The sequence below is a fragment of the Oncorhynchus keta genome, unplaced genomic scaffold, assembly GCF_023373465.1.
Source record: "Oncorhynchus keta strain PuntledgeMale-10-30-2019 unplaced genomic scaffold, Oket_V2 Un_contig_1190_pilon_pilon, whole genome shotgun sequence".
Classification (NCBI taxonomy): domain Eukaryota; kingdom Metazoa; phylum Chordata; class Actinopteri; order Salmoniformes; family Salmonidae; genus Oncorhynchus; species Oncorhynchus keta.
In genome coordinates this window covers 78,650-150,738 of record NW_026277677.1, presented here as the reverse complement: position 1 = coordinate 150,738, position 72,089 = coordinate 78,650, and the positions used below count along the sequence as shown (strand labels likewise).

At 44.5% G+C, this 72,089-nt stretch overlaps 2 protein-coding genes, 2 long non-coding RNA genes and 2 pseudogenes across 30 annotated transcripts in view; 3 read left to right on the top strand and 3 right to left on the bottom strand.

Annotated features, from left to right (window-relative positions):
• Window positions 1-1,794, bottom strand: part of LOC127917738 (uncharacterized) — a 5,304-nt gene extending 3,510 nt beyond the window's left edge. For 6 of the 26 annotated variants that reach the window (XM_052500756.1, XM_052500760.1, XM_052500754.1 and 3 more), the window contains exons 1-2: window positions 1,179-1,794; window positions 1,007-1,135 (exon numbers count right to left, since the gene is read on the bottom strand). In XM_052500756.1, coding sequence (XP_052356716.1) covers window positions 1,007-1,135; window positions 1,179-1,618 — 569 coding nt within the window. In that variant the 5' untranslated portion in view covers window positions 1,619-1,794. The other 20 variants (XR_008097656.1, XR_008097653.1, XM_052500762.1 and 17 more) reach the window with 13 other exon arrangements.
• The window catches only part of LOC127917734 (F-box only protein 32-like), a 23,804-nt gene extending 11,812 nt beyond the window's left edge, over window positions 1-11,992 (top strand). The window contains exons 3-7 of the mRNA XM_052500753.1: window positions 1,825-1,918; window positions 5,880-6,064; window positions 8,335-8,634; window positions 9,814-9,891; window positions 10,346-11,992. Of these exons, the coding sequence (XP_052356713.1) occupies window positions 1,825-1,918; window positions 5,880-6,064; window positions 8,335-8,634; window positions 9,814-9,891; window positions 10,346-10,435 (747 nt within the window). The 3' untranslated portion in view covers window positions 10,436-11,992. The remainder of the gene's footprint in view (window positions 1-1,824; window positions 1,919-5,879; window positions 6,065-8,334; window positions 8,635-9,813; window positions 9,892-10,345) is intronic.
• On the bottom strand, window positions 1,925-5,770 carry LOC127917739 (uncharacterized). Of its 2 annotated transcripts, XR_008097681.1 has the most exons (5): window positions 3,334-3,468; window positions 3,065-3,125; window positions 2,364-2,528; window positions 2,156-2,311; window positions 1,925-2,103 (listed from the first exon to the last, which is right to left on the bottom strand). It is a non-coding gene; the product is annotated as an uncharacterized LOC127917739 (long non-coding RNA). The 2 variants fall into 2 exon arrangements; XR_008097680.1 differs by lacking the exons at window positions 2,156-2,311; window positions 3,065-3,125; window positions 3,334-3,468 and adding an exon at window positions 4,772-5,770 and having other exon boundaries at window positions 2,364-2,797.
• Window positions 11,993-20,071: 8,079 nt separating the features above from the next.
• On the bottom strand, window positions 20,072-40,355 carry LOC127917733 (PRELI domain containing protein 3A-like; annotated as a pseudogene).
• Window positions 40,356-40,466: 111 nt separating this feature from the next.
• On the top strand, window positions 40,467-60,883 carry LOC127917737 (elongation of very long chain fatty acids protein 4-like; annotated as a pseudogene).
• Window positions 60,884-63,413: 2,530 nt separating this feature from the next.
• Window positions 63,414-64,554, top strand: LOC127917736 (uncharacterized). Its single transcript, XR_008097651.1, has 2 exons — window positions 63,414-63,506; window positions 63,540-64,554. It is a non-coding gene; the product is annotated as an uncharacterized LOC127917736 (long non-coding RNA).
• Window positions 64,555-72,089: the final 7,535 nt, after the last annotated feature.

Here is a 72,089-nt window from a genome sequence, read left to right as displayed (position 1 = left end):
TAGAGACCAGGAGACACCTCCTCTGTTCCAACAGTCTGATAGTTAGAGACCAGGAGACACCTCCTCTGTTCCAACAGTCTGATAGATAGAGACCAGGAGACACCTCCTCTGTTCCAACAGTCTGATAGTTAGAGACCAGGAGACACCTCCTCTGTTCCAACAGTCTGATAGTTAGAGACCAGGAGACACCTCCTCTGTTCCAACAGTCTGATAGATAGAGACCAGGAGACACCTCCTCTGTTCCAACAGTCTGATAGTTAGAGACCAGGAGACACCTCCTCTGTTCCAACAGTCTGATAGTTAGAGACCAGGAGACACCTCCTCTGTTCCAACAGTCTGATAGATAGAGACCAGGAGACACCTCCTCTGTTCCAACAGTCTGATAGATAGAGACCAGGAGACACCTCCTCTATTCCAACAGTCTGATAGATAGAGACCAGGAGACACCTCCTCTGTTCCAACAGTCTGATAGATAGAGACCAGGAGACACCTCCTCTGTTCCAACAGTCTGATAGATAGAGACCAGGAGACACCTCCTCTGTTCCAACAGTCTGATAGATAGAGACCAGGAGACACCTCCTCTGTTCCAACAGTCTGATAGTTAGAGACCAGGAGACACCTCCTCTGTTCCAACAGTCTGATAGATAGAGACCAGGAGACACCTCCTCTGTTCCAACAGTCTGATAGATAGAGACCAGGAGACACCTCCTCTGTTCCAACAGTCTGATAGATAGAGACCAGGAGACACCTCCTCTGTTCCAACAGTCTGATAGATAGAGACCAGGAGACACCTCCTCTGTTCCAACAGTCTGATAGTTAGAGACCAGGAGACACCTCCTCTGTTCCAACAGTCTGATAGTTAGAGACCAGGAGACACCTCCTCTGTTCCAACAGTCTGATAGATAGAGACCAGGAGACACCTCCTCTGTTCCAACAGTCTGATAGATAGAGACCAGGAGACACCTCCTCTGTTCCAACAGTCTGATAGATAGAGACCAGGAGACACCTCCTCTGTTCCAACAGTCTGATAGATAGAGACCAGGAGACACCTCCTCTGTTCCAACAGTCTGATAGATAGAGACCAGGAGACACCTCCTCTGTTCCAACAGTCTGATAGTTAGAGACCAGGAGACACCTCCTCTGTTCCAACAGTCTGATAGTTAGAGACCAGGAGACACCTCCTCTGTTCCAACAGTCTGATAGATAGAGACCAGGAGACACCTCCTCTGTTCCAACAGTCTGATAGATAGAGACCAGGAGACACCTCCTCTGTTCCAACAGTCTGATAGATAGAGACCAGGAGACACCTCCTCTGTTCCAACAGTCTGATAGTTAGAGACCACCGTCTCCATAGAGACCAGATTGTTGTTGTGAAATGAGCTCTGTCTGTCTTTCTACACCTACAGAGACCATAAAACCATAATAAGCAGTCAGTCATGGAAGAACAGCTTGAGTCCCAAATGGCACCCGATTCCCTTCGTAGTGCACTGCTTCTGACCAGTGCCCATAGTGCACTGCTTCTGACCAGTGCCCATAGTGCACTGCTTCTGACCAGGGCCCATAGTGCACTGCTTCTGACCAGGGCCTTGCTATTTGTGACTCGGAGACAGACAAGCATAGCAAACAATAAGTAATTGAGGAACAGAGCGAGTCTGTGAGTCTGACAGTAGGCCTGCTGATATTTATGTTGGTTTTCTGTCTCTCTCTCTCTCTCTCTCTCTCTCTCTCTCTCTCTCTCTCTCTCTCTCTGTCTCTCTCTCTCTCTCTCTGTCTCTCTCTCTCTCTCTCTCTGTCTCTCTCTCTCTCTGTCTCTCTCTCCTCTAGCTGCTGGAGCTCATTGCCAAGTCCCAGCTGCCCTCGCTCAGCGGAGTGGCTCAGAAAAATTACATGAACATCCTGGAGAGAGTGGTGCAGAAAGGTGAGCTCTCTTTCTGTTTGAATCTCAAATCCGGTCTTCCTCCCCCCTCTCTTCATGACTTCCTAGTTTATTATTGTGTACCTCCATACTTCCTCTAATCATGTCAACAACCAGGTCTGGGGAGCACTACGACCTCCATACTTCCTCTAATCATGTCAACAACCAGGTCTGGGGAGCATTATGACCTCCATACTTCCTCTTATCATGTCAACAACCAGGTCTGGGGAGCACTACGACCTCCATACTTCCTCTAATCATGTCAACAACCAGGTCTGGGGAGCATTATGACCTCCATACTTCCTCTAATCATGTCAACAACCAGGTCTGGGGAGCACTACGACCTCCATACTTCCTCTAATCATGTCAACAACCAGGTCTGGGGAGCATTATGACCTCCATACTTCCTCTTATCATGTCAACAACCAGGTCTGGGGAGCACTACGACCTCCATACTTCCTCTTATCATGTCAACAACCTCAACAACCAGGTCAGGGGAGCGCTACGACCTCCATACTTCCTCTAATCATGTCAACAACCAGGTCTGGGGAGCATTACGACCTCCATACTTCCTCTAATCATGTCAACAACCAGGTCTGGGGAGCATTATGACCTCCATACTTCCTCTTATCATGTCAACAACCAGGTCTGGGGAGCATTACGACCTCCATACTTCCTCTAATCATGTCAACAACCAGGTCTGGGGAGCACTACGACCTCCATACTTCCTCTAATCATGTCAACAACCAGGTCTGGGGAGCATTATGACCTCCATACTTCCTCTAATCATGTCAACAACCTCAACAACCAGGTCTGGGGAGCACTACGACCTCCATACTTCCTCTAATCATGTCAACAACCAGGTCTGGGGAGCATTACGACCTCCATACTTCCTCTAATCATGTCAACAACCAGGTCTGGGGAGCACTACGACCTCCATACTTCCTCTAATCATGTCAACAACCAGGTCTGGGGAGCATTATGACCTCCATACTTACATTTACATTTACATTTAAGTCATTTAGCAGACGCTCTTATCCAGAGCGACTTACAAATTGGTGCATACACCTTATGACATCCAGTGGAACAGCCACTTGCATCTAACTTCCTCTAATCATGTCAACAACCAGGTCTGGGGAGCATTACGACCTCCATACTTCCTCTAATCATGTCAACAACCTCAACAACCAGGTCTGGGGAGCACTACGACCTCCATACTTCCTCTAACCATGTCAACAACCAGGTCTGGGGAGCATTATGACCTCCATACTTCCTCTAATCATGTCAACAACCAGGTCTGGGGAGCACTACGACCTCCATACTTCCTCTAATCATGTCAACAACCAGGTCTGGGGAGCATTACGACCTCCATACTTCCTCTAATCATGTCAACAACCAGGTCTGGGGAGCATTATGACCTCCATACTTCCTCTAATCATGTCAACAACCAGGTCTGGGGAGCATTACGACCTCCATACTTCCTCTAATCATGTCAACAACCTCAACAACCAGGTCTGGGGAGCACTACGACCTCCATACTTCCTCTAATCATGTCAACAACCAGGTCTGGGGAGCATTACGACCTCCATACTTCCTCTAATCATGTCAACAACCTCAACAACCAGGTCTGGGGAGCACTACGACCTCCATACTTCCTCTAATCATGTCAACAACCAGGTCTGGGGAGCACTACGACCTCTATACTTCCTCTAATCATGTCAACAACCAGGTCTGGGGAGCATTACGACCTCCATACTTCCTCTTATCATGTCAACAACCAGGTCTGGGGAGCACTACGACCTCCATACTTCCTCTAATCATGTCAACAACCAGGTCTGGGGAGCATTACGACCTCCATACTTCCTCTAATCATGTCAACAACCAGGTCTGGGGAGCATTATGACCTCCATACTTCCTCTAATCATGTCAACAACCAGGTCTGGGGAGCATTATGACCTCCATACTTCCTCTAATCATGTCAACAACCAGGTCTGGGGAGCATTATGACCTCCATACTTCCTCTAATCATGTCAACAACCTCAACAACCAGGTCTGGGGAGCATTATGACCGCCATACTTCCTCTAATCATGTCAACAACCAGGTCTGGGGAGCACTACGACCTCTATACTTCCTCTAATCATGTCAACAACCAGGTCTGGGGAGCATTATGACCTCCATACTTCCTCTAATCATGTCAACAACCAGGTCTGGGGAGCATTACGACCTCCATACTTCCTCTAATCATGTCAACAACCAGGTCTGGGGAGCATTATGACCTCCATACTTCCTCTAATCATGTCAACAACCAGGTCTGGGGAGCACTACGACATCCATACTTCCTCTAATCATGTCAACAACCAGGTCTGGGGAGCACTACGACCTCTATACTTCCTCTAATCATGTCAACAACCAGGTCTGGGGAGCACTACGACCTCTATACTTCCTCTAATCATGTCAACAACCAGGTCTGGGGAGCATTATGACCTCCATACTTCCTCTAATCATGTCAACAACCAGGTCTGGGGAGCACTACGACCTCCATACTTCCTCTAATCATGTCAACAACCAGGTCAGGGGAGCATTATGACCTCCATACTTCCTCTAATCATGTCAACAACCAGGTCTGGGGAGCACTACGACCTCCATACTTCCTCTAATCATGTCAACAACCTCAACAACCAGGTCTGGGGAGCACTACGACCTCCATACTTCCTCTAATCATGTCAACAACCAGGTCAGGGGAGCACTACGACCTCTACTTCCTCTAATCATGTCAACAACCAGGTCTGGGGAGCATTACGACCTCCATACTTCCTCTAATCATGTCAACAACCAGGTCTGGGGAGCATTATGACCTCCATACTTCCTCTAATCATGTCAACAACCTCAACAACCAGGTCTGGGGAGCACTACGACCTCCATACTTCCTCTAATCATGTCAACAACCAGGTCTGGGGAGCATTACGACCTCCATACTTCCTCTAATCATGTCAACAACCTCAACAACCAGGTCTGGGGAGCACTACGACCTCCATACTTCCTCTAATCATGTCAACAACCTCAACAACCAGGTCTGGGGAGCACTACGACCTCCATACTTCCTCTAATCATGTCAATAACCAGGTCTGGGGAGCATTACGACCTCCATACTTCCTCTAATCATGTCAACAACCAGGTCTGGGGAGCACTACGACCTCTATACTTCCTCTAATCATGTCAACAACCAGGTCTGGGGAGCATTATGACCTCCATACTTCCTCTTATCATGTCAACAACCAGGTCTGGGGAGCATTATGACCTCCATACTTCCTCTAACCATGTGTATTAACTGCACAGGGTGGTGTAAATAGCACTACCAAGGGAACACAGAACACCATGTGTATTAACTGCTCAGGGTGGTGTAACTAGCACTACCAAGGGAACACCATGTGTATTAACTGCTCAGGGTGGTGTAACTAGCACTACCAAGGGACACCATGTGTATTAACTGCTCAGGGTGGTGTAAATAGCACTACCAAGGGAACACCATGTGTATTAACTGCACAGGGTGGTGTAACTAGCACTACCAAGGGAACACCATGTGTATTAACTGCTCAGGGTGGTGTAATTAGCACTACCAAGGGACACCATGTGTATTAACTGCTCAGGGTGGTGTAACTAGCACTACCAAGGGAACACCATGTGTATTAACTGCACAGGGTGGTGTAACTAGCACTACCAAGGGAACACCATGTGTATTAACTGCTCAGGGTGGTGTAAATAGCACTACCAAGGGAACACAGAACACCATGTGTATTAACTGCACAGGCACGATGTGTCCTTTAAAAATATATATTTAAAAAAATAAAATAATGAAATAACACATTCATAATACAAAGTTTAGAAGTACTAATGAAATCTACTTCCATTTTGTCTTCCTGAGAGTTGCTGAAGAAATGTTTCTCTTGTCCTCTCCCTCCACAGTCCTCGGTGACCAGCAGAATGTTCGGCCAATCAAGGAGCTCCTTCAGACCCTGTACGTGTCTCTGTGTGGCCTGGTGCAGGATATGGGAAAGTCTGTTCTGGTGGGGAACATCAACTGTTGGGTCCATCGCATGGAGAACATTCTACAGTGGCAACAACAGCTGGACAATATTCAGATCAACAGGGTGAGTAGGACAGGCACAGGTAGTTAGTTAGCTAGTTAGTTAGTTAGCTAGTTAGCATGGAGAACATCCTGCAGTGGCAACAACAGCTGGACAATATTCAGATCAACAGGGTGAGTAGGACAGGCACAGCTAGTTAGTTAGCTAGTTAGCTAGTTAGTTAGTTAGCTAGTTAGCATGGAGAACATCCTGCAGTGGCAACAACAGCTGGACAATATTCAGATCAACAGGGTGAGTAGGACAGGCACAGCTAGTTAGTTAGCTAGTTAGCTAGTTAGTTAGTTAGCTAGTTAGCATGGAGAACATCCTGCAGTGGCAACAACAGCTGGACAATATTCAGATCAACAGGGTGAGTAGGACAGGCACAGCTAGTTAGCTAGTTAGTTAGTTAGCTAGTTAGCATGGAGAACATCCTGCAGTGGCAACAACAGCTGGACAATATTCAGATCAACAGGGTGAGTAGGACAGGCACAGCTAGTTAGTTAGCTAGTTAGTTAGCATGGAGAACATCCTGCAGTGGCAACAACAGCTGGACAATATTCAGATCAACAGGGTGAGTAGGACAGGCACAGCTAGTTAGTTAGCTAGTTAGTTAGTTAGCTAGTTAGCATGGAGAACATCCTGCAGTGGCAACAACAGCTGGACAATATTCAGATCAACAGGGTGAGTAGGACAGGCACAGCTAGTTAGTTAGCTAGTTAGTTAGCATGGAGAACATCCTGCAGTGGCAACAACAGCTGGACAATATTCAGATCAACAGGGTGAGTAGGACAGGCACAGCTAGTTAGTTAGCTAGTTAGCTAGTTAGTTAGTTAGCTAGTTAGCATGGAGAACATCCTGCAGTGGCAACAACAGCTGGACAATATTCAGATCAACAGGGTGAGTAGGACAGGCACAGCTAGTTAGTTAGCTAGTTAGTTAGCATGGAGAACATCCTGCAGTGGCAACAACAGCTGGACAATATTCAGATCAACAGGGTGAGTAGGAAAGGCACAGCTAGTTAGCTAGTTAGCTAGTTAGCATGGAGAACATCCTGCAGTGGGAACAAGAGCTGGACAATATTCAGATCAACAGGGTGAGTAGGAAAGGCACAGCTAGTTAGCTAGTTAGCATGGAGAACATCCTGCAGTGGGAACAAGAGCTGGACAACATTCAGATCAACAGGGTTGAGCCCCCAAACTTTTACAGGATCATAAGGAATCTGTCAAGGAAATGAAAGACTATATTAGAATGGAGCCACTCTGGTCCAGGGATCCTGCAGGCATCTCTACGTTTCTGGATTTACCTTCGTTGTTTTAGACCTGTGAGACCCAGCTAGTTGGAATTCAGCCAATCACTGATACCCCCAGGACTAATTCAGCCAATCACTGATACCCCCAGGACTAGAGATGCTTTAATACGAATGGATATAAGGAATATATATTGTTGTTGAAGGAAGAAAGGAAGCAAAACCAAAAGCTTCCACCTTATGTGGAAGGGGCGGCAGGGTAGCCTAGCGGTTAGAGTGTAGAGGCGGCAGGGTAGCCTAGCGGTTAGAGTGTAGAGGTGGCAGGGTAGCCTAGCGGTTAGAGTGTAGGGGCGGCAGGGTAGCCTAGTGGTTAGAGTGTAGAGGCGGCAGGGTGGCCTAGTGGTTAGAGTGTAGAGGCGGCAGGGTGGCCTAGTGGTTAGAGTGTAGAGGCGGCAGGGTGGCCTAGTGGTTAGAGTGTAGAGGCGGCAGGGTGGCCTAGTGGTTAGAGTGTAGAGGCGGCAGGGTGGCCTAGCGGTTAGAGTGTAGAGGCGGCAGGGTAGCCTAGCGGTTAGAGTGTAGAGGGGGCAGGGTAGCCTAGCGGTTAGAGTGTAGAGGCGGCAGGGTAGCCTAGCGGTTAGAGTGTAGAGGCGGCAGGGTAGCCTAGCGGTTAGAGTGTAGAGGCGGCAGGGTAGCCTAGCGGTTAGAGTGTAGAGGCGGCAGGGTAGCCTAGCGGTTAGAGTGTAGAGGCGGCAGGGTAGCCTAGCGGTTAGAGTGTAGAGGCGGCAGGGTAGCCTAGCGGTTAGAGTGTAGAGGAGGCAGGGTAGCCTAGTGGTTAGCGCGTTGGACTAGTAACCGGAAGGTAGCAAGTTCAAACCCCCGAGCTGACAAGGTACAAATCTGTCGTTCTGCCCCTGAACAGGCAGTTAACCCACTGTTCCCAGGCCGTCATTGAAAATAAGAATTTGTTCTTAACTGACTTGCCAAGTTAAATAAAGGTAAAATAAAATGACAAAATGTAAGTCTCTGTGTGTCCACTCCCCTCCAGCCTGTGTCAAAGGGTATGACCCTGACAGACCTGCCTGCCAGCCTGCAGCTGAACATCATGGAGCGTCTGTCAGATGGCAGGGACCTGGTCAGTTTGGGACAGGTGACTCCAGACCTGGGACAACTCACTGAGGACAGGCTGCTGTGGAAGAGACTCTGCCAGCACCACTTCACTGACAGACAGGTACAGACTGGTATTTATATATACATACACACACAGTCTTCTATAATTAACTTTGTGGGGACACACAATTCAGTCGCATTTCAAATCGTATTTTCTTTAACCTTAACCCTAAAACTCTAACCCTAGCTCCTAACCCTTCACCTAATTCTAACCTTAACCCTAAAACTCTAACCCTAGCTCCTAACCCTTCACCTAATTCTAACCTTAACCCTAAAACTCTAACCCTAGCTCCTAACCCTTAATCTAATTCTAACCTTAACCCTAAAACTCTGACCCTAGCTCCTAACCCTTCACCTAATTCTAACCTTAACCCTAAAACTCTAACCCTAGCTCCTAACCCTTAACCTAATTCTAACCTTAACCCTACATTTACATTACATTTAAGTCATTTAGCAGACGCTCTTATCCAGAGCGACTTACAAATTGGTGCATTCACCTTATGACATCCAGTAGAACAGTCACTTTACAATAGTGCATCTAAATCTTAAAGGGGGGGGAGAAGGATTACTTATCCTATCCTAGGTATTCCTTAAAGAGGTGGGGTTTCATGTGTCTCCGGAAGGTGGTGATTGACTCCGCTGTCCTGGCGTCGTGAGGGAGTTTGTTCCACCATTGGGGGGCCAGAGCAGCGAACAGTTTTGACTGGGCTGAGCGGGAACTGTACTTCCTCAGTGGTAGGGAGGCGAGCAGGCCAGAGGTGGATGAACGCAGTGCCCTTGTTTGGGTGTAGGGCCTGATCAGAGCCAGAACCCTAAAACTCTAACCCTAGCTCCTAACCCTTAATCTAATTCTAACCTTAACCCTAAAACTCTAACCCTAGCTCCTAACCCTTAACCTCATTCTAACCTTAACCCTAAAACTCTAACCCTAGCTCCTAACCCTTAACCTCATTCTAACCTTAACCCTAAAACTCTAACCCTAGCTCCTAACCCTTAACCTCATTCTAACCTTAACCCTAAAACTCTAACCCTAGCTCCTAACCCTTAATCTAATTCTAACCTTAACCCTAAAACTCTAACCCTAGCTCCTAACCCTTAACCTCATTCTAACCTTAACCCTAAAACTCTAACCCTAGCTCCTAACCCTTAACAATTCCAACCTTAACACTAAAACTGAATGCATCTCTTTTTGTGTGTGTGTGTTTTATTTTGTTGCAGTGCAGATATCAAAACCTGCAGTTTGCAAACATGACAATCCTGTTCTGGAAGGTAGGGAACACTTCAACATCTCTCCTTCAGATCTCTGTCTCTGATGGTGTCAGACAAGGGTCACATCCTCTTCTGGAAGAAGATGTAGTGTGTGGGAACACTTCAACACCTGTCAATCATTCTAACCCTGCAGTTCTGCACACACTGTCACATCCTCTTCTGGAAGGTAGGGGGAACACTTCAACATCTCTCATTCCATCATCTCTGTCTCTGTCTCTCTCTGTGTCACACACTGTCACATCCTCTTCTGGAAGGTAGTGTTGGGAACACTTCAACATCTCTCATTCTATCATCTCTGTCTCTCTCTCTCTCTGTGTCACACACTGTCACATCCTCTTCTGGAAGGTAGGGAACACTTCAACATCTCTCATTCCATCATCTCTGTCTCTGTCTCTCTCTGTGTCACACACTGTCACATCCTCTTCTGGAAGGTAGTGTTGGGAACACTTCAACATCTCTCATTCTATCATCTCTGTCTCTCTCTGTGTCACACACTGTCACATCCTCTTCTGGAAGGTAGTGTTGGGAACACTTCATCTCTAGTAATTAGACAGTTATTTCTGTTTCTTTAGAATTAATTTACTTTACTAAATTCTCTCTCTCTCTCTGTGTGGTTTCAGGATACAAACCACCCTTGCACAGCCAACAACACAGAGAGCTGCTGTAAGCCTGTTTCTCCACAAGGCTTTATCAACCTCTTCAAGTTCTGAGAGCCACACGGAGCCTGAGTGCCTTTTGTACATACGGTACAGAACTGCTTTATAGAGAGATCAAATGGATCCAAACGGGCCCTTAGTATGTGTATAGTGGTGATGGTTCCTGGTCACCGTGACACTGGGGGAGAGGAAGCAGTGGGGAAATGATGCAATGGAATTCTTGGCTTCTGGAGAGCTGAGGATTCTGGGAGCTGGAGTTCTACAGCTGAGAACAAGTGAACTTGACAAACTGATCCAAAGAGAGGTGGACCAAGAAGAGGGGGATGAGGTGGAACAGAGTACTCTGAAGTTTATTAAATAAGTTTGGTCCTTTTTTAACATTTTAAATTCAAATTAAGTGCACTTCTCTTCCTGAGTGCAGTTACTGCATGGCTACCATAACAGCATACTAAGTTGAAACATTTTCCAGAAAGGAAATAATTTGCAAAAGTGAATTTGATTAGTTTTTAAATAGGGCTGTCAAACGATTCAAATAATTAATAGAGTTAATAACATTAAAAGATCCTTTTTAAAAAGCAGTGCATTGAGTTATAGACATACTATGTTTGGATTGTAAGGGAAAGAGAGAAAATCATCTGTATGCATGTTTTTAATGGCATTTGAAACTATAAACGGCACAAAAGTCACTGCGAACATAGATGCTAACGCTCCCAATGTTTCAGTAGGCCTCTACTCCCTCTTATCAATGTTCTTGAAGTTTAACACTTCCTCAGTTGCCACACACACACTCAAGTTCTGAAAGCTTCAGGCATTCCACATGAGTGTTCTGCCAATTTCTGATTGGAGTGTTGACTATAAGGAAGATAGAACTGTATCCATGGAGACAAAGGGCTTTTAAACCCGTCCAATGTTAATTAACCTGTCCAATTAACAACCGATCAGACAGGTATTAGATCTAGCCTAGGATACTGATCTATGTTCCTCAACACCAACTAGTCACAAGCTGCTACTAGAATTGGGATACTTTTCTGAACTTAACCTGAAAACTAAAACGGTAACGTTAGGTGAATGGATTGGATTTCCTGTTTTAGTGGGAAGTTAGCTAGCTAGTTGATTCAAGATGCAATCAGGCATGGCATTGTAAACATTTTAGTTTGGTTTGCTAGCTAGCGTTAGCATAACTAAGCTAAAAGCTTTTGTACAAATTATGTTTTTGCTGTTATCTAAAGAAACGCCAGGGAATGTGTTTATGGTTGAACTTAATGTCAGTTTTCCTTTTAACTGTTGTTCAAAGCTGTGCGCGTCGGGCACCACAAGAGCCCGGCAGCGCTACTGAGACCGAGGTCACACTGACTGAGAGGCGTGACCAGGCACAGAGCGTGTTGTGTGTTGCGCTTAAAACGGTCCGTGCGGAAACAAGCCATCAAAAGGGTCCGTGTGGAAACGAGCGTTCAGAAAGATTCCGTGTGATGAAGAAATTGAGACAAACGGTGTCCAATTTTGTTTTTACGGGAATTACAAATGTCACGCGTTATTTAACGAGTTAACTTTGACAGCCCTAGTTTTAAAACATAATGGCTTTCATTTTCTAAAAGGAAAAAGGTAGGGGAATATATTAACTGATTTGACTTTTGTAAGTTAGTTTGGTTCAATTTCAAGGACAAAAACATTTTCAACGTTTTTATGTATTTGCCTTTTATGGTAATCTGGGAAAAGGTGAGAGAATCCGTCTTTAGCTTTGGCATGGGGGGACACATTTTGGGAGAATGTATTTTTTTTACTAAGGTGTTTTTCACCAAAGTTGACTGGTATGATATTCTTTGATATGTTGACTGCATATATTTTCTAAACACAAAACCCCATCCCCTTTTTTAAACTTTTATATATTTGATATTTACAAAGGTTTTTGTATTTTGCTTGTGTGTAGTGTCACTAGCTGCCAATGCTTTACCAACTATATTACAAAGACACTGAAGAATAATAATAATAATAATAATAGCTATGGTGGTGTGCCCAAGAGCAGCTGGTTAAGAACAAAAGTGGGATGTTTTCAGATTCTTGTGTTAACTTTTTAATCTAGGAGACATTTATTTACAAGAAGAACTGACATGGTACTGAAGGAGCAGCTTTGAAAACCAATATATTTTAAAAGCTTGAAGGACTTCTTTTATTTAATAATTCATAACTTGTTTATTTATGGCTTCCTGCATGATGCTGCTTTTTTTTAAAATACCCAGATGTTTTTCTAAATGATTTGTGTGTCTGACATTGAATAACCTGTGTTGATGGGTAGAGGAAGCCTGATGGAACAGCCTGTGTTGATGGGTAGAGGAAGCCTGATGGAACAGCCTGTGTTGATGGGTAGAGGAAGCCTGATGGAACAGCCTGTGTTGATGGGTAGAGGAAGCCTGATGGAACAGCCTGTGTTGATGGGTATAGGAAGCCTGATGGAACAGCCTGTGTTGATGGGTAGAGGAAGCCTGATGGAACAGCCTGTGTTGATGGGTAGAGGAAGCCTGATGGAACAGCCTGTGTTGATGGGTAGAGGAAGCCTGATGGAACAGCCTGTGTTGATGGGTAGAGGAAGCCTGATGGAACAGCCTGTGTTGATGGGTAGGGGAAGCCTGATGGAACAGCCTGTGTTGATGGGTAGAGGAAGCATGATGGAACAGCCTGTGTTGATGGGTAGAGGAAGCCTGATGGAACAGCCTGTGTTGATGGGTAGAGGAAGCATGATGGAACAGCCTGTTGAGTGGTGCAATCTTGCCAGCCTGTGTTGATGTCCCAAATGGGACCCTACCCCTCCCTACATAGTGCACTATATGAGCCCTGGTCAAAAGTACTAGTATTCCATTTGGGACGGAGTCTTAGGACCCCTATTCACACTGCCGAGGCAGTAGATTGTAATGTCCAATGGAACAGCCTGGGACATGCAGTGTTTTCTATGTCCATGTTTCTGTTCAATAAATAAACTGAAAATACCTCTGATTTAGTTTGTTTTAAGCTGTCTCGCCATGAATATTCAGTCATTTGTCCTGTGTTATTGGAATATGAATATGTTCTTCTATTCTAGCTGTGATCGAGGTTTATTTAGGTTTTATTTATCTAGACTATGATCTCAAGTTGCAACCAGTGTCATACAGTACTGGTATTTATCATCCAGAATCTATCGTCTTTTTTTTATATATATACTGGGTTCACACAGAGAATTAATCCCTTTATATATACTGGGTTCACACAGAGAATTAATCCCTTTATATATACTGGGTTCACACAGAGAATTAATCCCTTTATATATACTGGGTTCACACAGATAATTAATCCCTTTATATATACTGGGTTCACACAGAGAATTAATCCCTTTATATAGACTGGCTTCACACAGAGAATTAATCCATTTATATATACTGGGTTCACACAGAGAATTAATCCCTTTATATATACTGGGTTCACACAGAGAATTAATCCCTTTATATATACTGGGTTCACACAGAGAATGAATCCCTTTATATATACTGGGTTCACACAGAAATTAATCCCTTTATATATACTGGGTTCACACAGATAATTAATCCCTTTATACATACTGGGTTCACACAGAGAATTAATCCCTTTATATATACTGGGTTCACACAGAGAATTAATCCCTTTATATATACTGGGTTCACACAGAGAATTAATCCCTTTATATATACTGGGTTCACACAGAGAATGAATCCCTTTATATATACTGGGTTCACACAGATAATTAATCCCTTTATATATACTGGGTTCACACAGAGAATTATGATCCAAAACATTTCAACATTTTGTTTGTTGTCCAGCATTCTGTCAGTCATAGCTCACTTACGCCATCAACTGACCACTTGGTTTTACTGCAGCGTGATCTTCTGTCCTATTGGCTGGTCAGTGATGGTGCTGCAGACTGGTCCTCTATTCATTGGCCAGTGACTGTTGACTAAATAGGCCATCATATTTGCATATTTCCAACTAATTTGCATGTATGTAAAGGGAGAGTAACAAGTCCACAGCAGGTTTCAAATCCAAATCTAATTTTATTTGTCACATGCCCTGAACACAACATGTGAAATGCTTACATTATACAAGCCATTAACCAACAATACAATTTAAAGAAAAATAACTACTAAAATGAACTGAAGTAAAAACTAAAATAAAAAAATAAGAATTTTCACAATGTTATAACAAAAATAAATATATTTCTAACATTCAATTAAATCAACTGTGATCATTCAAGTATATGAAGACGCTATAAATAAACCAGTCAGTAAAGTGTCTTAGTTGGCCATAGGACTCTGGTCTAAAGTAGTGCACTATATAGGGAATAGGGCTCTGGTCTAAAGTAGTGCACTAAGTAGGGAATAGGACTCTGGTCTACAGTAGTGTACTATATAGGGAATAGGACTCTGGTCTAAAGTAGTGCACTATATAGGGAATAGGGCTCTGGTCTATAGTAGTGCACTATGTAGGGAATAGGGCTCTGGTCTACAGTAGTGCACTATATAGGGAATAGGGCTCTGGTCTAAAGTAGTGCACTATGTAGGGAATAGGGCTCTGGTATCAGTAGTGCACTATATAGGGAATAGGGCCCTGGTCTATAGTAGTGCACTATGTAGGGAATAGGGCCCTGGTCTAAAGTAGTGCACTATATAGGGAATAGGGCTCTGGTTTAAAGTAGTGCACTATATAGGGAATAGGGCTCTGGTCTATAGTAGTGCACTATGTAGGGAATAGGGCTCTGGTCTATAGTAGTGCACTATATAGGGAATAGGGCTCTGGTCTATAGTAAGTAGTGCACTATATAGGGAATAGGGCCCTGGTCTAAAGTAGTGCACTATGTAGGGAATAGGGCTCTAGTCTAAAGTAGTGCACTATGTAGGGCTCTGGTCTCTGGTCTAAAGTAGTGCACTATATAGGGAATAGTGCTCTGGTCTAAAGTAGTGCACTATATAGGGAATAGGGCTCTGGTCTATATTAGTGCACTATATAGGGAATAGGGCTCTGGTCTAAAGTAGTGCACTATGTAGGGAATAGGGCTCTGGTCTAATGTAGTGCACTATATAGGGAATAGGGCTCTGGTCTATAGTAGTGCACTATATAGGGAATAGGGCTCTGGTTTAAAGTAGTGCACTATGTAGGGAATAGGGCTCTGGTCTAAAGTAGTGCACTATATAGGGCTCTGAATAGGGCTCTGGTCTAAAGTAGTGCACTATATAGGGAATAGGGCTCTGGTCTAAAGTAGTGCACTATGTAGGGAATAGGGCCCTGGTCTATAGTACTATGTGCACTATGTAGGGAATAGGGCCCTGGTCTAAAGTAGTGCACTATATAGGGAATAGGGCTCTGGTCTAAAGTAGTGCACTATATAGGGAATAGGGCTCTGGTCTATAGTAGTGCACTATGTAGGGAATAGGGCTCTGGTTTAAAGTAGTGCACTATATAGGGAATAGGGCTCTGGTCTATAGTAGTGCACTATGTAGGGAATAGGGCCCTGGTCTATAGTAGTGCACTATATAGGGAATAGGGCTCTGGTCTATAGTAGTGCACTATGTAGGGAATAGGATGCCATTTTAGACACATTAGTTTAAACATAGGTCCAGTGTTGTTAATGACAGCAGCGACTACCAATACTTGTTAGCCCGTTAAAATACCCATCTGTCATGAAGTCCATTTGCCAACCCAACGAGGTCCTGTTCACAGCGGTATGTAACATATCACCCTGGTCTGTAGAGCGAGGTTGTTCTCTCTAATCGTTGAACTTTCTGTCTGAACATTTAGATATATTTTTACTGCATTGTTAGCTCTACTGTAGTTTTCCTATCTATGTGAGGTCACTGTACATTCATTTAATGTATATACCTTCATAATCCTAGACTCTCTACATGCAAAGAAATATCCATTGTGTTTAAAACATCAAAGAAACTCTCTTGTTTAAATATGAAAAACCATTGAACCTTCCGTAAAAGAATGTTGTGACAGATTCCCTGGAAGAACCTTCCATAAAAGAATGTTGTGACAGATTCCCTGGAAGAACCTTCCATAAAAGAATGTTGTGACAGATTCCCTGGAAGAACCTTCCATAAAAGAATGTTGTGACAGATTCCCTGGAAGAACCTTCCGTAAAAGAATGTTGTGATAGATTCCCTGGAAGAACCTTCTGTAAGAGAATGTTGTGATAGATTCCCTGGATTAACCTTCCGTAAGAGAATGTTGTGATAGATTCCCTGGAAGAACCTTCCGTAAGAGAATGTTGTGATAGATTCCCTGGAAGAACCTTCTGTAAGAGAATGTTCTGATAGATTCCTGGAGAACCTCTCTTAAGAGAATGCTGTGACAGATTACTGAAGAACCTTCCATAAGAGCTGTTCCACTGGATGTCATAAGGTGAATGCACCAATTTGTAAGTCGCTCTGGATAAGAGCGTCTGCTAAATGACTTAAATGTAAATGTAAATAAGAGAATGCTGAATGCATACTTCATACAGTGTATAGCAGCAGATCATTTCCATAGCAAATACCATCCGCATTTCATATGGAGAATGACGTTTTGTAGCTTTTATATGTAATTCACACTACATATGAATTACAAATGTCATCCTGAATAGCATCCTAAATGGCACGCAACCTACATCTATCATAGACCTTTGTATCCAATCAATATCCTCCTGGACATTAACGTTGGCCTCAATCCCTCAGTAGGGAAATCTTTCTGTGGAAGGATCAATGATCGCAGTCTTTCTGATGATATATTAATAACCCTTGTGTTTCTATTGATCGTCGACTTGACAGACAGCAACATTCTTTATGATGCCCTCTATGGAGCCTGGTCACCAGGGAGGGTTGTGATGCCCTCTATGGAGCCTGGTCACCAGGGAGGGTTGTGATGAGGGTTGTGATGCCCTCTATGGAGTCTGGTCACCAGGGAGGGTTGTGATGCCCTCTATGGAGCCTGGTCACCAGAGAGGGTTGTGATGCCCTCTATGGAGTCTGGTCACCAGGGAGGGTTGTGATGAGGGTTGTGATGCCCTCTATGGAGTCTGGTCACCAGGGAGGGTTGTGATGAGGGTTGTGATGCCCTCTATGGAGCCTGGTCACCAGGGAGGGTTGTGATGCCCTCTATGGAGCCTGGTCACCAGGGAGGGTTGGGATGCCCTCTATGGAGTCTGGTCACCAGGGAGGGTTGTGATGCCCTCTATGGAGCCTGGTCACCAGGGAGGGTTGTGATGAGGGTTGTGATGCCCTCTATGGAGCCTGGTCACCAGGGAGGGTTGTGATGCCCTCTATGGAGTCTGGTCACCAGGGAGGGTTGTGATGCCCTCTATGGAGTCTGGTCACCAGGGAGGGTTGGGAGGAGGGTTGTGATGCCCTCTATGGAGTCTGGTCACCAGGGAGGGTTGGGAGGAGGGTTGTGATGCCCTCTATGGAGTCTGGTCACCAGGGAGGGTTGGGAGGAGGGTTGTGATGCCCTCTATGGAGTCTGGTCACCAGGGAGGGTTGTGATGCCCTCTATGGAGCCTGGTCACCAGGGAGGGTTGTGATGCCCTCTATGGAGTCTGGTCACCAGGGAGGGTTGTGATGAGGGTTGTGATGCCCTCTATGGAGCCTGGTCACCAGGGAGGGTTGTGATGCCCTCTATGGAGTCTGGTCACCAGGGAGGGTTGTGATGAGGGTTGTGATGCCCTCTATGGAGCCTGGTCACCAGGGAGGGTTGTGATGCCCTCTATGGAGTCTGGTCACCAGGGAGGGTTGGGAGGAGGGTTGTGATGCCCTCTATGGAGCCTGGTCACCAGGGAGGGTTGTGATGCCCTCTATGGAGCCTGGTCACCAGGGAGGGTTGTGATGCCCTCTATGGAGCCTGGTCACCAGGGAGGGTTGTGATGCCCTCTATGGAGCCTGGTCACCAGGGAGGGTTGTGATGCCCTCTATGGAGCCTGGTCACCAGGGAGGGTTGTGATGCCCTCTATGGAGCCTGGTCACCAGGGAGGGTTGTGATGCCCTCTATGGAGCCTGGTCACCAGGGAGGGTTGTGATGCCCTCTATGGAGTCTGGTCACCAAGGAAGGTTGTGATGCCATCTATGGAGTCTGGTCACCAAGGAGGGTTGTGATGCCCTCTATGGAGTCTGGTCACCAAGGAAGGTTGTGATGCCCTCTATGGAGTCTGGTCACCAAGGAAGGTTGTGATGAGGGTTGTGATGCCCTCTATAAAGTCTGGTCACCAGGGAGGGTTCTGATTCCCAGCTGCCATGTGGGAGGTTTGTCTGGGCTGGGCTGGCTGCCATGTGGGAGGTTTGTCTGGGCTGGTTGCCATGTGGGAGGTTTGTCTGGGCTGGGCTGGCTGCCATGTGGGAGGTTTGGCTGGGCTGCTTGGTGTAGGATGATATAGTCCCTGATCATGTCGTCGACACAGTCCTCTGATTGGCCCTTCCTGCAGGCAACAATAACAGAAGTGTTATTATCAAACAGACAGAAAGAAAGTTGACAGGCGATTTCAAGTTTTTCCCCATTTCATTGCTGAAAGTATTGGATCTTGTCTGGTTCTAACTAACAAGATAGAAGAACATAAATGGAAAAAGGCCATTGTCTAAATGAACCATTACAGCAGCATGCAGGCAGGTGCTGCTAAGCTAGGCTAGGGAAGAGTAGTTACCAGTCAGGTGCTGCTAAGCTAGGCTAGGGAAGAGTAGTTACCAGTCAGGTGCTGCTAAGCTAGGCTAGGGAAGAGTAGTTACCAGTCAGGTGCTGCTAAGCTAGGCCAGGGAAGAGTAGTTACCAGTCAGGTACTGCTAAGCTCGGCTAGGGAAGAGTAGTTACCAGTCAGGTGCTGCTAAGCTCAGCCAGGGAAGAGTAGTTACCAGTCAGGTGCTGCTAAGCTCAGCCTGAGAAGAGTAGTTACCAGTCAGGTGCTGCTAAGTTCAGCCAGGGAAGAGTAGTTACCAGTCAGGTGCTGCTAAGCTCGGCTAGGGAAGAGTAGTTACCAGTCAGGTGCTGCTAAGCTCGGCTAGGGAAGAGTAGTTACCAGTCAGGTGCTGCTAAGTTCAGCCAGGGAAGAGTAGTTACCAGTCAGGTGCTGCTAAGTTCAGCCAGGGAAGAATAGTTACCAGTCAGGTGCTGCTAAGCTCGGCTAGGGAAGAGTAGTTACCAGTCAGGTGCTGCTAAGCTAGGCTAGGGAAGAGTAGTTACCAGTCAGGTGATGCTAAGCTCAGCCAGGGAAGAGTAGTTACCAGTCAGGTGCTGCTAAGCTCAGCCAGGGAAGAGTAGTTACCAGTCAGGTGCTGCTAAGCTCAGCCAGGGAAGAGTAGTTACCAGTCAGGTGCTGCTAAGCTAGGCTAGGGAAGAGTAGTTACCAGTCAGGTGCTGCTAAGCTCAGCCAGGGAAGAGTAGTTAACAGTCAGGTGCTGCTAAGCTCAGCCAGGGAAGAGTAGTTACCAGTCAGGTGCTGCTAAGCTAGGCCAGGGAAGAGTAGTTACCAGTCAGGTGCTGCTAAGCTAGGCCAGGGAAGAGTAGTTACCAGTCAGGTGCTGCTAAGCTCAGCCTGAGAAGAGTAGTTACCAGTCAGGTGCTGCTAAGCTCAGCCAGGGAAGAGTAGTTACCAGGCAGGTGCTGCTAAGCTCAGGCAGGGAAGAGTAGTTACCAGTCAGGTGATGCTAAGCTCAGGCAGGGAAGAGTAACCAGTCAGGTGATGCTAAGCTCAGCCAGGGAAGAGTAGTTACCAGAGTCAGACAGCTCGCACAGAGGAACGTTCTCCCTTTCAGAGTTCTGAATGATCCACTTAGCATCCCAACCCTATAGAGACAGTAACACACAGATAAGATCTTAGATAGAGCATCCCAACCCTATAGAGACAGTAACACACAGAGAAGATCTTAGATAGAGCATCCCAACCCTATAGAGACAGTAACACACAGGCAAGATCTTAGATAGAGCATCCCAACCCTATAGAGACAGTAACACACAGAGAATATCTCAGATAGAGCATCCCAACCCTATAGAGACAGTAACACACAGAGAAGATCTTAGATAGAGCATCCCAACCCTATAGAGACAGTAACGCTAGAAGATCTTAGATGGAGCATCCCAACCCTAAGAGACAGTAACACAGACAAGATCTTAGATAGAGCATCCCAACCCTATAGAGACAGTAACACACAGAGAAGATCTTAGATAGAGCATCCCAACCCTAAGAGACAGTAACCAGTCAGAGGATGCTTAGATAGAGCATCCCAACCCTATAGAGACAGTAACACACAGAGAAGATCTTAGATAGAGCATCCCAACCCTATAGAGACAGTAACACACAGAGAAGATCTTAGATAGAGCATCCCAACCCTATAGAACAGTAACACCAGAGGATCTTAGATAGAGCATCCCAACCCTATAGAGACAGTAACACACAGAGAATATCTTAGATAGAGCATCCCAACCCTATAGAGACAGTAACACACAGAGGAGATCTTAGATAGAGCATCCCAACCCTATAGAGACAGTAACACACAGAGAAGATCTTAGATAGAGCATCCCAACCCTATAGAGACAGTAACACACAGAGAAGATCTTGATAGAGCATCCCAACCCTATAGAGACAGTAACACACAGAGAAGATCTCAGATAGAGCATCCCAACCCTATAGAGACAGTAACACACAGAGAATATCTTAGATAGAGCATCCCAACCCTATAGAGACAGTAACACACAGAGAAGATCTTAGATAGAACATCCCAACCCTATAGAAACAGTAACACACAGAGAAGATCTTAGATAGAGCATCCCAACCCTATAGAGACAGTAACACACAGAGAAGATCTTAGATAGAGCATCCCAACCCTATATATAGAGACAGTAACACACAGAGAAGATCTTAGATAGAGCATCCCAACCCTATAGAGACAGTAACACACAGAGAAGATCTCAGATAGAGCATCCCAACCCTATAGAGACAGTAACACACAGAGAAGATCTTAGATAGAGCATCCCAACCCTATAGAGACAGTAACACACAGAGGAGATCTTAGATAGAGCATCCCAACCCTAGAGACAGTAACACACAGAGACGATCTGATAGAGCATCCCAACCCTATAGAGACAGTAACACACAGAGAATATCTTAGATAGAGCATCCCAACCCTATAGAGACAGTAACACACAGAGTGATCTTAGATAGAACATCCCAACCCTATAGAAACAGTAACACAGAGAAGATCTTAGATAGAGCATCCCAACCCTATAGAGACAGTAACACACAGAGAAGATCTTAGATAGAGCATCCCAACCCTATATATAGAGACAGTAACACACAGAGAAGATCTTAGATAGAGCATCCCAACCCTATAGAGACAGTAACACACAGAGAAGATCTCAGATAGAGCATCCCAACCCTATAGAGACAGTAACACACAGAGAAGATCTCAGATAGAGCATCCCAACCCTATAGAGACAGTAACACACAGAGAAGATCTTAGATAGAGCATCCCAACCCTATAGAGACAGTAACACACAGAGAAGATCTTAGATAGAGCATCCCAACCCTATAGAGACAGTAACACACAGAGAAGATCTTAGATAGAGCATCCCAACCCTATAGAGACAGTAACACAGAGAAGATCTTAGATAGAGCATCCCAACCCTATAGAGACAGTAACACACAGAGAAGATCTTAGATAGAGCATCCCAACCCTATAGAGACAGTAACACACAGAGAAGATCTCAGATAGAGCATCCCAACCCTATAGAGACAGTAACACACAGAGAAGATCTCAGATAGAGCATCCCAACCCTATAGAGACAGTAACACACAGAGAAGATCTCAGATAGAGCATCCCAACCCTATAGAGACAGTAACACACAGACAAGATCTCAGATAGAGCATCCCAACCCTATAGAGACAGTAACACACAGAGAAGATCTTAGATAGAGCATCCCAACCCTATAGAGACAGTAACACACAGAGAATATCTTAGATAGAGCATCCCAACCCTATAGAGACAGTAACACACAGAGAAGATCTTAGATAGAGCATCCCAACCCTATAGAGACAGTAACACACAGAGAAGATCTTAGATAGAGCATCCCAACCCTATAGAGACAGTAACACACAGAGAAGATCTTAGATAGAGCATCCCAACCCTATAGAGACAGTAACACACAGAGAAGATCTTAGATAGAGCATCCCAACCCTATAGAGACAGTAACACACAGAGAAGATCTCAGATAGAGCATCCCAACCCTATAGAGACAGTAACACACAGAGAAGATCTCAGATAGAGCATCCCAACCCTATAGAGACAGTAACACACAGAGAAGATCTCAGATAGAGCATCCCAACCCTATAGAGACAGTAACACACAGACAAGATCTTAGATAGAGCATCCCAACCCTATAGAGACAGTAACACACAGAGAAGATCTCAGATAGAGCATCCCAACCCTATAGAGACAGTAACACACAGAGAAGATCTTAGATAGAGCATCCCAACCCTATAGAGACAGTAACACACAGAGAATATCTTAGATAGAGCATCCCAACCCTATAGAGACAGTAACACACAGAGAAGATCTTAGATAGAGCATCCCAACCCTATAGAGACAGTAACACACAGAGAAGATCTTAGATAGAGCATCCCAACCCTATAGAGACAGTAACACACAGAGAAGATCTTAGATAGAGCATCCCAACCCTATAGAGACAGTAACACACAGAGAAGATCTTAGATAGAGCATCCCAACCCTATAGAGACAGTAACACACAGAGAAGATCTTAGATAGAGCATCCCAACCCTATAGAGACAGTAACACACAGAGAAGATCTTAGATAGAGCATCCCAACCCTATAGAGACAGTAACACACAGAGGAGATCTTAGATAGAGCATCCCAACCCTATAGAGACAGTAACACACAGAGAAGATCTCAGATAGAGCATCCCAACCCTATAGAGACAGTAACACACAGAGAAGATCTTAGATAGAGCATCCCAACCCTATAGAGACAGTAACACACAGAGAAGATCTTAGATAGAGCATCCCAACCCTATAGAGACAGTAACACACAGAGAAGATCTTAGATAGAGCATCCCAACCCTATAGAGACAGTAACACACAGAGAAGATCTTAGATAGAGCATCCCAACCCTATAGAGACAGTAACACACAGAGCAGATCTTAGATAGAGCATCCCAACCCTATAGAGACAGTAACACACAGAGAAGATCTTAGATAGAGCATCCCAACCCTATAGAGACAGTAACTGAGAAGATCTTAGATAGAGCATCCCAACCCTATAGAGACAGTAACACACAGAGAAGATCTTAGATAGAGCATCCCAACCCTATAGAGACAGTAACACACAGAGAAGATCTTAGATAGAGCATCCCAACCCTATAGAGACAGTAACACAGAGAGAAGATCTTAGATAGAGCATCCCAACCCTATAGAGACAGTAACAACAGAGAAGATCTCAGATAGAGCATCCCAACCCTATAGAGACAGTAACACACAGAGAAGATCTCAGATAGAGCATCCCAACCCTATAGAGACAGTAACACACAGAGAAGATCTCAGATAGAGCATCCCAACCCTATAGAGACAGTAACACACAGAGAAGATCTTAGATAGAGCATCCCAACCCTATAGAGACAGTAACACACAGATAGATCTTAGATAGAGCATCCCAACCCTATAGAGACAGTAACACACAGAGAAGATCTTAGATAGAGCATCCCAACCCTATAGAGACAGTAACACACAGAGAAGATCTTAGATAGAGCATCCCAACCCTATAGAGACAGTAACACACAGAGATCTCAGATAGAGCATCCCAACCCTATAGAGACAGTAACACACAGAGAAGATCTCAGATAGAGCATCCCAACCCTGTAGAGACAGTAACACACAGAGAAGATCTTAGATAGAGCATCCCAACCCTATAGAGACAGTAACACACAGAGAAGATCTTAGATAGAGCATCCCAACCCTATAGAGACAGTAACACACAGAGAAGATCTTAGATAGAGCATCCCAACCCTATAGAGACAGTAACACACAGAGAATATCTTAGATAGAGCATCCCAACCCTATAAGACAGTAACACACAGAGAAGATCTTAGATAGAGTCCCAACCCTATAGAGACAGTAACACACAGAGGAGATCTTAGATAGAGCATCCCAACCCTATAGAGACAGTAACATGCTAGAAGATCTTAGATGAGCATCCCAACCCTATAGAGACAGTAACACACAGAGAATATCTTAGATAGAGCATCCCAACCCTATAGAGACCGTAATGAGAATATCAGATAGAGCATCCCAACCCTATAGAGACAGTAACACACAGAGAAGATCTTAGATAGAGCATCCCAACCCTATAGAGACAGTAACACACAGAGAAGATCTTAGATAAAGCATCCCAACCCTATAGAGACAGTAACACACAGTGAAGATCTTAGATAGAGCATCCCAACCCTATAGAGACAGTAACACACAGAGGAGATCTCAGATAGAGCATCCCAACCCTATAGAGACAGTAACACACAGAGAAGGATTGTTACATCAGTATGGCTTAAGGAGATTCTGTAGAGTAACGTATTATAATGCACCTGTCTGGAGTTATGACATTCTGAGGTATGGTTATACTGTATGGGGTTATTAATGCACCTATCTGGCATTAGCTGACATTCTGAGGTATGGTTATACTGTATGGGGTTAGTTACAACAGTTATCTGGCATTAGCTGACATTCTGAGGTATGGTTATAGTGTATGGGGTTATGGTTACAACAGCACCTGTCTGGATCAGCTGAGGTTGTAATGGTTATACTGTAGGGGTTAGGGTTTATCATGTCTGGAGTTAGCTGACATTCTGAGGTATGCTTATACTGTATGGGGTTAGGGTTACAACAGCACCTTTATGGCATTAGCTGACATTCTGTTATCATTCCTCCAGGTAACTGCTCAAACTGACTCCTTTTAATGTGTTATGGCCTCCTGGGTTGAACAGTACTGAGATCAGAGGAGGGGTGGAGGGGTAACAAGATAGTTATAACAGCACTGAGAGGGACAGAGGAGGGGTGGAGGGGGAACAAGATAGTTAGAACAGCAGTGAGAGGACAGATGAGGGGTGGAGGGGGAACAAGATAGTTAGAACAGCAGTGAGAGGACAGAGGAGGGGTGGATAATGCAAGATAGTTAGAACAGTGTGTTATCATGCTAGGTTGTAATGTGTTATCATGCTAGATTGTAATGTGTTATCATGCTAGATTGTAATGTGTTATAATGTGTTATCATGCTAGGTTGTAATGTGTTATCATGCTAGGTTGTAATGTGTTATCATGCTAGATTGTAATGTGTTATCATGCTAGATTGTTGTGTTATAATGTGTTATCATGCTAGGTTGTAATGTGTTATCATGCTAGGTTGTAATGTGTTATCATGCTAGATTGTAATGTGTTATAATGTGTTATCATGCTAGGTTGTATATGTGTTATCATGCTAGGTTGTAATGTGTTATCATGCTAGGTTGTAATGTGTTATCATGCTAGATTGTAATGTGTTATAATGTGTTATCATGCTAGGTTGTAATGTGTTATCATGCTAGATTGTAATGTATTGTAATGTGTTATCCTGCTAGGTTGTAATGTGTTATCATGTGTTATCATGCTAGGTTATAATGTGTTATCATGCTAGGTTGTAATGTGTTATCATGCTAGGTTGTAATGTGTTATCATGCTAGGTTGTAATGTGTTATCATGCTAGGTTGTAATGTGTTATAATGTGTTATCATGCTAGGTTGTAATGTGTTATAATGTGTTATCATGCTAGGTTGTAATGTGTTATCATGCTAGGTTGTAATGTGTTATAATGTGTTATCATGCTAGGTTGTAATGTGTTATCATGCTAGGTTGTAATGTGTTATCATGCTAGGTTGTAATGTGTTATCCTGCTAGGTTGTAATGTGTTATAATGTGTTATCATGTGTTATAATGCTAGGTTGTAATGTGTTATCATGCTAGGTTGTAATGTGTTATCATGCTAGGTTGTAATGTGTTATCATGCTAGGTTGTAATGTGTTATAATGCTAGGTTGTAATGTGTTATCATGCTAGGTTGTAATGTGTTATAATGTGTTATCATGCTAGGTTGTAATGTGTTATCATGCTAGGTTGTAATGTGTTATCATGCTAGGTTGTAATGTGTTATCATGTGTTATCATGCTAGGTTGTAATGTGTTATCATGCTAGGTTGTAATGTGTTATCATGCTAGGTTGTAATGTGTTATCATGCTAGGTTGTAATGTGTTATCATGCTAGGTTGTAATGTGTTATCATGCTAGATTGTAATGTGTTATAATGTGTTATCCTGCTAGGTTGTAATGTGTTATCATGCTAGGTTGTAATGTGTTATCATGCTAGATTGTAATGTGTTATAATGTGTTATCCTGCTAGGTTGTAATGTGTTATCATGCTAGGTTGTAATGTGTTATAATGCTAGGTTATAATGTGTTATAATGCTAGGTTGTAATGTGTTATCATGCTAGGTTGTAATGTGTTATCATGCTAGGTTGTAATGTGTTATCATGTGTTATAATGTGTTATCCTGCTAGGTTGTAATGTGTTATCCTGCTAGGTTATAATGTGTTATCATGCTAGGTTGTAATGTGTTATCATGCTAGGTTGTAATGTGTTATCCTGCTAGGTTATAATGTGTTATCCTGCTAGGTTGTAATGTGTTATCCTGCTAGGTTATAATGTGTTATCATGCTAGGTTGTAATGTGTTGTAATGTGTTATCATGCTAGGTTGTAATGTGTTATAATGTGTTATCCTGCTAGGTTGTAATGTGTTATAATGTGTTATCATGCTAGGTTGTAATGTGTTATCCTGCTAGGTTGTAATGTGTTATAATGTGTTATCCTGCTAGGTTGTAATGTGTTATCATGCTAGGTTGTAATGTGTTATCCTGCTAGGTTGTAATGTGTTATAATGTGTTATCCTGCTAGGTTGTAATGTGTTATCATGCTAGGTTATAATGTGTTATCCTGCTAGGTTGTAATGTGTTATAATGTGTTATCATGCTAGGTTGTAATGTGTTATCATGCTAGGTTGTCCTGCTAGGTTGTAGTGTGGTTATAATGTGTTATCATGCTAGGTTGTAATGTGTTATCATGCTAGGTTGTAATGTGTTATAATGTGTTATCCTGCTAGGTTGTAATGTGTTATAATGTGTTATCATGCTAGGTTGTAATGTGTTATAATGTGTTATCATGCTAGGTTGTAGTGTGTTATCATGCTAGGTTGTAATGTGTTATAATGCTAGGTTATCCTGTAGGTTATAATGTGTTATAATGTGTTATCATGCTAGGTTGTAATGTGTTATCATGCTAGGTTGTAATGTGTTATAATGTGTTATCATGCTAGGTTGTAATGTGTTATAATGTGTTATCATGCTAGGTTGTAATGTGTTATCATGCTAGGTTGTAATGTGTTATCATGTGTTATTGCTAATGTGTTATAATGTGTTATAATGTGTTATCATGCTAGGTTGTAATGTGTTATCATGCTAGGTTGTAATGTGTTATCATGCTAGGTTGTAATGTGTTATAATGTGTTATCATGCTAGGTTGTAATGTGTTATCCTGCTAGGTTGTAATGTGTTATAATGTGTTATCCTGCTAGGTTGTAATGTGTTATAATGTGTTATCCTGCTAGGTTGTAATGTGTTATAATGTGTTATCCTGCTAGGTTGTAATGTGTTATAATGTGTTATCATGCTAGGTTGGGGCTTTCTTTCTACTTACACCTCTGGGTTGTCTGGATGAGGTCTGTAAACCAGTCGTTCATCCACTGACACCAGATTGGTTAGAGTTATCTGCGGGACGAAGAAGAAGAAGAAGAAGAAGAAGAAGAAGAAGAAGAAGAAGAAGAAGACAATCATTTGTATGAAATGTTCATGAAGATACCAACAACAACAGAAACCTGATTACACAAGAGAAGGGGACCGCTTTTCGCTCACATTAGTTGAATAAAGCTCCATCTTCTTCTCCTCGGGATCCACGATGGAATGCTCCTTGACGTACGTCTGGGTATGACTGGTCCCCAAGATCTACAAGAGAAGCATTCAGGTCAGTCTATATATACACACACTCTAGAAACATTCAGGTCAGTCTATATATACACACACTCTAGAAGCATTCAGGTCAGTCTATATATATACACACACTCTAGAAGCATTCAGGTCAGTCTATATATATATACACACACTCTAGAAGCATTCAGGTCAGTCTATATATACACACACACTCTAGAAGCATTCAGGTCAGTCTATATATATCACACACACTCTAGAAGCATTCAGGTCAGTCTATATATACACACACACTCTAGAAACATTCAGGTCAGTCTATATATATACACACACTCTAGAAGCATTCAGGTCAGTCTATATATACACACACACTCTAGAAGCATTCAGGTCAGTCTATATATATACACACACTCTAGAAGCATTCAGGTCAGTCTATATATATACACACACTCTAGAAGCATTCAGGTCAGTCTCTAGAAGCATTCAGGTCAGTCTATATATACACACACACTCTAGAAGCATTCAGGTCAGTCTATATATATACACACACACTCTAGAAGCATTCAGGTCAGTCTATATATACACACACACTCTAGAAGCATTCAGGTCAGTCTATATATACACACACTCTAGAAGCATTCAGGTCAGTCTATATATACACACACTCTAGAAGCATTCAGGTCAGTCTATATATACACACACACTCTAGAAGCATTCAGGTCAGTCTATATATACACACACACTCTAGAAGCATTCAGGTCAGTCTATATATATACACACACTCTAGAAGCATTCAGGTCAGTCTATATATACACACACACTCTAGAAGCATTCAGGTCAGTCTATATATACACACACACTCTAGAAGCATTCAGGTCAGTCTATATATACACACACACTCTAGAAGCATTCAGGTCAGTCTATATATCTAGAAGCATTCAGGTAGTCTACACACACACTCTAGAAGCATTCAGGTCAGTCTATATATACACACACACTCTAGAAGCATTCAGGTCAGTCTATATATACACACACACTCTAGAAGCATTCAGGTCAGTCTATATATACACACACACTCTAGAAGCATTCAGGTCAGTCTATATATACACACACACTCTAGAAGCATTCAGGTCAGTCTATATATACACACACACTCTAGAAGCATTCAGGTGTCTAGTTCTATCTATATACACACACACTCTAGAAGCATTCAGGTCAGTCTATATATACACACACACTCTAGAAGCATTCAGGTCAGTCTATATATATACACACACACTCTAGAAGCATTCAGGTCAGTCTATATATACACACACACTCTAGAAACATTCAGGTCAGTCTATATATACACACACACTCTAGAAGCATTCAGGTCAGTCTATATATACACACACACTCTAGAAGCATTCAGGTCAGTCTATATATATACACACACTCTAGAAACATTCAGGTCAGTCTATATATATATATACACACTCTAGAAGCATTCAGGTCAGTCTATATATATACACACACTCTAGAATCATTCAGGTCAGTCTATATATACACACACACTCTAGAAGCATTCAGGTCAGTCTATATATATACACACACTCTAGAAGCATCTAGAAGCATTCAGGTCAGTCTATATATATATACACACACTCTAGAAGCATTCATGTCAGTCTATTTCTCGCTATTCCATGCAAGAAATTGCCAAGAAGCTGAAGATCTTGTACAAGGCTGTGTACTACTCCCTTCACAGAACAGCGCAAACTGGCTCTAACCAGAATAGAAAGAGGAGTGGGAGGCCCCGGTGCACAACTGAGCAAGAGGACAAGTACATTCGAGTGTCTAGTTTGAGAAGCAGACGCCTCACAAGTCCTCAACTGGCAGCTTCATTAAATAGTACCCTTCAAAACACCCGTCTCAACGTCAACAGTGAAGAGGCGACTCTGGGGATGCTGGCCTTCTAGGCAGAGTTCCTCTGTCCAGTCTCAACGTCAACAGTGAAGAGGCGACTCCGGGATGCTGGCCTTCAAGGCAGAGTTCCTCTGTCCAGTCTCAACGTCAACAGTGAAGAGGCGACTCCGGGATGCTGGCCTTCTAGGCAGAGTTCCTCTGTCCAGTCTCAGCGTCAACAGTGAAAAGGAGACTCCGGGATGCTGGCCTTCCAGGCAGAGTTCCTCTGTCCAGTCTCAACGTCAACAGTGAAGAGGAGACTCCGGGATGCTGGCCTTCTAGGCAGAGTTCCTCTGTCCAGTCTCAACGTCAACAGTGAAGAGGCGACTCCGGGATGCTGGCCTTCTAGGCAGAGTTCCTCTGTCCAGTCTCAACGTCAACAGTGAAGAGGTGACTCCTGGATGCTGGCCTTCTCGGCAGAGTTCCTCTGTCCAGTCTCAACGTCAACAGTGAAGAGGAGACTCCGGGATGCTGGCCTTATAGGCAGAGTTCCTCTGTCCAGTCTCAACGTCAACAGTGAAGAGGCGACTCCGGGATGCTGGCCTTCTAGGCAGAGTTCCTCTGTCCAGTCTCATCGTCAACAGTGAAGAGGAGACTCCGGGATGCTGGCCTTCTAGGCAGAGTTCCTCTGTCCAGTCTCAGCGTCAACAGTGAAGAGGCGACTCCGGGATGCTGGCCTTCTAGGCAGAGTTCCTCTGTCCAGTCTCATCGTCAACAGTGAAGAGGAGACTCCGGGGATGCTGGCCTTCTAGGCAGAGTTGCAAAGAAAAAGCCTTATCTCAGACTGGCCAATAAAAATAAAATATTCAGATGGACAAAAGAACACAGACACTGAACAGATGAAGATTGGAAAAAAAGTGTGATGGACAGATTAATCTATGTTTGAGGTGTTTGGTTTACTAAGAAGAACATTCGTGAGACGCAGAAAAAATGAAAAGATGCTGGAGGAGTGAACCATCTGTCAAGCCTGGTGGAGGCAATGTGATGGCCTGGTGGAGGCAATGTGATGGTCTGGGGGAGGCAATGTGATGGTCTGGGGGAGGCAATGTGATGGTCTGGTGGAGGCAATGTGATGGTCTGGGGGAGGCAATGTGATGGTCTGGGGGAGGCAATGTGATGGTCTGGGGGAGGCAATGTGATGGTCTGGTGGAGGCAATGTGATGGTCTGGGGGAGGCAATGTGATGGTCTGGTGGAGGCAATGTGATGGTCTGGTGGAGGCAATGTGATGGTCTGGTGGAGGCAATGTGATGGTCTGGGGGAGGCAATGTGATGGTCTGGTGGAGGCAATGTGATGGTCTGGGGGAGGCAATGTGATGGTCTGGTGGAGGCAATGTGATGGTCTGGGGGAGGCAATGTGATGGTCTGGGGAGGCAATGTGATGGCCTGGGGAGGCAATGTGATGGTCTGGGGAGGCAATGTGATGGTCTGGTGGAGGCAATGTGATGGTCTGGGGAGGCAATGTGATGGTCTGGGGGAGGCAATGTGATGGCCTGGTGGAGGCAATGTGATGGTCTGGGGGAGGCAATGTGATGGTCTGGGGGAGGCAATGTGATGGTCTGGGGGAGGCAATGTGATGGTCTGGGGAGGCAATGTGATGGTCTGGGGAGTCAATGTGATGGCCTGGGGGAGGCAATGTGATGGCCTGGGGGAGGAAATGTGATGGTCTGGGGGAGGCAATGTGATGGTCTGGGGGTGGCAATGTGATGGCCTGGGGAGGCAATGTGATGGTCTGGGGGAGGCAATGTGATGGTCTGGTGGAGGCAATGTGATGGTCTGGGGGAGGCAATGTGATGGTCTGGGGGAGGCAATGTGATGGTCTGGGGGAGGCAATGTGATGGCCTGGGGGAGGCAATGTGATGGCCTGGGGAGGCAATGTGATGGTCTGGGGGAGGCAATGTGATGGTCTGGGGGAGGCAATGTGATGGTCTGGTGGAGGCAATGTGATGGTCTGGGGGAGGCAATGTGATGGTCTGGGGGAGGCAATGTGTGGCTCTGGGGGAGGCAATGTGATGGCCTGGGGGAGGCAATGTGATGGTCTGGGGGAGGCAATGTGATGGCCTGGGGGAGGCAATGTGATGGTCTGGGGGAGGCAATGTGATGGTCTGGTGGAGGCAATGTGATGGTCTGGGGGAGGCAATGTGATGGTCTGGGGGAGGCAATGTGATGGTCTGGGGGAGGCAATGTGATGGTCTGGGGGAGGCAATGTGATGGTCTGGTGGAGGCAATGTGATGGTCTGGTGGAGGCAATGTGATGGTCTGGTGGAGGCAATGTGATGGTCTGGGGGAGGCAATGTGATGGTCTGGGGGAGGCAATGTGATGGTCTGGGGGTGCTTTGGTGGTGGTAAAGTGGGAGATGTGTACAGGGTAAAAGGGATCTTGAAGAAGGAAGACTATCACTCCATTTTGCAACGCCATACCCTGTGGACGACGCTTGAGAGAGAAAGAGAGAGTGAGAGAGAGAGAAAGAGAGAGACTTACTGACCGCTCGTACGATGCCTGGCAGGCCCCACTCGGTGCTGAGGAGTCTGTGGCTGTGGAGCCGTCCGTCGGTATCCAGGTTCCTGTCCAACACATCCACTCCCACGACATTAGGGTTCATGGGGTTAGGGTACTTCCTCATCGCTGCCTTGATCACCGTCTCCCACGGGTAGCTACAGTCAGAGAGAAAGACAGTGAGAGACAGAAACAGAGAGAGAGACAGAGAGACAAACAGAGAGAGAGACAGAGAGAGAAAGAGAGAGAGAGAGAAAGACAGTGAGAGACAGAGAGACAGAAACACAGAGAGAGAGAGAGAGAGAGAGAGAGAGAGAGGACTGTTAGGATTCATGGGGTTAGGGTACTTCCTCATCGTGCCTTTGTCATCGTCTCCCACGGGTAGCTACAGTCAGAGAGACAGAGAGAGAGATAGAGAGAGAGATAGAGAGACAGAAACAGAGAGAGAGACAGAGTGAGACAGAGAGGAGGAGGACTGTTAGGGTTCATGGGGTTAGGGTACTTCCTCATCGTTGCCTTTATCACCTTCTCTAAGTACAGGATAATCAGTCAGGTCACTAAACATGGTAATATGTTTATGGCCCAATTACTAAAGCAGAATAACAGCCAGGTTAAACATTGTGAATATGGCCCAATTACTAAAGCAGAATAACAGCCAGGTTACTAAACAAGATGAAATGGTCATGCAATGTCATAATCATTAGACCTGTAGTTATCTTCAAAATGGGTTGTTTCAATAATTTATGCCATTTAGCAAATGCTATTATCCAAAGCAACTGGCAGTCATGCAGTCATACATGCTACATGCTACATATAGATGAGTCCCGGGTTCAAACCCCTTATCCTGGCTTTCGAAGTGCCATGTGCTACCAACTGAACTCCACAGGACCACCGTGAGGCTCAATTAAGTTTCGTGTTAGAGTATAGTGGGTGATTTTGAATTAACTATCCCTTTAATCATAAACATTTGGCCACTATCCCTTTAATCATAAACGTTTGGCCACTATCCCTTTAATCATAAACGTTTGGCCACTATCCCTTTAATCATAAACATTTGGCCACTATCCCTTTAATCATAAACGTTTGGCGATATCCCTTTAATCATAAACGTTTGGCGATATCCCTTTAATCATAAACGTTTGGCCACTATCCCTTTAATCATAAACGTTTGGCCGATATCCCTTTAATCATAAACGTTTGGCCGATATCCCTTTAATCATAAACGTTTGGCGATATCCCTTTATTCATAAACGTTTGGCGATATCCCTTTAATCATAAACGTTTGGCCGCTATCCCTTTAATCATAAGCGTTTGGCCGATATCCCTTTAATCATAAACGTTTGGCGATATCCCTTTAATCATAAACGTTTGGCGATATCCCTTTAATCATAAACGTTTGGCCACTATCCCTTTAATCATAAACGTTTGGCGATATCCCTTTAATCATAAAAGTTTGGCGATATCCCTTTAATCATAAACGTTTGGCCACTATCCCTTTAATCATAAACGTTTGGCTACTATCCCTTTAATCATAAACGTTTGGCCGATATCCCTTTAATCATAAACGTTTGGCCTCTATCCCTTTAATCATAAACGTTTGGCCGATATCCCTTTAATCATAAACGTTTGGCTACTATCCCTTTAATCATAAACGTTTGGCCACTATCCCTTTAATCATAAACGTTTGGCCACTATCACTTTAATCATAAACGTTTGGCTACTATCCCTTTAATCATAAACGTTTGGCCACTATCCCTTTAATCATAAACGTTTGGCCGATATCCCTTTAATCATAAACGTTTGGCCGCTATCCCTTTAATCATAAACGTTTGGCCGATATCCCTTTAATCATAAACGTTTGGCGATATCCCTTTAATCATAAACGTTTGGCCGATATCCCTTTAATCATAAACGTTTGGCCGATATCCCTTTAATCATAAACGTTTGGCCACTATCCCTTTAATCATAAACGTTTGGCCGATATCCCTTTAATCATAAACGTTTGGCCGATATCCCTTTAATCATAAACGTTTGGCTACTATCCCTTTAATCATAAACGTTTGGCTACTATCCCTTTAATCATAAACGTTTGGCCACTATCCCTTTAATCATAAACGTTTGGCTACTATCCCTTTAATCATAAACGTTTGGCTACTATCCCTTTAATCATAAACGTTTGGCTACTATCCCTTTAATCATAAACGTTTGGCTACTATCCCTTTAATCATAAACGTTTGGCCACTATCCCTTTAATCATAAACGTTTGGCCATATCCCTTTAATCATAAACGTTTGGCTACTATCCCTTTAATCATAAACGTTTGGCTACTATCCCTTTAATCATAAACGTTTGGCCACTATCCCTTTAATCATAAACGTTTGGCCGATATCCCTTTAATCATAAACGTTTGGCCACTATCCCTTTAATCATAAACGTTTGGCCGATATCCCTTTAATCATAAACCTTTGGCGATATCCCTTTAATCATAAACGTTTGGCTACTATCCCTTTAATCATAAACGTTTGGCCGATATCCCTTTAATCATAAACGTTTGGCCGATATCCCTTTAATCATAAACGTTTGGCTACTATCCCTTTAATCATAAACGTTTGGCCGATATCCCTTTAATCATAAACGTTTGGCCGATATCCCTTTAATCATAAACGTTTGGCCACTATCCCTTTAATCATAAACGTTTGGCCGATATCCCTTTAATCAAAAACGTTTGGCCGATATCCCTTTAATCATAAACGTTTGGCCGCTATCCCTTTAATCATAAACGTTTGGCTACTATCCCTTTAATCATAAACGTTTGGCTACTATCCCTTTAATCATAAACGTTTGGCTACTATCCCTTTAATCATAAACGTTTGGCCGATATCCCTTTAATCATAAACGTTTGGCTACTATCCCTTTAATCATAAACGTTTGGCTACTATCCCTTTAATCATAAACGTTTGGCCGATATCCCTTTAATCATAAACGTTTGGCTACTATCCCTTTAATCATAAACGTTTGGCCGCTATCCCTTTAATCATAAACGTTTGGCTACTATCCCTTTAATCATAAACGTTTGGCCACTATCCCTTTAATCATAAATGTTTGGCCGATATCCCTTTAATCATAAACGTTTGGCCGATATCCCTTTAATCATAAATGTTTGGCTACTATCCCTTTAATCATAAACGTTTGGCCGATATCCCTTTAATCATAAACGTTTGGCCGATATCCCTTTAATCATAAACGTTTGGCTACTATCCCTTTAATCATAAACGTTTGGCTACTATCCCTTTAATCATAAACGTTTGGCGATATCCCTTTAATCATAAACGTTTGGCTACTATCCCTTTAATCATAAACGTTTGGCGATATCCCTTTATTCATAAACGTTTGGCTACTATCCCTTTAATCATAAACGTTTGGCTACTATCCCTTTAATCATAAACGTTTGGCTACTATCCCTTTAATCATAAACGTTTGGCTACTATCCCTTTAATCATAAACGTTTGGCGATATCCCTTTAATCATAAACGTTTGGCGATATCCCTTTAATCATAAACGTTTGGCCGATATCCCTTTAATCATAAACGTTTGGCGATATCCCTTTAATCATAAACGTTTGGCCACTATCCCTTTAATCATAAACGTTTGGCCACTATCCCTTTAATCATAAACGTTTGGCCGATATCCCTTTAATCATAAACGTTTGGCCGATATCCCTTTAATCATAAACGTTTGGCCGATATGCCTTTAATCATAAACGTTTGGCCGCTATCCCTTTAATCATAAACGTTTGGCTATATCCCTTTAATCATAAACGTTTGGCCACTATCCCTTTAATCATAAACGTTTGGCCGATATCCCTTTAATCATAAACGTTTGGCTACTATCCCTTTAATCATAAACGTTTGGCCGCTATCCCTTTAATCATAAACGTTTGGCCGCTATCCCTTTAATCATAAACGTTTGGCCACTATCCCTTTAATCATAAACGTTTGGCCGACATCCCTTTAATCATAAACGTTTGGCCGATATCCCTTTAATCATAAACGTTTGGCCGATATCCCTTTAATCATAAACGCGTTTGGCTACTATCCCTTTAATCATAAACGTTTGGCTACTATCCCTTTAATCATAAACGTTTGGCCGATATCCCTTTAATCATAAACGTTTGGCTACTATCCCTTTAATCATAAACGTTTGGCGATATCCCTTTAATCATAAACGTTTGGCTACTATCCCTTTAATCATAAACGTTTGGCCGCTATCCCTTTAATCATAAACGTTTGGCCGATATCCCTTTAATCATAAACGTTTGGCCACTATCCCTTTAATCATAAACGTTTGGCCGATATCCCTTTAATCATAAACGTTTGGCTACTATCCCTTTAATCATAAACGTTTGGCCGATATCCCTTTAATCATAAACGTTTGGCCGATATCCCTTTAATCATAAACGTTTGGCCACTATCCCTTTAATCATAAACGTTTGGCCGATATCCCTTTAATCATAAACGTTTGGCCGCTATCCCTTTAATCATAAACGTTTGGCGATATCCCTTTAATCATAAACGTTTGGCCACTATCCCTTTAATCATAAACGTTTGGCCGATATCCCTTTAATCATAAACGTTTGGCCACTATCCCTTTAATCATAAACGTTTGGCCGATATCCCTTTAATCATAAACGTTTGGCGATATCCCTTTAATCATAAACGTTTGGCTACTATCCCTTTAATCATAAACGTTTGGCCGATATCCCTTTAATCATAAACGTTTGGCTACTATCCCTTTAATCATAAACGTTTGGCTACTATCCCTTTAATCATAAACGTTTGGCCGATATCCCTTTAATCATAAACGTTTGGCCGATATCCCTTTAATCATAAACGTTTGGCCACTATCCCTTTAATCATAAACGTTTGGCCGATATCCCTTTAATCATAAACGTTTGGCCGATATCCCTTTAATCATAAACGTTTGGCCGATATCCCTTTAATCATAAACGTTTGGCCGATATCCCTTTAATCATAAACGTTTGGCTGCTATCCCTTTAATCATAAACGTTTGGCTACTATCCCTTTAATCATAAACGTTTGGCTACTATCCCTTTAATCATAAACGTTTGGCCGATATCCCTTTAATCATAAACGTTTGGCCGATATCCCTTTAATCATAAACGTTTGGCCACTATCCCTTTAATCATAAACGTTTGGCCGATATCCCTTTAATCATAAACGTTTGGCTGCTATCCCTTTAATCATAAACGTTTGGCTACTATCCCTTTAATCATAAACGTTTGGCTACTATCCCTTTAATCATAAACGTTTGGCCATATCCCTTTAATCATAAACGTTTGGCCTATCCCTTTAATCATAAACGTTTGGCCATATCCCTTTAATCATAAACGTTTGGCTACTATCCCTTTAATCATAAACGTTTGGCCGATATCCCTTTAATCATAAACGTTTGGCTACTATCCCTTTAATCATAAACGTTTGGCTATATCCCTTTAATCATAAACGTTTGGCCACTATCCCTTTAATCATAAACGTTTGGCTACTATCCCTTTAATCATAAACGTTTGGCCGATATCCCTTTAATCATAAACGTTTGGCCACTATCCCTTTAATCATAAACGTTTGGCTACTATCCCTTTAATCATAAACGTTTGGCCATATCCCTTTAATCATAAACGTTTGGCCACTATCCCTTTAATCATAAACGTTTGGCTACTATCCCTTTAATCATAAACGTTTGGCCGATATCCCTTTAATCATAAACGTTTGGCTACTATCCCTTTAATCATAAACGTTTGGCCGATATCCCTTTAATCATAAACGTTTGGCTACTCGTTTCACACGACTGACACCTTGTAGAACAACGTAACAGACATGTTCAAACGTTTGTGTGACAGCGATACTTTATAAAACTGGTGTTGTGCCGGAAATCACCCCCTGGCAGAATCCCCCTTATAATTTCCTTACTTTTGTGGCTAGAGTCAAATACTTTCTATAGAACAAACTTCACGTTAGGATCGGCAACCGAGATCAATAATGTAATGTATGCGTGTTATATTAAACATAGAGGAGGGAGTCAAATGTTGGCAAGCAAAAACATTTCAGAACAACTACGGTTGAATTATTATCCTGACACTTTCAGAAAAATACTGGGTTCAAATTCTGTCAGGTGGGGAGATTTTCGGCACAACACCGGGACCTCAATAGTAACACCGTATCCCTCACATGCCCAATGGGAGAGGGAACCGGGGACAACACCGGGACCTCAATAGTAACACCGTATCCCTCACATGCCCAATGGGAGAGGGAACCGGGACCTCAATAGTAACACCGTATCTCTCACATGCCCAATGGGAGAGGGAACCGTGTAGGACAACCTCAATAGTAACACCGTATCCCTCACATGCCCAATGGGAGAGGGAACCGTGTAGGACAACACCGGGACCTCAATAGTAACACCGTATCCCTCACATGCCCAATGGGAGAGGGAACCGGGACCTCAATAGTAACACCGTATCCCTCACATGCCCAATGGGAGAGGGAACCGTGACCTCAATAGTAACACCGTATCCCTCACATGCCCAATGGGAGAGGGAACCGTGTAGGACAACACCGGGACCTCAATAGTAACACCGTATCCCTCACATGCCCAATGGGAGAGGGAACCGGGACCTCAATAGTAACACCGTATCCCTCACATGCCCAATGGGAGAGGGAACCGTGTAGGACAACACCGGGACCTCAATAGTAACACCGTATCCCTCACATGCTCAATGGGAGAGGGAACCGGGACCTCAATAGTAACACCGTATCCCTCACATGCCCAACGGGAGAGGGAACCGTGTAGGACAACACCGGGACCTCAATAGTAACACCGTATCCCTCACATGCCCAACGGGAGAGGGAACCGTGTAGGATCGCATCGCTGCTCTGCGCTTATTTCGACACGCCTCTTAATGTAGACTAACATTTGGAACGATAGAGATTCAAATCAATCACATAAAAGACCACGGTTGTACAAAGCAACACTGCATTTAACGGTAACGGTAAACTAGCCTATCGATGTGCTCGGTTTAGAGACTCTTGGCCTACTAACCTGAAAACATGTTCTGTACTCCAGATCTTCATCTTTCCGTTTTCAATGTCCTTCTCCTTATAGGAGAATGTTAGAAATATCGGTTCGTTACAGGCCCATCTTCTACCGGGACATTTCCTCCGTGCCTATTATTGTACGGTGGATCCGGTCCATAGACAACGAGTAGAAACGATCATCACAAATAAAAGGGACTTCAGGTCTTTTGTCGTTTCGTTACGAGTCAACTAGGCCGGTACGTATAAGGCTATAAAACACTGAGCAAGATATGCACATACACGGTTCATAGCGCACACAGATCGAGGATGGAGAAATGCTCAGGTAGCCTGTGATGTACAACCAAGATCACAACGGAGAGGTCGGTAAAAAAAAAAATACCAGTTCCCTGTCTCCACTACTGCTGCATTCGACTACAGATCTACGCATGCGCACCATCAAACAGTGTCCGTCATCAGTCCAACGAGTCGCACCGGAGAACCGTTTCCAGCTGCAGTGAAAAGGGTTGCGGTCATTATGTTGCCTCTATAACGGATTTCTCAGTTCCGCCGTTATGTTAACTAGTCTTATATAGGAACATAACCACGGATATAAAAAATATTTTAAGGTTTTTAGTAGCCGAAACTGTGGATCTGTTAGATTACATGACCTTGTACTGAATGTCACAATAAAAGGACCGTATATAGCCCAATCTGTCGACACGGTAAGATAACAGGAATCTTCATTCTCATCAAATACCAGTGCGCAGAGTTTCGGTAGATGTGACTTATTTTACTGGACACAATTAGCTAGCTTGCTCGTTTTTCTTTATTTTATGGTTCAAATGATAGGATGTGGGGAAATGGTCCGTGTATGATGAATGACGAGCACATTGCCGTGTTATCACAGTGACGTGGATGGGCCAGTGGGATATATGCTAATCATCTATATAGCCTATTCTACCCGACTCAAATATCCAGACATAGATTTTTTTTGTAATATAGCTATATTTTAATTGGTCATAATGCTTTATTGACATTAGATGAAATACGGTTTGGGTTCGTGCAGATGCTGCCTGGTTGCGAGTCAGAATGAGGGGGAGGGGGGGGGCGTCATATTCAGGCTTCGGTTCATTAAATCACACGGCGTTATCCACGCGCTCCAGGCCAATATACTATATTATTACTACTCTGCTCGCGCACCGTGCAATGACCTGGTTGGATATAAAACATGTCGAATGTAACATCTAATTGTAGTTTTGAATGAAATAGCAATAGGACTACAGATTGGATTCCGGTTAACGGGCGGTGAGGACAGTCAGACCGAACGGAGTCAAAAAGCTGCTGACATGCTCACGGGTTTTGTGCGTCGCTAGAATAGAGGACCATTCGACGTTCACGTCACGGAGCAGAACCGAACAGCGCAGTGTCGCCCCCGACATCCTCTCTCCCCCCGCGGTCTGTCAGGAACCGATAGATATTGATGGAAGTCTATTTGTTTACTTTACATCAGAATGTGCGGAAGGACTGTAAGATTCATCTTTTAACTTGTGCTGAGAAATGTTGTTGAATAAGAATAAGTCTAAATGAAATGGCTTAAATTGAATGAAGCCCTGAGTTATTCCATGAAGCTCTATAGCTTCTATTTCATACCAGTAATACTACAGTAATACTGTAGAAGCTGTCAGAGAGGATGACCTCCTCAACAGATTGGGGGCGTCATATTTAGACTTCCGTTCAGAGATCATTAAATCACACGGCCTTATCCACGCGCTCTAGGGTGGGTGGGGGGCTATGTGGTAGTGTTCAGTGATAGCTGGATGTTAAACACATGAGGATGTGTTGCTGAGCTCTACTGCTGTCTTCTCTGTGTCTTTCTACCAGGGGAACAGTTAGACACCCCAGGATGTGTTACTGAGCTCTACTGCTGTCTTCTCTGTGTCTTTCTACCAGGGGAACAGTTAGACACCCCAGGATGTGTTACTGAGCTCTACTGCTGTCTTCTCTCTGTGTCTTTCTACCAGGGGAACAGTTAGACACCCCAGGATGTGTTACTGAGCTCTACTGCTGTCTTCTCTGTGTCTTTCTACCAGGGGAACAGTTAGACACCCCAGGATGTGTTACTGAGCTCTACTGCTGTCTTCTCTCTGTGTCTTTCTACCAGGGGAACAGTTAGACACCCCAGGATGTGTTACTGAGCTCTACTGCTGTCTTCTCTCTGTGTCTTTCTACCAGGGGAACAGTTAGACACCCCAGGATGTGTTACTGAGCTCTACTGCTGTCTTCTCTGTGTCTTTCTACCAGGGGAACAGTTAGACACCCCAGGATGTGTTACTGAGCTCTACTGCTGTCTTCTCTCTGTGTCTTTCTACCAGGGGAACAGTTAGACACCCCAGGATGTGTTACTGAGCTCTACTGCTGTCTTCTCTCTGTGTCTTTCTACCAGGGGAACAGTTAGACACCCCAGGATGTGTTACTGAGCTCTACTGCTGTCTTCTCTGTGTCTTTCTACCAGGGGAACAGTTAGACACCCCAGGATGTGTTACTGAGCTCTACTGCTGTCTTCTCTCTGTGTCTTTCTACCAGGGGAACAGTTAGACACCCCAGGATGTGTTACTGAGCTCTACTGCTGTCTTCTCTCTGTGTCTTTCTACCAGGGGAACAGTTAGACACCCCAGGATGTGTTACTGAGCTCTACTGCTGTCTTCTCTGTGTCTTTCTACCAGGGGAACAGTTAGACACCCCAGGATGTGTTACTGAGCTCTACTGCTGTCTTCTCTCTGTGTCTTTCTACCAGGGGAACAGTTAGACACCCCAGGATGTGTTACTGAGCTCTACTGCTGTCTTCTCTCTGTGTCTTTCTACCAGGGGAACAGTTAGACACCCCAGGATGTGTTACTGAGCTCTACTGCTGTCTTCTCTCTGTGTCTTTCTACCAGGGGAACAGTTAGACACCCCAGGATGTGTTACTGAGCTCTACTGCTGTCTTCTCTGTGTCTTTCTACCAGGGGAACAGTTAGACACCCCAGGATGTGTTACTGAGCTCTACTGCTGTCTTCTCTGTGTGTCTTTCTACCAGGGGAACACTTAGACACCCCAGGATGTGTTACTGAGCTCTACTGCTGTCTTCTCTGTGTGTCTTTCTACCAGGGGAACACTTAGACACCCCAGGATGTGTTACTGAGCTCTACTGCTGTCTTCTCTGTGTCTTTCTACCAGGGGAACAGTTAGACACCCCAGGATGTGTTACTGAGCTCTACTGCTGTCTTCTCTCTGTGTCTTTCTACCAGGGGAACAGTTAGACACCCCAGGATGTGTTACTGAGCTCTACTGCTGTCTTCTCTGTGTCTTTCTACCAGGGGAACAGTTAGACACCCCAGGATGTGTTACTGAGCTCTACTGCTGTCTTCTCTCTGTGTCTTTCTACCAGGGGAACAGTTAGACACCCCAGGATGTGTTACTGAGCTCTACTGCTGTCTTCTCTCTGTGTCTTTCTACCAGGGGAACAGTTAGACACCCCAGGATGTGTTACTGAGCTCTACTGCTGTCTTCTCTCTGTGTCTTTCTACCAGGGGAACAGTTAGACACCCCAGGATGTGTTACTGAGCTCTACTGCTGTCTTCTCTCTGTGTCTTTCTACCAGGGGAACAGTTAGACACCCCAGGATGTGTTACTGAGCTCTACTGCTGTCTTCTCTGTGTCTTTCTACCAGGGGAACAGTTAGACACCCCAGGATGTGTTACTGAGCTCTACTGCTGTCTTCTCTCTGTGTCTTTCTACCAGGGGAACAGTTAGACACCCCAGGATGTGTTACTGAGCTCTACTGCTGTCTTCTCTGTGTCTTTCTACCAGGGGAACAGTTAGACACCCCAGGATGTGTTACTGAGCTCTACTGCTGTCTTCTCTCTGTGTCTTTCTACCAGGGGAACAGTTAGACACCCCAGGATGTGTTACTGAGCTCTACTGCTGTCTTCTCTCTGTGTCTTTCTACCAGGGGAACAGTTAGACACCCCAGGATGTGTTACTGAGCTCTACTGCTGTCTTCTCTCTGTGTCTTTCTACCAGGGGAACAGTTAGACACCCCAGGATGTGTTACTGAGCTCTACTGCTGTCTTCTCTCTGTGTCTTTCTACCAGGGGAACAGTTAGACACCCCAGGATGTGTTACTGAGCTCTACTGCTGTCTTCTCTGTGTGTCTTTCTACCAGGGGAACAGTTAGACACCCCAGGATGTGTTACTGAGCTCTACTGCTGTCTTCTCTGTGTCTTTCTACCAGGGGAACTCAGATACTGGCCTGCAAAGATGGAGCTCACCACACATCTGATAAATGACACCATTAATTTATATAAATGGGCCCTTACCATCGCAGGTAATCCTCACACTCTCCCGTCTGTGTCAGTCAGTGCCTGTGTGTGTGTGTGTGTGTGTGTGTGTGTGTGTGTGTGTGTGTGTGTGTGTGTGTGTGTGTGTGTGTGTGTGTGTGTGTGTGTGTGTGTGTGTGTGTGTGTGTGTGTGTGTGTGTGTGTGTGTGTGTGTGTGTGTGTGTGTGTGTGTGTGTGTGTGTGTGTGTGTGTGTGTGTGTGTGTGTGTGTGTGTGTGTGTGTGTGTGTGTGTGTGTGTGTGTGTGTGTGTGTGTGTGCGTCAGTCATTGGAGGTTTCATCTTGATCTTGGTTTGCGAGAATCTCAACCTCAGATGACACGTCTCTTTCTCTTTCTACACTGAACAGACATATAAAACGCAACAGGCCACAATTACTGAGTTACAATTTATAGAAGGAAATCAGTCCCAGCCAATCAGAATGAGTTTTCCCCCAGAAAGGGGCATTATTACAGACAGAAATACCCCCCCCCCAGACGATCCCGCAGGTGAAGAAGACGGATGTGGAGGTCCTGGGTTGCCGTGGTTACACCTGGTCTGCGGTTGTGTGGCTGGTTGAACGTTCTGCCAAATTCTCTAAAACAGGCGGCTTATGGTAGAGAAATGAACATTCAATTCTCTGGCAACAAGCTTTGGTGGACATTCCTGTCGTCAGCATGCCAATTGCACGCTCAATCAAAACTTGAGACATCTGTGTGTCATTGTGTTGGGTGACAAAAACTGCACATTTTAGAGTGGCCTTTTATTGTCCAACCAGCACAAGGTGCACCTGTGTAAAATATCATGCTGTTTAATCAGCTTCTTGATATGCCACAGCTGTCAGGTGGATGGATTATCTTGGTAAAGGAGAAATGCTCCCTAACAGGGATGGGTACAACATTTGTGCAGAAAATTTGAGATAAATACATTTTTTTGTGCGTATGGAACATTTTGGTGATTTTTAAATTTTAAACTCATGAAACCAACACTTTACATGTCGCGTTTCTATTTGTGTTCAGTGTAGAGAAGGAAGAAATGTCATGTTTGTAGTACTCACCTTTTATCACGCAGGTAAGTAATACTGAGTATATTGTACTGTCCACCAAGACAAGCGAGTGGAGAAATGTCAGATGTTTGTAGTACTCACCTTTTATCACGCCAGTAATACTGAGTATATTGTACTGTCACACCAAGACAAGCGAGTGGAGAAATGTCAGATGTTTGTAGTACTCACCTTTTATCACGCCAGTAATACTGAGTATATTGTACTGTCACACCAAGACAAGCGAGTGGAGAAATGGCCCCTGATGGACAACCCACTCCCTACGTTGGCCATCAGTTCCTCCTATCTGCTGTTTCTGTGGCTGGGGCCCAAGTACATGGAGAACAGAGAACCCTTCCAGCTCAAGAAGACACTCCTCTTCTATAACTTCAGCATGGTCATCTTCAACTTCTTCATCTGCAAAGAGGTGGACGCTTCATCTTTCATTTCAATCTCATCTCATCACACAGAACCAAAATACTGTGTGTATTTGCTGGTCTGGCCATTGAATCACTAGAGACTTGAGACTAATTTAAGTCGTCTTTCTTTGTCCTCCAAGAGTTGTTGAATATTTTATTTCACTTTCACCTTTTTTTTGAGCGTTCATAAAACATTTCAAAGTGTAATTTAGTTGGACTCCTTAGATCCCCTGTTCCCATTAGTTGTGTTGGACTCCTTAGATCCCCTGTTCCCATTAGTTGTGTTGGACTCCTTAGATCCCCTGTTTCCATTAGTTGTGTTGGACTCCTTAGATCCCCTGTTTCCATTAGTTGTGTTGGACTCCTTAGATCCCCTGTTTCCATTAGTTGTGTTGGACTCCTTAGATCCCCTGTTTCCATTAGTTGTGTTGGACTCCTTAGATCCCCTGTTTCCATTAGTTGTGTAGGACTCCTTAGATCCCCTGTTTCCATTAGTTGTGTTGGACTCCTTAGATCCCCTGTTTCCATTAGTTGTGTAGGACTCCTTAGATCCCCTGTTTCCATTAGTTGTGTTGGACTCCTTAGATCCCCTGTTTCCATTAGTTGTGTTGGACTCCTTAGATCCCCTGTTCCCATTAGTTGTGTTGGACTCCTTAGATCCCCTGTTTCCATTAGTTGTGTTGGACTCCTTAGATCCCCTGTTTCCATTAGTTGTGTTGGACTCCTTAGATCCCCTGTTTCCATTAGTTGTGTTGGACTCCTTAGATCCCCTGTTTCCATTAGTTGTGTTGGACTCCTTAGATCCCCTGTTTCCATTAGTTGTGTTGGACTCCTTAGATCCCCTGTTTCCATTAGTTGTGTTGGACTCCTTAGATCCCCTGTTTCCATTAGTTGTGTAGGACTCCTTAGATCCCCTGTTTCCATTAGTTGTGTTGGACTCCTTAGATCCCCTGTTTCCATTAGTTGTGTTGGACTCCTTAGATCCCCTGTTTCCATTAGTTGTGTTGGACTCCTTAGATCCCCTGTTTCCATTAGTTGTGTTGGACTCCTTAGATCCCCTGTTTCCATTAGTTGTGTTGGACTCCTTAGATCCCCTGTTTCCATTAGTTGTGTTGGACTCCTTAGATCTCCTGTTTCCATTAGTTGTGTAGGACTCCTTAGATCCCCTGTTTCCATTAGTTGTGTTGGACTCCTTAGATCCCCTGTTTCCATTAGTTGTGTTGGACTCCTTAGATCCCCTGTTTCCATTAGTTGTGTTGGACTCCTTAGATCCCCTGTTTCCATTAGTTGTGTAGGACTCCTTAGATCCCCTGTTTCCATCAGTTGTGTTGGACTCCTTAGATCCCCTGTTTCCATTAGTTGTGTTGGACTCCTTAGATCCCCTGTTTCCATTAGTTGTGTTGGACTCCTTAGATCCCCTGTTTCCATTAGTTGTGTTGGACTCCTTAGATCCCCTGTTTCCATTAGTTGTGTTGGACTCCTTAGATCCCCTGTTTCCATTAGTTGTGTTGGACTCCTTAGATTCCCTGTTTCCATTAGTTGTGTAGGACTCCTTAGATCCCCTGTTTCCATTAGTTGTGTTGGACTCCTTAGATCCCCTGTTTCCATTAGTTGTGTTGGACTCCTTAGATCCCCTGTTTCCATTAGTTGTGTAGGACTCCTTAGATCCCCTGTTTCCATTAGTTGTGTTGGACTCCTTAGATTCCCTGTTTCCATTAGTTGTGTTGGACTCCTTAGATTCCCTGTTTCCATTAGTTGTGTTGGACTCCTTAGATCCCCTGTTTCCATTAGTTGTGTTGGACTCCTTAGATCCCCTGTTTCCATTAGTTGTGTAGGACTCCTTAGATCCCCTGTTTCCATTAGTTGTGTTGGACTCCTTAGATCCCCTGTTTCCATTAGTTGTGTTGGACTCCTTAGATCCCCTGTTTCCATTAGTTGTGTTGGACTCCTTAGATCCCCTGTTTCCATTAGTTGTGTTGGACTCCTTAGATCCCCTGTTTCCATTAGTTGTGTTGGACTCCTTAGATCCCCTGTTTCCATTAGTTGTGTTGGACTCCTTAGATCCCCTGTTTCCATTAGTTGTGTTGGACTCCTTAGATCCCCTGTTTCCATTAGTTGTGTTGGACTCCTTAGATCCCCTGTTTCCATTAGTTGTGTTGGACTCCTTAGATCCCCTGTTTCCATTAGTTGTGTTGGACTCCTTAGATCCCCTGTTTCCATTAGTTGAAATCTGTCTGCTCTTAGTTCCACTCCTCCCTCTCTCTGTCTGTCTCTGTCTCTGTCTCTCTCCTCCCCTCTCTCTCTCTCTGTCTCTGTTTCTCTGTCTCTCTCCTCTCTCTCTCTCTCTCTCTCTCTCTCTCTCTCTCTCTCTCTGTCTCTGTCTCTGTCTCTCTCCTCCCCTCTCTCTCTCTCTCTCTGTCTCTGTTTCTCTGTCTCTGTTTCTCTGTCTCTCTCCTCTCCCTCTCTCTCTCTCTCTCTCTCTCTCTCTCCCTCTCTCTCTCTCTCTCTCTCTCTCTCTCGCTCTGTCTCTGTCTCTCTCTCTCTCTCTCTTTCTCTCTCTCTCTCTCTCTCTCTCTCTCTCTCTCTCTCTGTCTCTGTCTCTGTCTCTCTCTCTCTCTCTCTCTCTCTCTGTCTCTCTCTCTCTCTCTCTCTCTCTCTCTCTCTCTCTCTCTCTCTCTCTCTCTCTGTCTCTGTCTCTGTCTCTGTCTCTGTCTCTGTCTCTCTCCCTCTCTCTCGCTCTGTCTCTGTCTCTGTTTCTCTGTCTCTCTCCTCTCCCTCTCTCTCTCTCTCTCCTCTCCCTCTCTCTCTCTCTCACTCTGTCTCTCTCCTCCCCCCTCTCTCTCTCCATCTGTCTCTGTCTCTCTCTCAGTGTGTGGTGATCTCTTCTATTCTCAGCTCTTCCTGGCGGCTCGGGCGGCCGGCTACAGCTACATCTGCCAGTCTGTTGACTACTCAGACGACCCCAATGAAGTCCGGGTGAGTTCACCCAGAAACGACCTGGGTTCAAGTAGTATTTGAAATAATTTCAAAATCTTTCGTGTGGCTTGATGCAAGTTGCCTGTCGCAATGGACAGGCATCATATATGATATTCACAAACCCCCACTCATCTGGTATTCTAGACAGGATAAAGCAAACGGTAGTATTTAAACCCAGTCGGACGCCTGTATAATCAGTAGTACAGGTATGACCAGTAGTACAGGTGTGACCAGTGGTACAGTTGTGACCAGTGGTACAGGTGTGACCAGTGGTACAGGTATGACCAGTAGTACAGGTATAATCAGTAGTACAGGTGTGACCAGTAGTACAGGTATGACCAGTGGTACAGGTATGACCAGTGGTACAGGTATGACCAGTAGTACAGGTATGACCAGTAGTACAGGTATGACCAGTAGTACAGGTGTGACCAGTAGTACAGGTGTGACCAGTAGTACAGGTGTGACCAGTAGTACAGGTGTGACCAGTAGTACAGGTGTGACCAGTAGTACAGGTGTGACCAGTAGTACAGGTGTGACCAGTAGTACAGGTGTGACCAGTGGTACAGGTATGACCAGTAGTACAGGTGTGACCTGTAGTACCATGACCAGTAGTACAGGTGTGACCAGTAGTACAGGTGTGACCAGTAGTACAGGTATGACCAGTGGTACAGGTGTGACCAGTAGTATAGGTGTGACCAGTAGTACAGATATGACCAGTAGTATAGGTGTGACCAGTAGTACAGATATGACCAGTAGTACAGGTATGACCAGTAGTACAGGTATGACCAGTAGTACAGGTATGACCAGTAGTATAGGTATGACCAGTAGTACAGGTATGACCAGTAGTACAGGTGTGACCAGTAGTACAGGTGTGACCAGTAGTACAGGTGTGACCTGTAGTACCATGACCAGTAGTACAGGTATGACCAGTAGTACAGGTGTGACCTGTAGTATAGGTATGACCAGTAGTACAGGTATGACCAGTGGTACAGGTATGACCAGTAGTACAGGTATGACCAGTAGAACAGGTATGACCAGTAGTACAGGTATGACCAGTGGTACAGGTGTGACCAGTAGTATAGGTGTGACCAGTAGTACAGGTGTGACCAGTAGTACAGGTGTGACCAGTAGTACAGATATGACCAGTAGTACAGGTATGACCAGTAGTACAGGTATGACCAGTAGTACAGGTATGACCAGTAGTATAGGTATGACCACTAGTACAGGTGTGACCAGTAGTACAGGTGTGACCTGTAGTACAGGTGTGAGCTGTAGTACCATGACCAGTAGTACAGGTGTGATCTGTAGTATAGGTATGACCAGTAGTACAGGTATGACCAGTGGTACAGGTATGACCAGTAGTACAGGTATGACCAGTAGAACAGGTATGACCAGTAGTACAGGTATGACCAGTGGTACAGGTGTGACCAGTAGTATAGGTGTGACCAGTAGTACAGATATGACCAGTAGTACAGGTATGACCAGTAGTACAGGTATGACCAGTAGTACAGGTATGACCAGTAGTATAGGTATGACCAGTAGTACAGGTATGACCAGTAGTACAGGTATGACCAGTAGTACAGGTATGTGACCAGTAGAACAGGTATGTGACCAGTAGAACAGGTATGACCTGTAGTATAGGTATGACCAGTAGTACAGGTATGACCTGTAGTATAGGTATGACCAGTAGTACAGGTATGACCAGTGGTACAGGTATGACCAGTAGTACAGGTATGACCAGTAGAACAGGTATGACCAGTAGTACAGGTGTGACCAGTAGTACAGATATGACCAGTAGTATAGGTGTGACCAGTAGTACAGATATGACCAGTAGTACAGGTATGACCAGTAGTACAGATATGACCAGTAGTACAGGTATGACCAGTAGTACAGGTATGACCAGTAGTACAGGTATGACCAGTAGTATAGGTATGACCAGTAGTACAGGTATGACCAGTAGTACAGGTGTGACCAGTAGTACAGGTGTGACCTGTAGTACCATGACCAGTGGTACAGGTATGACCAGTAGTACAGGTGTGACCTGTAGTATAGGTATGACCAGTAGTACAGGTATGACCAGTGGTACAGGTATGACCAGTGGTACAGGTATGACCAGTAGTACAGGTATGACCAGTAGAACAGGTATGACCAGTAGTACAGGTATGACCAGTGGTACAGGTGTGACCAGTAGTACAGATATGACCAGTAGTACAGATATGACCAGTAGTACAGGTATGACCAGTAGTACAGGTATGACCAGTAGTATAGGTATGACCAGTAGTACAGGTATGCCCAGTAGTATAGGTATGACCAGTAGTACAGGTATGACCAGTAGTACAGGTATGACCAGTAGTACAGGTATGACCAGTAGTATAGGTATGACCAGTAGTACAGGTATGCCCAGTAGTATAGGTATGACCAGTAGTACAGGTATGACCAGTAGTACAGGTATGTGACCAGTAGAACAGGTATGTGACCAGTAGAACAGGTATGACCAGTAGTACAGGTATGACCAGTAGTACAGGTATGACCAGTGGTACAGGTATGACCAGTAGTACAGGTATGACCAGTGGTACAGGTATGACCAGTAGAACAGGTATGACCAGTAGTACAGGTATGACCAGTAGTACAGGTGTGACCAGTAGTATAGGTATGACGAGTGGTACAGGTGTGACCAGTAGTACAGGTGTGACCAGTAGTATAGGTATGACGAGTGGTACAGGTGTGACCAGTAGTACAGGTGTGACCAGTAGTACAGGTGTGACCAGTAGTACAGGTATGACCAGTGGTACAGGTATGACCAGTAGTACAGGTATGACCAGTAGAACAGGTATGACCAGTAGTACAGGTATGACCAGTAGTACAGGTGTGACCAGTAGTATAGGTATGACGAGTGGTACAGGTGTGACCAGTAGTACAGGTGTGACCAGTAGTATAGGTATGACGAGTGGTACAGGTGTGACCAGTAGTACAGGTGTGACCAGTAGTATAGGTGTGACCAGTAGTACAGGTGTGACCAGTAGTACAGGTGTGACCAGTAGTATAGGTATGACGAGTGGTACAGGTGTGACCAGTAGTACAGGTGTGACCAGTAGTACAGGTGTGACCAGTAGTACAGGTGTGACCAGTAGAACAGGTATGACCAGTAGTACAGGTATGACCAGTAGTACAGGTGTGACTAGTATTATAGGTATGACGAGTGGTACAGGTGTGACCAGTAGTACAGGTGTGACCAGTAGTATAGGTATGACGAGTGGTACAGGTGTGACCAGTAGTACAGGTGTGACCAGTAGTACAGGTGTGACCAGTAGTACAGGTATGACCAGTAGAACCGGTATGACCAGTAGTACAGGTATGACCAGTAGTACAGGTGTGACCAGTGGTACAGGTATGACGAGTGGTACAGGTGTGACCAGTAGTACAGGTGTGACCAGTAGTATAGGTATGACGAGTGGTACAGGTATGACCAGTAGTACAGGTGTGACCAGTGGTACAGGTATGACGAGTGGTACAGGTGTGACCATTAGTACAGGTGTGACCAGTAGTATAGGTATGACGAGTGGTACAGGTGTGACCAGTAGTACAGGTGTGACCAGTAGTACAGGTGTGACCAGTAGTACAGGTGTGACCAGTAGAACAGGTATGACCAGTAGAACAGGTGTGACCAGTAGAACAGGTATGACCAGTAGAACAGGTATGACCAGTAGAACAGGTATGACCAGTAGTACAGGTGTGACCAGTAGTACAGGTATGACCAGTAGTACAGGTGTGACCAGTAGTACAGGTGTGACCAGTAGAACAGGTGTGACCAGTAGAACAGGTATGACCAGTAGAACAGGTGTGACCAGTAGAACAGGTGTGACCAGTAGAACAGGTATGACCAGTAGAACAGGTATGACCAGTAGTACAGGTGTGACCAGTAGTACAGGTATGACCAGTAGAACAGGTATGACCAGTAGTACAGGTATGACCAGTAGAACAGGTATGACCAGTAGTACAGGTATGACCAGTAGTACAGGTGTGACCAGTGGTACAGGTGTGACCAGTAGTACAGGTGTGACCAGTAGTATAGGTATGACGAGTGGTACAGGTATGACCAGTAGTACAGGTGTGACCAGTAGTATAGGTATGACGAGTGGTACAGGTATGACCAGTAGTACAGGTATGACCAGTAGTACAGGTATGACCAGTAGAACAGGTGTGACCAGTAGTACAGGTGTGACCAGTGGTATAGGTATGACGAGTGGTACAGGTATGACCAGTAGTACAGGTATGACCAGTAGAACAGGTGTGACCAGTAGAACAGGTATGACCAGTAGAACAGGTATGACCAGTAGTACAGGTGTGACCAGTAGTACAGGTATGACGAGTGGTACAGGTATGACCAGTAGTACAGGTGTGACCAGTGGTACAGGTATGACCAGTAGTACAGGTGTGACCAGTAGTACAGGTATGACCAGGAACTGGGAGATGCTGGCTGGCCTTGATCCTTGCAGCGACTGGGATCATGAAATTAGACACCCGCTCTCTCTTTCCTTCACCTCTGGGAGACGTTAAGAAACACGATCAGGCTTTATTCATCTGATCAAACCCTCCTATCAGACAGACGGGGCCAGCAGGGGGGGGGGCAGTTTTACCTAACTACTTCTCCATGACGTCTACACCAGGCAGCATGCCACGTCCACACAGATGATCCATTATACTGACCAGATGCTCAAGTGGCCGCTCTAACAATGACAATAAATGTATTAGAAGTATAGAAGTAGGCAAGATCAAGTGGGACCGATCTAGCCAATGAGAGGGCAGATATACGTGTGAACTACAGGTATAGAGTGTTCTATTCGATCAATCAAGCCTCATGTAATCAAATAAGCCATCACAGGTTTTGTTGACGAAATCCGACACTCTCATTGACCTCCATATAAAAAGTCCTTGCTTGGGGAGGGAACAGGTGCCCCCCCATTGTGTAAAACAATAATAAATAAACCCCCCCTGCTAGAGGAGACACATTTTGGGCCCAGTTTATCCCTTTCACTTCGACCTCTTCCTCTCTGTCGTCAGCGACCATTTTGTGTCCAATTGTTGATAATGAAAGGTCAAAGGTCAGGGATCATATCGGGCTATAGTCTAGTCGACAGATTCTAGCAGACGCATAAAACTTACCCCCTCTGGAGAGGTCATGACCCCCCTTAAGTTATGAAATATAACCTGTCTGGAGATGATTATCCAAATCTTCCTGGATGATACTAATGTCCCCGCCCCTGTCCCGCCCCAGCCCCCTTAAGTTTTGAAATATAAACTGTCTGGAGATGATTATCCAAATCTTCCTGATTGATACTAATGTCCCCGCCCCCAGCCCCGCCCCCCCCGTCCCGCCCCCGCCCTGCCCCCTTAAGTTATGAAATATAACCTGTCTGGAGATGATTATCCAAATCTTCCTGGATGATACTAATGTCCCCGCCCCTGTCACGCCCTCGTCCCGCCCCCGCCCCGCTCCCTTAAGTTATGAAATATAACCTGTCTGGAGATGATTATCTAAATCTTCCTGGATGATACTAATGTCTCCGCCCCCCGCCCCGCCCTCCCGCCCCGCCCCCGTCCCGCCCCCTTCACAGATAGCAGCAGCGTTGTGGTGGTATTTCGTCTCTAAAGGAGTAGAGTACCTGGACACGGTGTTCTTCATCCTGAGGAAGAAGTTTAACCAGGTCAGCTTCCTACACGTCTACCACCACTGCTCCATGTTCACCCTCTGGTGGATCGGCATCAAGTGGGTCGCTGGCGGACAGTGTGAGTATCCCCTCTACTCGTCTGTTTTACTTAACCCTGCAACTTCCTTTGGGTCGCTGGCGGACAGTGTGAGTATCCCCTCTACTCGTCTGTTTTACTTAACCCTGCAACTTCCTTTGGGTCGCTGGCGGACAGTGTGAGTATCCCATCTACTCGTCTGTTTTACTTAACCCTGCAACTTCCTTTGGGTCGCTGGAGGACAGTGTGAGTATCCCCTCTACTTGTCTTCCTTTGGGTCGCTGGAGGACAGTGTGAGTATCCCATCTACTTGTCTTCCTTTGGGTCGCTGGGGGACAGTGTGAGTATCCCCTCTACTTGTCTTCCTTTGGGTCGCTGGCGGACAGTGTGAGTATCCCCTCTACTTGTCTTCCTTTGGGTCGCTGGAGGACAGTGTGAGTATCCCATCTACTTGTCTTCCTTTGGGTCGCTGGAGGACAGTGTGAGTATCCCCTCTACTTGTCTTCCTTTGGGTCGCTGGAGGACAGTGTGAGTATCCCCTCTACTTGTCTTCCTTTGGGTCGCTGGAGGACAGTGTGAGTATCCCATCTACTTGTCTTCCTTTGGGTCGCTGGAGGACAGTGTGAGTATCCCCTCTACTTGTCTTCCTTTGGGTCGCTGGAGGACAGTGTGAGTATCCCCTCTACTTGTCTTCCTTTGGGTCGCTGGCGGACAGTGTGAGTATCCCCTCTACTTGTCTTCCTTTGGGTCGCTGGAGGACAGTGTGAGTATCCCATCTACTTGTCTTCCTTTGGGTCGCTGGAGGACAGTGTGAGTATCCCCTCTACTTGTCTTCCTTTGGGTCGCTGGAGGACAGTGTGAGTATCCCCTCTACTTGTCTTCCTTTGGGTCGCTGGAGGACAGTGTGAGTATCCCCTCTACTTGTCTTCCTTTGGGTCGCTGGAGGACAGTGTGAGTATCCCCTCTACTTGTCTTCCTTTGGGTCGCTGGAGGACAGTGTGAGTATCCCATCTACTTGTCTTCCTTTGGGTCGCTGGAGGACAGTGTGAGTATCCCCTCTACTTGTCTTCCTTTGGGTCGCTGGAGGACAGTGTGAGTATCCCCTCTACTTGTCTTCCTTTGGGTCGCTGGAGGACAGTGTGAGTATCCCCTCTACTTGTCTTCCTTTGGGTCGCTGGAGGACAGTGTGAGTATCCCCTCTACTTGTCTTCCTTTGGGTCGCTGGAGGACAGTGTGAGTATCCCATCTACTTGTCTTCCTTTGGGTCGCTGGAGGACAGTGTGAGTATCCCCTCTACTTGTCTTCCTTTGGGTCGCTGGAGGACAGTGTGAGTATCCCATCTACTTGTCTTCCTTTGGGTCGCTGGAGGACAGTGTGAGTATCCCCTCTACTTGTCTTCCTTTGGGTCGCTGGAGGACAGTGTGAGTATCCCATCTACTTGTCTTCCTTTGGGTCGCTGGAGGACAGTGTGAGTATCCCCTCTACTTGTCTTCCTTTGGGTCGCTGGAGGACAGTGTGAGTATCCCCTCTACTTGTCTTCCTTTGGGTCGCTGGAGGACAGTGTGAGTATCCCATCTACTTGTCTTCCTTTGGGTCGCTGGAGGACAGTGTGAGTATCCCCTCTACTTGTCTTCCTTTGGGTCGCTGGCGTACAGTATGAGTATCCCCTCTACTTGTCTTCCTTTGGGTCGCTGGAGGACAGTGTGAGTATCCCCTCTACTTGTCTTCCATTGGGTCGCTGGAGGACAGTGTGAGTATCCCCTCTACTTGTCTTCCATTGGGTCGCTGGAGGACAGTGTGAGTATCCCCTCTACTTGTCTTCCATTGGGTCGCTGGAGGACAGTGTGAGTATCCCCTCTACTTGTCTTCCTTTGGGTCGCTGGAGGACAGTGTGAGTATCCCCTCTACTTGTCTTCCTTTGGGTCACTAGAGGACAGTGTGAGTATCCCCTCTACTTGTCTTCCTTTGGGTCGCTGGAGGACAGTGTGAGTATCCCATCTACTTGTCTTCCTTTGGGTCGCTGGAGGACAGTGTGAGTATCCCCTCTACTTGTCTTCCTTTGGGTCGCTGGCGTACAGTATGAGTATCCCCTCTACTTGTCTTCCTTTGGGTCGCTGGCGTACAGTATGAGTATCCCCTCTACTTGTCTGTTTTTATATACTTAACCCAGCAATTTCCTTTTTTAGAAAAAAGGAATCTCTTCTTCTGCGTTGAACTGTAGCCCAAAGCAGAAACGTGTTACGTTCCCTTTTATTAGAGATTCATGCGTTATTGGTAATTTGGTAATGGACCTCATCCCATTATCTGATGGGTTTCCCCTCTCCCTCCCACCTTTGCAGCATTCTTTGGTGCACACATGAACGCAGCCATCCATGTCCTGATGTATCTGTACTATGGGCTGGCCTCCTTTGGACCCAAGATCCAGAAGTACCTGTGGTGGAAGAAGTACCTGACTGTCATACAGATGGTAAGAGATCCGTTTACAGTAACTTGATTCAGATGGATTTACAGTAAAGTCAGTCTAACTTGATTCAGATGGATTTACAGTAAAGTCAGTCTAACTTGATTCAGATGGATTTACAGTAAAGTCAGTCTAACTTGATTCAGATGGATTTACAGTAAAGTCAGTCTGACTTGATTCAGATGGATTTACAGTAAAGTCAGTCTGACTTGATTCAGATGGATTTACAGTAAAGTCAGTCTAACTTGATTCAGATGGATTTACAGTAAAGTCAGTCTAACTTGATTCAGATGGATTTACAGTAAAGTCAGTCTGACTTGATTCAGATGGATTTACAGTAAAGTCAGTCTAACTTGATTCAGATGGATTTACAGTAAAGTCAGTCTAACTTGATTCAGATGGATTTACAGTAAAGTCAGTCTAACTTGATTCAGATGGATTTACAGTAAAGTCAGTCTAACTTGATTCAGATGGATTTACAGTAAAGTCAGTCTAACTTGATTCAGATGGATTTACAGTAAAGTCAGTCTAACTTGATTCAGATGGATTTACAGTAAAGTCAGTCTGACTTGATTCAGATGGATTTACAGTAAAGTCAGTCTGACTTGATTCAGATGGATTTACAGTAAAGTCAGTCATACCTTGAGTGCTCTGGAGCAGGTTTTCATCAATGATTTTTAAAATTATTATTTTTTATTTCACCTTTATTTAACCAGGTAGGCTAGTTGAGAACAAGTTCTCATTTGCAACTGCGACCTGGCCAAGATAAAGCATAGCAGTGTGAACAGACAACACAGAGTTACACATGGAGTAAACAATTAACAAGTCAATAACACAGTAGAAAAAAAGGGGAGTCTATATACATTGTGTGCAAAAGGCATGAGGTAGGCGAATAATTACAATTTTGCAGATTAGCACTGGAGTGATAAATGATCAGATACAGGTAGAGATACTGATGTGCAAAAGAGCAGAAAAGTAAATAAATAAAAACAGTATGGGAATGAGGTAGGTGAAAATGGGTGGGCTATTTACCGATAGACTATGTACAGCTGCAGCGATCGGTTAGCTGCTCGGATAGCTGATGTTTGAAGTTGGAGAGGGAGATAAAAGTCTCCAACTTCAGCGATTTTTGCAGTTCGTTCCAGTCACAGGCAGCAGAGTACTGGAACGAAAGGCGGCCAAATGAGGTGTTGGCTTTAGGGATGATCAGTGAGATACACCTGCTGGAGCGCGTGCTACGGATGGGTGTTGCCATCGTGACCAGTGAACTGAGATAAGGCGGAGCTTTACCTAGCATGTAGATGACCTGGAGCCAGTGGGTCTGGCGACGAATATGTAGCGAGGGCCAGCCTACTAGAGCATACAAGTCGCAGTGGTGGGTGGTATAAGGTGCTTTAGTGACAAAACGGATGGCACTGTGATAGACTGCATCCAGTTTGCTGAGTAGAGTGTTGGAAGCCATTTTGTAGATGACATCGCCGAAGTCGAGGATCGGTAGGATAGTCAGTTTTACAAGGGTAAGCTTGGCGGCGTGAGTGAAGGAGGCTTTGTTGCAGAATAGAAAGCCGACTCTTGATTTGATTTTCGATTGGAGATGTTTGATATATGAGTCTGGAAGGAGAGTTTGCAGTCTAGCCAGACACCTAGGTACTTATAGATGTCCACATATTCAAGGTCGGAACCATCCAGGGTGGTGATGCTAGTCGGGCATGCGGGTGCAGGCAGCGATCGGTTGAAAAGCATGCATTTGGTTTTACTAGCGTTTAAGAGCAATTGGAGGCCACGGAAGGAGTGTTGTATGGCATTGAAGCTCGTTTGGAGGTTAGATAGCACAGTGTCCAAAGAAGGGCCAGAGGTATACAGAATGGTGTCGTCTGCGTAGAGGTGGATCAGGGAATCGCCCGCAGCAAGAGCAACATCATTGATATATACAGAGAAAAGAGTCGGCCCGAGAATTGAACCCTGTGGCACCCCCATAGAGACTGCCAGAGGACCGGACAGCATGCCCTCCGATTTGACACACTGAACTCTGTCTGCAAAGTAATTGGTGAACCAGGCAAGGCAGTCATCCGAAAAACCGAGGCTACTGAGTCTGATCTCTCTGTACTTTGCTCCGTTCATCTGGATCCTGACTAGTCTCCCAGTCCCTGCCGCTGAAAAACATCCCAGCAGGGCAGTTTCACTTAGGGGTGTACTCACTTTTGTTGCCAGCGGTTTAGACATTAATGGCTGTGTCTTGAGTTATTTTGAGGGGACAGCAAATATACACTGTTATAAAAGCTGTACACTCACTACTTTACACTGTAGCAAAGTGTCCTTTCTTCAGTGTTGTCACATGAAAAGATACACTCAAATATTTACAAAAAAATGTGAGGGGTGTACTCACTTTTGTGATATACTGTATGTCACTATGGGGTATTGTGTATAGATTGATAAGGCACATGTTTTTTTAATTTAATCCATTTTAGAATAAGGCTGTAACGTAACAAAATGTTTTAAAAGTCAAGGGGTCTGAATACTTTCCCAGAATGCCCTGTAACATAATAAACCGATCCCTCCCTCTGTCTCTACCTCAGGTCCAGTTCCATGTTACTTTCCCAGAAGGCCCTGTAACATAATAAACCGATCCCTCCCTCTGTCTCTACCTCAGGTCCAGTTCCATGTTACTTTCCCAGAAGGCCCTGTAATATAATAAACTGATCCCTTCCTCTATCTCTACCTCAGGTCCAGTTCCATGTTACTTTCCCAGAAGGCCCTGTAATATAATAAACTGATCCCTCCCTCTGTCTCTACCTCAGGTCCAGTTCCATGTTACTTTCCCAGAAGGCCCTGTAACATAATAAACCGATCCCTCCCTCTGTCTCTACCTCAGGTCCAGTTCCATGTTACTTTCCCAGAAGGCCCTGTAACATAATAAACCGATCCCTCCCTCTGTCTCTACCTCAGGTCCAGTTCCATGTTACTTTCCCAGAAGGCCCTGTAATATAATAAACTGATCCCTCCCTCTGTCTCTACCTCAGGTCCAGTTCCATGTCACCATCGGCCACACTGCTCTGTCCCTCTACATGGACTGTGAGTTCCCCACTGGATGCACTATGCCCTTATCTGCTACGCCCTCACCTTCATCGCCCTGTTCGGTAACTTCTACTACCAGACGTACCGCCGCACGCCGCGCCAACCCAGGGAGCCCAAGGCCGCCAAGGCTCTGTCTAACAACGGGGTCTCCAACGGGCTGTCCAAGGGACTGGGGAACGGAGCGGGGGTGGGGGTGGTGGTGGGGGGCAAGGTGGAGGTAAAGGAGAGGTCATCGGGGGTAGACAACGGGAATGGAAGGAGAAAGAGGAAGGGGAGGGCCAAGAGGGATTAGACGGAGGGGAGGGGTGTAGGGCTGAAGCAGGCTGGCACTAACAGGCCTTGCTGTTTAATCTTATTATACCTCCCACATAGCACCCTATTCCCTATACAGCACATGACTTGTAGGTGAAGGTGTGGTAAGAGGCTGGAGTCTATTCCATTTCAATTCAGTCAATCTAATGACATTCAAAATGTCCCAGTTTCCTCATTGGCTTTGATTGGGGAAAATGTGAATTTCAGTTAACTTTCTGCGTTTGGCTGAATTGAAAGGGAAACGACCCTGGTAAGAGGTCGCGGCGTGTCCATGGTGACCGTCATTACAACTAATCCAACGTTCAGTAGTTTCTGGTCTGGAAAACAATAAACAATCAACATGTTCTCTCTCTGTACTGCAGTGTTGAGGTTTGTAGCTAGCTAGCTAACCGACTGGTTTGTAGCTAGCTAGCGACTGGTTTGTAGCTAGCTAACCCACTGGTTTGTAGCTAGATAACTCACTGGTTTGTAGCTAGCTGATTTACTGGTGTTTAGCTAGCTGATTCATTGCTTTGAAGCTAGCTAACTCACTGGTTTGTAGCTAGCTGATTCAATGGTGTTAGCTAGCTGATTCAATGGTGTTTAGCTAACTAACCCACTGGTTTGTAATTAGCTAACTCGTTGATTCACTCGTTTGTAGCTGCTGATTCACTGGTTTGTAGCTAGCTGATTCACTGGTTTGTAGCTAGCTAACCCACTGGTTTGTTGCTAGCTGATTCACTGGTTTGTAGCTAGCTAACCCACTGGTTTGTTGCTAGCTGATTCACTGGTTTGTAGCTAGCTAACCCACTGGTTTGTAGCTAGCTGCTTCACTGGACAGTAGCTAGCTAACCCACTGGTTTGTTTAAACTTCATTCACTGGTTTGTAAAGCTATGACTTAACCCACTGGTTTGTTGCCTAGCTGATTCACTGGTTTGTAGGTAGCTAACCCACTGGTTTTTTGCTAGCTGATTCACTGGTTTGTAGCTAGCTAACCCACTGGTTTGTAGCTAGCTGATTCACTGGTTAGAGATCGGTCAGTGTAGCTAATAAGACAGACCCACTGGTTTGCAGCTAGCTGATTCACTGGTTTGTAGCATTAGCTAAAAACTGGTCTTGTAAAGCAAGCTAACTTTATCCATTCACTAGTTTGTAGTTAGCTGATTCACTGGTTTGCTAATAAAAACATCACTCACTATTTGTAGCTAGCTGATTCACTGGTTTGTAGCTAGAAACCCACTGGTTTTTTGCTAGTGATTCATTGGTTTGTAGCTAGCTAACCCACTGGTTTGTAGCTAGCTGATTCACTGGTTTGAGACAGCGGAATCTACTGAAGTAGCTAGCTGATTCACTGGTTTGTAGCTAGCTAACCTACTGGTTTGGAACTAGCTAACTTCGATTCACTGGTTTCTAGCTAGCTGATTCATTGGTTTGTAGCAGTGGAATCTAACCCACTTTGGTTTGAGCAGCTGGAATCACTGGTTTGAGACAGCTAACCCACTGGTTTGTTGCTAGCTGATTCACTGGTTTGTAGCTAGCTAACCCACTGGTTTGTAGCTAGCTGATTCACTGGTTTGAGCAGCTGGAACCCACTGGTTTGTTGCTAGAGATTCACTGGAATCTAGAAGAGACAGTGGAACAGTTACACTGACATTCTTAGAGACAGTGGAATCTAGACCAGAGACACGTAGTTTAAACATTGGAATCTAGTATGTACGCCATTTTAAGAATATGACTTGGAATCATACTGTCATTTTTGTCAGTGGAATCTAGATTTGTTGATTCATATTATGAGAGGTAGGCCATTAGAAGTCTTCAGCCCAATCTAGAAGTTGACATTCGGCAGAGACAGTGGAATCTAGAGATCGACATTTTAGATGCCCCATAAATGTTGTAATGGTTCATTTTTGGAATCAATAAGACAGACTAGAGACAGTGGCAATCTAGCCACATATTGAGATGCATTAAAAAAATTGGAGCTCTTGAAAAGCAAGCTGGAATCTTTATCCAATTACAACTTGGACAGTTAGACTTGTTTACTGTACATGCTAATAAAAAACATCACTCATTATTATTATTAGAAGTGACATTCGGTTAGAGACAGTGGAATCTAGAAGAGACATTCGTGGAATCTAGAAGAGACATTCGGTTAGAGACAGTGGAATCTAGAAGACATTCGACAGTGGAATCTAGAAGAGACATTAGGTTAGAGACAGTGGAATCTAGAAGAGACAGTGGCATCTAGAAGAGACAGTGGAATCTAGAAGAGACATTGGAATTAGAAGAGACAGTGGAATCTAGAAGAGACATTAGGTTAGAGACAGTGGAATCTAGAAGAGACAGTCTAGGAATCTAGAGAGACAGTGGAATCTAGAAGAGACATTAGGTTAGAGACAGTGGAATCTAGAAGAGACATGGAATCTAGAAGACAGTGGAATCTAGAAGAGACATTCGGTTAGAGACAGTGGAATCTAGAAGAGACAGTGGAATTAGAGACAGTGGAATCTAGAAGAGACATTCGGTTAGAGACAGTGGAATCTAGAAGAGACATTCGGAATCTAGAAGAGACATTCGAGACAGTGGAATCTAGAAGTGACATTCGGTTAGAGACAGTGGAATCTAGAAGAGATAGAGACAGTGGAATCTAGAAGTGACATTCGGTTAGAGACAGTGGAATCTAGAAGAGACAGTGGAATCTAGAAGTGACATTCGGTTAGAGACAGTGGAATCTAGAAGAGACAGTGGAATCTAGAAGAGACAGTGGAATCTAGAAGACATTAGGTTAGAGACAGTGGAATCTAGAAGAGACAGTGGAATCTAGAAGAGACAGTGGAATCTAGAAGAGACATTCGGTTAGAGACAGTGGAATCTAGAAGAGACATTCGGTTAGAGACAGTGGAATCTAGAAGAGACAGTGGAATCTAGAAGAGACAGTGGAATCTAGAAGAGACATTAGGTTAGAGACAGTGGAATCTAGAAGAGACATTCGGTTAGAGACAGTGGAATCTAGAAGTGACATTCGGTTAGAGACAGTGGAATCTAGAAGAGACATTCGTTAGGACAGTGGAATCTAGAAGTGACATTCGGTTAGAGACAGTGGAATCTAGAAGCGACATTCGGTTAGAGACAGTGGAATCTAGAAGCGACATTCGGTTAGAGACAGTGGAATCTAGAAGAGACATTAGGTTAGAGACAGTGGAATCTAGAAGCGACATTTGGTTAGAGACAGTGGAATCTAGAAGAGACATTTGGTTAGAGACAGTGGAATCTAGAAGAGACATTTGGTTAGAGACAGTGGAATCTAGAAGAGACATTTGGTTAGAGACAGTGGAATCTAGAAGAGACATTTGGTTAGAGACAGTGGAATCTAGAAGAGACATTTGGTTAGAGACAGTGGAATCTAGAAGCGACATTCGGTTAGAGACAGTGGAATCTAGAAGCGACATTTGGTTAGAGGCAGTGGAATTTTGTCCGAAATGTTTTCTTGTTTTTTTCTTTCACTGTTCTGTCCTGGTTGCCTCCACATACAATATCACTAGTTGTCTTACTCAGTGAACGTGGAGCTGTTGAGCAGAGCCAAGTAGACATACAGTAACTGTGAAGACGCCGCTAATGGAATTTCAGGGCAAATCAAACAACTAGTCAACTGGGAGACGCTGTTTTATCAACCAATCAAATCGAATGATCGATTTGCTGGATTGATTTGATACGCTGTTGAGGCAATATCAGCTGGTCAATGTGTTTAGTTAGTGTACTGTATATACTGCTTACTGAAGGACCGTAGGCTCTACCTAACCGTGACACGTGTAGAGTACAACACCACACAGTCTACTCGAGAGCAGCAAATTCAACCATGGTGTCACGCCATGTAATAAGATGTTATATCTTGTTTTTTTAAATTGATTTTTATTGTTCCTGTCTTAAATATAAATAGTTGTTTTCTCTTCTTCTTCTGAATGGCAAAGTGCTTGTCTGTGTTTTAGTGTTCTTGAAGACTTGTTTTATTTGTATATTATTGCGTGTTGTATATATTAAACGCTGTGCGATTTTTGTAAATTTTGTGCTTTTGTCGGGGCGCGGAAAAGTTCCCAACTGAATGCCATGATGAGCAGATATTTCTCTTGCACGTTCTTTTCAAAATGATCATGACTTGTTTCAAAACTCATAGATACAAAATAAACAGAATGCCTGTACATACAATATGTGTTGTCTCTCCTTCAGCCATTTTAAAAGATATTGTATGTCTACGATCACTTCATTTTTGTTGTTTAGTTTATTACTGCTCGGGGGACAGGAATGGAGGGTGTAAATCGTCACTGCTCTCTGGACCCAAGGTCATGTTGAGGCTTTGGTCATTCTGAGCAGAGTGCCTTGTCATTCTTCCAAGTGAACACCAGAGGGAGGAGTGGTCATTCTGAGTAGAGTGCCTTGTCATTCTTCCAAGTGAACACCAGAGGGAGGAGTGGTCATTCTGAGTAGAGTGCCTTGTCATTCTTCCAAGTGAACACCAGAGGGCGTAGTGATCATTCTGAGTAGAGCGCCTTGTCATTCTTCCAAGTGAACACCAGAGGGCGTAGTGGTCATTAGAACAGAACGATGTTTTAAAGTCTTCAGCTCGAGAGAAGAATGGGGTTTTACACTCCAGAGACTTGTCAGTATCTAACCTGTATGTCCACCATGTTTCTATCTCCTATCTAGTCCAGTCCAGTATCTAACCTGTATGTCCACCATGTTTCTGTCTCCTATCTAGTCCAGTCCAGTCCAGTATCTAACCTGTATGTCCACCATGTTTCTGTCTCCTATCTAGTCCAGTCCAGTCCAGTATCTAACCTGTATGTCCACCATGTTTCTATCTCCTATCTAGTCCAGTCCAGTATCTAACCTGTATGTCCACCATGTTTCTATCTCCTATCTAGTCCAGTCCAGTATCTAACCTGTATGTCCACCATGTTTCTGTCTCCTATCTAGTCCAGTCCAGTCCAGTATCTAACCTGTATGTCCACCATGTTTCTGTCTCCTATCTAGTCCAGTCCAGTCCAGTATCTAACCTGTATGTCCACCATGTTTCTGTCCCCTATCTAGTCCAGTCCAGTCCAGTATCTAACCTGTATGTCCACCATGTTTCTGTCTCCTATCTAGTCCAGTCCAGTATCTAACCTGTATGTTCACCATGTTTCTGTCTCCTATCTAGTCCAGTCCAGTCCAGTATCTAACCTGTATGTTCACCATGTTTCTGTCTCCTATCTAGTCCAGTCCAGTCCAGTATCTAACCTGTATGTTCACCATGTTTCTGTCTCCTATCTAGTCCAGTCCAGTCCAGTATCTAACCTGTATGTTCACCATGTTTCTGTCTCCTATCTAGTCCAGTCCAGTATCTAACCTGTATGTCCACCATGTTTCTGTCTCCTATCTAGTCCAGTCCAGTATCTAACCTGTATGTTCACCATGTTTCTGTCTCCTATCTAGTCCAGTCCAGTATCTAACCTGTATGTCCACCATGTTTCTGTCTCCTATCTAGTCCAGTCCAGTATCTAACCTGTATGTCCACCATGTTTCTGTCTCCTATCTAGTCCAGTCCAGTCCAGTATCTAACCTGTATGTCCACCATGTTTCTGTCCCCTATCTAGTCCAGTCCAGTCCAGTATCTAACCTGTATGTCCACCATGTTTCTGTCTCCTATCTAGTCCAGTCCAGTATCTAACCTGTATGTCCACCATGTTTCTGTCTCCTATCTAGTCCAGTCCAGTCCAGTATCTAACCTGTATGTCCACCATGTTTCTGTCCCCTATCTAGTCCAGTCCAGTCTAGTATCTAACCTGTATGTCCACCATGTTTCTGTCCCCTATCTAGTCCAGTCCAGTCCAGTATCTAACCTGTATGTCCACCATGTTTCTATCTCCTATCTAGTCCAGTCCAGTATCTAACCTGTATGTCCACCATGTTTCTGTCCCCTATCTAGTCCAGTCCAGTCCAGTATCTAACCTGTATGTTCACCATGTTTCTGTCTCCTATCTAGTCCAGTCCAGTCCAGTATCTAACCTGTATGTTCACCATGTTTCTGTCTCCTATCTAGTCCAGTCCAGTATTTAACCTGTATGTTCACCATGTTTCTGTCTCCTATCTAGTCCAGTCCAGTATCTAACCTGTATGTTCACCATGTTTCTGTCTCCTATCTAGTCCAGTCCAGTCCAGTATCTAACCTGTATGTCCACCATGTTTCTGTCCCCTATCTAGTCCAGTCCAGTCCAGTATCTAACCTGTATGTTCACAATGTTTCTGTCTCCTATCTAGTCCAGTCCAGTCCAGTATCTAACCTGTATGTCCACCATGTTTCTGTCTCCTATCTAGTCCAGTCCAGTCCAGTATCTAACCTGTATGTCCACCATGTTTCTGTCCCCTATCTAGTCCAGTCCAGTCCAGTATCTAACCTGTATGTTCACCATGTTTCTGTCTCCTATCTAGTCCAGTCCAGTCCAGTATCTAACCTGTATGTTCACCATGTTTCTGTCTCCTATCTAGTCCAGTCCAGTATCTAACCTGTATGTCCACCATGTTTCTGTCTCCTATCTAGTCCAGTCCAGTCCAGTATCTAACCTGTATGTCCACCATGTTTCTGTCTCCTATCTAGTCCAGTCCAGTATCTAACCTGTATGTCCACCATGTTTCTGTCTCCTATCTAGTCCAGTCCAGTCCAGTATCTAACCTGTATGTCCACCATGTTTCTATCTCCTATCTAGTCCAGTCCAGTATCTAACCTGTATGTCCACCATGTTTCTGTCTCCTATCTAGTCCAGTCCAGTCCAGTATCTAACCTGTATGTCCACCATGTTTCTGTCTCCTATCTAGTCCAGTCCAGTCCAGTATCTAACCTGTATGTCCACCATGTTTCTATCTCCTATCTAGTCCAGTCCAGTATCTAACCTGTATGTCCACCATGTTTCTGTCTCCTATCTAGTCCAGTCCAGTCCAGTATCTAACCTGTATGTCCACCATGTTTCTATCTCCTATCTAGTCCAGTCCAGTATCTAACCTGTATGTCCACCATGTTTCTGTCTCCTATCTAGTCCAGTCCAGTATCTAACCTGTATGTCCACCATGTTTCTGTCTCCTATCTAGTCCAGTCCAGTCCAGTATCTAACCTGTATGTTCACCATGTTTCTGTCTCCTATCTAGTCCAGTCCAGTCCAGTATCTAACCTGTATGTCCACCATGTTTCTGTCTCCTATCTAGTCCAGTCCAGTATCTAACCTGTATGTCCACCATGTTTCTGTCTCCTATCTAGTCCAGTCCAGTCCAGTATCTAACCTGTATGTCCACCATGTTTCTGTCTCCTATCTAGTCCAGTCCAGTCCAGTATCTAACCTGTATGTTCACCATGTTTCTGTCTCCTATCTAGTCCAGTCCAGTCCAGTATCTAACCTGTATGTTCACCATGTTTCTGTCTCCTATCTAGTCCAGTCCAGTCCAGTATCTAACCTGTATGTTCACCATGTTTCTGTCTCCTATCTAGTCCAGTCCAGTCCAGTATCTAACCTGTATGTCCACCATGTTTCTGTCCCCTATCTAGTCCAGTCCAGTCCAGTATCTAACCTGTATGTTCACCATGTTTCTGTCTCCTATCTAGTCCAGTCCAGTCCAGTATCTAACCTGTATGTTCACCATGTTTCTGTCTCCTATCTAGTCCAGTCCAGTATCTAACCTGTATGTCCACCATGTTTCTGTCTCCTATCTAGTCCAGTCCAGTATCTAACCTGTATGTCCACCATGTTTCTGTCTCCTATCTAGTCCAGTCCAGTCCAGTATCTAACCTGTATGTTCACCATGTTTCTGTCTCCTATCTAGTCCAGTCCAGTCCAGTATCTAACCTGTATGTCCACCATGTTTCTGTCCCCTATCTAGTCCAGTCCAGTCCAGTATCTAACCTGTATGTTCACCATGTTTCTGTCTCCTATCTAGTCCAGTCCAGTCCAGTATCTAACCTGTATGTTCACCATGTTTCTGTCTCCTATCTAGTCCAGTCCAGTATCTAACCTGTATGTCCACCATGTTTCTGTCTCCTATCTAGTCCAGTCCAGTATCTAACCTGTATGTCCACCATGTTTCTGTCTCCTATCTAGTCCAGTCCAGTCCAGTATCTAACCTGTATGTCCACCATGTTTCTGTCTCCTATCTAGTCCAGTCCAGTCCAGTATCTAACCTGTATGTCCACCATGTTTCTATCTCCTATCTAGTCCAGTCCAGTATCTAACCTGTATGTTCACCATGTTTCTGTCTCCTATCTAGTCCAGTCTAGTATCTAACCTGTATGTCCACCATGTTTCTATCTCCTATCTAGTCCAGTTCAGTATCTAACCTGTATGTCCACCATGTTTCTGTCTCCTATCTAGTCCAGTCCAGTATCTAACCTGTATGTCCACCATGTTTCTGTCTCCTATCTAGTCCAGTCCAGTCCAGTATCTAACCTGTATGTTCACCATGTTTCTGTCTCCTATCTAGTCCAGTCCAGTCCAGTATCTAACCTGTATGTCCACCATGTTTCTGTCTCCTATCTAGTCCAGTCCAGTATCTAACCTGTATGTCCACCATGTTTCTGTCTCCTATCTAGTCCAGTCCAGTATCTAACCTGTATGTCCACCATGTTTCTGTCTCCTATCTAGTCCAGTCCAGTCCAGTATCTAACCTGTATGTCCACCATGTTTCTGTCTCCTATCTAGTCCAGTCCAGTCCAGTATCTAACCTGTATGTCCACCATGTTTCTGTCCCCTATCTAGTCCAGTCCAGTCCAGTATCTAACCTGTATGTTCACCATGTTTCTGTCTCCTATCTAGTCCAGTCCAGTCCAGTATCTAACCTGTATGTCCACCATGTTTCTGTCTCCTATCTAGTCCAGTCCAGTATCTAACCTGTATGTCCACCATGTTTCTGTCTCCTATCCAGTCCAGTCCAGTATCTAACCTGTATGTCCACCATGTTTCTGTCTCCTATCTAGTCCAGTCCAGTATCTAACCTGTATGTTCACCATGTTTCTGTCTCCTATCTAGTCCAGTCCAGTCCAGTATCTAACCTGTATGTCCACCATGTTTCTGTCTCCTATCTAGTCCAGTCCAGTATCTAACCTGTATGTCCACCATGTTTCTGTCTCCTATCTAGTCCAGTCCAGTCCAGTATCTAACCTGTATGTCCACCATGTTTCTGTCCCCTATCTAGTCCAGTCCAGTCCAGTATCTAACCTGTATGTTCACCATGTTTCTGTCTCCTATCTAGTCCAGTCCAGTCCAGTATCTAACCTGTATGTCCACCATGTTTCTGTCTCCTATCTAGTCCAGTCGAGTATCTAACCTGTATGTCCACCATGTTTCTGTCTCCTATCTAGTCCAGTCCAGTCCAGTATCTAACCTGTATGTCCACCATGTTTCTGTCCCCTATCTAGTCCAGTCCAGTCCAGTATCTAACCTGTATGTCCACCATGTTTCTGTCCCCTATCTAGTCCAGTCCAGTCCAGTATCTAACCTGTATGTTCACCATGTTTCTGTCTCCTATCTAGTCCAGTCCAGTCTAGTATCTAACCTGTATGTTCACCATGTTTCTGTCTCCTATCTAGTCCAGTCCAGTCCAGTATCTAACCTGTATGTTCACCATGTTTCTGTCTCCTATCTAGTCCAGTCCAGTCCAGTATCTAACCTGTATGTCCACCATGTTTCTGTCTCCTATCTAGTCCAGTCGAGTATCTAACCTGTATGTCCACCATGTTTCTGTCTCCTATCTAGTCCAGTCCAGTCCAGTATCTAACCTGTATGTCCACCATGTTTCTGTCCCCTATCTAGTCCAGTCCAGTCCAGTATCTAACCTGTATGTCCACCATGTTTCTGTCCCCTATCTAGTCCAGTCCAGTCCAGTATCTAACCTGTATGTTCACCATGTTTCTGTCTCCTATCTAGTCCAGTCCAGTCCAGTATCTAACCTGTATGTTCACCATGTTTCTGTCTCCTATCTAGTCCAGTCCAGTCCAGTATCTAACCTGTATGTCCACCATGTTTCTGTCCCCTATCTAGTCCAGTCCAGTCCAGTATCTAACCTGTATGTTCACCATGTTTCTGTCTCCTATCTAGTCCAGTCCAGTATCTAACCTGTATGTCCACCATGTTTCTGTCTCCTATCTAGTCCAGTCCAGTCCAGTATCTAACCTGTATGTTCACCATGTTTCTGTCTCCTATCTAGTCCAGTCCAGTCCAGTATCTAACCTGTATGTCCACCATGTTTCTGTCCCCTATCTAGTCCAGTCCAGTCCAGTATCTAACCTGTATGTTCACCATGTTTCTGTCTCCTATCTAGTCCAGTCCAGTCCAGTATCTAACCTGTATGTCCACCATGTTTCTGTCTCCTATCTAGTCCAGTCCAGTCCAGTATCTAACCTGTATGTTCACCATGTTTCTGTCTCCTATCTAGTCCAGTCCAGTCCAGTATCTAACCTGTATGTCCACCATGTTTCTGTCTCCTATCTAGTCCAGTCCAGTCCAGTATCTAACCTGTATGTTCACCATGTTTCTGTCTCCTATCTAGTCCAGTCCAGTCCAGTATCTAACCTGTATGTCCACCATGTTTCTGTCCCCTATCTAGTCCAGTCCAGTCCAGTATCTAACCTGTATGTTCACCATGTTTCTGTCTCCTATCTAGTCCAGTCCAGTCCAGTATCTAACCTGTATGTCCACCATGTTTCTGTCTCCTATCTAGTCCAGTCCAGTCCAGTATCTAACCTGTATGTCCACCATGTTTCTGTCCCCTATCTAGTCCAGTCCAGTCCAGTATCTAACCTGTATGTTCACCATGTTTCTGTCTCCTATCTAGTCCAGTCAAGTCTAGTATCTAACCTGTATGTTCACCATGTTTCTGTCTCCTATCTAGTCCAGTCCAGTATCTAACCTGTATGTCCACCATGTTTCTGTCTCCTATCTAGTCCAGTCCAGTATCTAACCTGTATGTCCACCATGTTTCTGTCTCCTATCTAGTCCAGTCCAGTCCAGTATCTAACCTGTATGTCCACCATGTTTCTGTCTCCTATCTAGTCCAGTCCAGTCCAGTATCTAACCTGTATGTCCACCATGTTTCTGTCTCCTATCTAGTCCAGTCCAGTATCTAACCTGTATGTCCACCATGTTTCTGTCTCCTATCTAGTCCAGTCCAGTATCTAACCTGTATGTCCACCATGTTTCTGTCTCCTATCTAGTCCAGTCTAGTATCTAACCTGTATGTCCACCATGTTTCTATCTCCTATCTAGTCCAGTCCAGTCCAGTATCTAACCTGTATGTTCACCATGTTTCTGTCTCCTATCTAGTCCAGTCCAGTCTAGTATCTAACCTGTATGTCCACCATGTTTCTATCTCCTATCTAGTCCAGTCCAGTCCAGTATCTAACCTGTATGTCCCCCATGTTTCTGTCTCCTATCTAGTCCAGTCCAGTATCTAACCTGTATGTCCACCATGTTTCTATCTCCTATCTAGTCAAGTCCAGTCCAGTATCTAACCTGTATGTTCACCATGTTTCTGTCTCCTATCTAGTCCAGTCCAGTCCAGTATCTAACCTGTATGTCCACCATGTTTCTGTCTCCTATCTAGTCCAGTCCAGTATCTAACCTGTATGTCCACCATGTTTCTGTCTCCTATCTAGTCCAGTCCAGTATCTAACCTGTATGTCCACCATGTTTCTGTCTCCTATCTAGTCTAGTCCAGTCCAGTAT